Source organism: Vicia villosa, linkage group LG4, assembly GCF_029867415.1.
Source record: "Vicia villosa cultivar HV-30 ecotype Madison, WI linkage group LG4, Vvil1.0, whole genome shotgun sequence".
NCBI classification, from domain to species: Eukaryota; Viridiplantae; Streptophyta; class Magnoliopsida; order Fabales; family Fabaceae; genus Vicia; species Vicia villosa.
In genome coordinates this window covers 177,805,880-177,877,137 of record NC_081183.1, presented here as the reverse complement: position 1 = coordinate 177,877,137, position 71,258 = coordinate 177,805,880, and the positions used below count along the sequence as shown (strand labels likewise).

The window sequence follows — 71,258 nt, the reverse complement described above, 5'->3', positions numbered from 1 at the left end:
CAAGAAAAAAAAATCAATTAGGGAAACTAAAGTTGTAATTAAACCAAATTTCTTTTAAAAACTTCAATCCTACAAAATCAAGTGTGATAATCAATAAATGAATGAGCGTGTGTTTTGAATTTACTCTATTGTTTGTTTTAAAAAAAAAAATCAATTACAAGTAAATAAAAAAATTTAGTAAAAAAGTTTGTGATTTTGCCGTCAACAACAAAATCACGAGAAAAAAACACACCGTAAAATAATAAGATCTTTATAGAAATCACTTATACTTTATTGAAATAAAATAACTTGATCCTTCTAATTAAAAGTATATTACCAAATTAAAAATAAAAAACATGAATTATTATTTAGTGAATATACCTATAAACTAATAAAGATTTAAGCTAAAAGTCGTTGGTGTTAGGAGAAAAAGAGAGGCAAATAAGGTGTTATCATAACTTAATGTTAGGTTAAGTTTTAGCTTAAAGATTACTGAAAAGTCGTAGATGAACAATTCATATCAGTCTGTGTTGCAAAGATGGGATAGAATGGGGCTTTCATTAATCATTCATTGAAGGTATAATTGTATTTTTGCACTTAAAGTATTACAATTGTGACACTTATGCATTCTCTACTCTTTAATAAAAAATTAAGCCCCCTTATTATTCTTTCTTTATAATTAAGATTTTGATGTTTTTTTTTGTTGAAGTTTTTAATTGTAAAGAAATTTACAATAAACTGTATAAATTTTGAAGTGAATAGTGCATGAACGAAACTATTGACTCAAGCATAAAGTGATAGTTTATTGTAAATTTGATTTCAGTACTGTATTAAATAAATGAATGTCCTTGCTAGTTAACTAGTCGATTATTGTACTATTTTAAAACAAACACATACTCAAGTGAAGCAAATGAAGAACAACACCTTTGATTCCTAAGGTATATATGCTGAAAGTAGTTGATCCCAATTCTTGTGGAGTAACTAAATGCTCAAAGATGTCCCCAAAGATGGTAATTGGTAATGAAGATGTCAACTAGGATGTGCCAGACAACATCTATGGCATGTTGGTGATTGAGTTTCCAACTCAAGGGAATGATGAACATGTTGCCCTTGTTCATTCTGAAGTGAATATAAAGCTTATTAAAACAAGTGGCCCTGAGACAAATAATAAAGATGGTGTCCTGGACATTGTATCCAACATAAGAAGAAAGGTTGATGGGAAGAGAATTATTGTGTATGTCTTATCTACTCGCATGGATAATGTTTCATTTCATTATGAAATAAGTGTTCAAGGTTAGAAGTATGTTGTCCAAAGAAGGATTTCTGGTGTAAGAGATCTAGGTAAAGAAGCTCTTGACTGTAAGGAAATTATGGAGTTATAGAAAGTCGTTGCGTTAATGAAGACTGCAACTGATGTTGGTCATTGATATGAAAAGTTGGTCAAGGAACTCATCGAATGTAATGTTGAAGGCATCCAGGAGTATAGAATGGTGTATTATAAAGGAAAATGTGTGAAGTTTTCATTTATTAATTAATCAGACACAAACAAGGTTTCCTTTATTAACAATATTATATCCAAGACAAATAATTGAGAAATAAGAAGAAATTGCAAGTGAGTATGAAGAAGAACATTATGTTGAAACACTTAATAGTATAATGGAAGTATGTAGCTTAGTTATTGAAGACAATGCTGAAAGCTGGAGCTTGTTACCCCAGGTTGTTGAAGGAGATTGAGGTTAAGAACGATGGAATTCCTCATGGGTTGCTGAGTTTCAGTTATAAGTTGTTGGGTGGGTAAGATGTCTTAGACATTATGTCCAACATTTGTGTACTAGTTGATGAATCTAATCTAGTTTTTGATAAAGAAATTTTAGAGTTTTTTCTTTAACCTGTTGTTGCCTCCATTATTTTGCTGTGTAGGGTAGTATGTTTCGTCTACTGACTGTGCGGTGTGGCGGTGATTTATGCTTCCGACTCTGGTGTGAATGATACTAAGTGATGTGCTTAGTACTAACTGTTTTGGTTTTGTAAGTGCACACATGCTAAAGCATCTGGCCTGACATCTAGCCCTCATTAGTGTGAGTTGATCTTTGTGTTAGAAGTATCTGTTACTAATTATGACTTAACTACTAACTGTTTATTCATGCATGATTAACATTGTCATTGCTTGACTGACTATTATGGTGCATTGATGCGTGTAGAAAACCTTTTGACCTCTGCCTATGCTACTGGTTTGTGTTGCTTTTACTCTACTTGTTGGTCTAGTTGGCTACAATTCTTGTCAAGCTTTTGTTCTGGATCCTGGAGCTTACTGCTCTTTTTGTGGTTCTTTCTATACCTTTGCCAAATTTGGGAAAAAAAGGGAGGGACTAATGATTTGGTCTCTTGATGTGTGGTAACCACCTTACTTATGTGATACTTCTTCTGCTGCTATTTGCTCTTTTTGTTCCATTGGTTGATATGGTATGCTATTTGTGGTAGTTTTTAAAGATCACATCCTGTAAGTTGTTTTAGCCAAAATTTGTAAAAAGGGGAGATTTTTGTTCCTTTTTATTGGTTGCATATGGTAAAACAACATATGTACAAGATGTATTTTGTGCAGAGGCAACACGGGGAACAAGATGTTCCAGCATGTGTTACAGCATCTGGCCTCAGTCGGTTAGCTAGATTTCATGAAGAAATATGAGCGTGATTGTGTTTATTTCTAAGAAGATTTTTTTAGTCCAAGGTTTTGCTAAAGTGATCAATTGAAAGATCTGATTGGAAGCAACTTGTTGAGCAAGATGTTTATCATATGTTGTGTGATAAGATGTTGTACAAACCCCACACGAAGTCCATTATTCACGGAGATAGATTCTTCATAATCACATACACCATTATCAATGTTGTCATTCATATTCAGTACATGATCATTTTCTTGAGCTTTCTTTACCATGTTAGTACAAGGAAGACCTTCAGTATCCACATTCAAGTACCTATTGAGAAAGACACTTTTCTCATCCATAAGTCCAATGAGATCAACATCTTTTAATTTAACTACTCTAGAAAGCGTTAAGTATAATGTGTGAGTATGTCAAACTAATAATCTATGATAATAACAATAACAACAACAACTAAGTCTTATCCCACTAGGCGGGATCAACCACATGGATCAATTTCCGCCATAATGTTCTATCCATGACCATGCTTCTATCCAAATCATAAACCTCGAGATCTTTCTCAATAACTTCTCTTATAGTCTTTCTAGGTCTTCCTCTTTCTCTAATTGTTTGTCTTCTCTCCATCTGTTTTACTCCCCTTACTATAAAATCTACAAGTCTTCTTTCTACATGCCCAAACTACCTAAGTCTATTTCCACTATCTTCTCTACTATAAGAGCTAACCCAACACTCACTCTAATATTTTTATTTCTAATTTTATAATTTTGAGTCTTACCACACATCCAACGCAACATCCTCATCTCTGCTACACTTACTTTATTCTTGTGTTGATCCTTAACCGCCCAACATTTCATTCCATACAAAATTGCAAGTCTTACCGTAGCTTTATAAAACTTCTCCTTTAGATAGAATGGTACCCTTCCTTCACATAAAACATCTGATGCCTTACTCCATTTCAACCATCCAACTTGAATTCAATGGTTACATCCCTTTCTATTTCCCCATCATTTTGTATTACATATCCAAGATATTTAAACCGTGTGACTAGAGGGATAATATGGTCTCCAAATTTCACCTCTAGGTTAGAAATGCTTCTTCTTTTGTTGAACTTACATTCCATATACTCCGTCTTACTTCTGCTTAGGTAAACCATGTGTTTCTAAAGCTCGTCTAGATTTTTAACCTCTCATTTAAATCCTTCTTCAACTCTCCAAGAAGGACTATATCATCTTCCAAAAGCATGCATTTCGATGCGAACTCTTGTATGTGTTTCATGAGTACATCCAAAATTAAGGTAGAAAGATAAAGGGCTTAGGGGTGTGAACCTTGATGCTAACCAATTGTAATGGAAAAATCGTCCGTCTCTACACCATGCATATGAACACTAGTCGATACCCCTTCATACATATCTTGGATAGCTCGAACTAATAATCTATGAAATGCATAAAAAAATAAAGTTAAGTAAAGAGATAAAATTTGTATAATAACTCGATTGTTTGGATGTCTTAAATAATTTACAAGTAATAATTTGAGAAAACTATCCTATTGACCACAATATTATGATCTATATAAATGTTGTCTCATTTAACTACTATTTACACATGTAATGCTTGAATGTTACCTTTACTCAGAGACAATGACACTCCACATTTGATTTAATATCTATTTTCTACCATGTTTCTTTGGTCTTCTGTCGAATACGCATCATGTTTGCGTAATTAGTGGTGATATCAACACAAGACATATCATAAAGTCCAATTGTCCAATTTTACTATGTTTTGACTAAATCTAAGGTCTTAACGATTATGATAAACTCCAATAGACTATCAATCGAGAAACATTCAACTAACTTTAACATCGTATAAACATAATCTAAAATTAGATGAGAGATAATTTAAAGATATATTTATAATTAATATTATAAATGACAACCATTAGCATCTTACAATTTGGTTTTATAAAGTCGAATGAAATTCAAACTGATTTTTAATTTTTAAAAAAAGCAACGGATTAATTGGTTATAAAGAAAATTAGTTATGTATATTTATTGAACCCAAATAATAAGAGTAGCCACGAGGGTCCAACCGTATGATAATAATATGTTCTACAACTCTACTCTATCTATGAGGTCCAACATCCGTGACTTAGATAAATAATACCAACACACTTCCGCGGCATACTTTGCACTTACTCTTCTCACACTCTCTCTTCTCTTTTCTCTCTCAATTCTTCATCACAAAAATTCACAACATGTTCTGAACTTTATATCCAAATTCACCACCAACATTTCTCTCATCAGGTTTGTTCAAAGTAGCTTTAATCAAATTGTTATCATAAGGTGTTTTTTTTATGGTTGAATTGGTGTTATTGTAATACATGATCATGATGATGATGAGAAACAGATCCTAGTTGCTGATGGGAAGAAAAGGAGGAAGCTGGTTTTCCTCTGTCAAGAAAGTTTTCAAGTCTTCTTCATCTTCTAAAGACACGACAGCGCCCGTCTCCACGCCGGTGCAGCCAGACAAAAAGGTTATCTATTCTCATTTTCATTACATTAGTATGATCTAAGATGATAAGTTATCGAGGAATCCGTCGAGCATCAGAAACAACAAGAGACTAATGACAAGGACTATCACGAGATCAGAACTCCACGTTTAAGTGGTGTCCTGATCTTTTGATGCTCCGAGTTATTAGTTCATTGTAGATTTTCTCCAACATGAATTTTGTATGTCAAATTTTTTTTTTTTCATTTATTAGAAAAACATGTTCATATTAGAGGCTAAAACAACATCCTTAAAGTAAGTGAAAAAATGTAATTTGTTGCTTGCTGTAATCTTTGTCTTTTAGGTGTAACCTTCTGGCTCTTTCTCTGTTCATCATAGGACCATTAAATCAAAATTCAGTATGTAATTATGTTGTATTGTACATGGTCCCCAAATATCTACACATATTTCAAACAAATTTTCTTGTTCGTGTTTATGTGTCACATAGTTTTCATACAACTACCTAACTCGTGACATCGTTCAATGAACTTGCATTCACCATGTTAGATCGTCATAATCAAGGTCTTATGTCAGAGTCACATTTTCAAGGAATAGTTGTTAATGTTTTATATAGTCTCAATCGCAGATTCGCGCGGTCCAAATTGTTAATGTATGTTATTATTTTTTCAGAAGGAAAACCGAGAGAAATTGGGGAATGAAGTGGCAGAGGAGGTGTCATTCGAGCATTTTCCAGCAGAGAGTTCACCTGATGATGTAACCAATGAGGGGAGTACAACATCAACTCCTGCGAGAGATGATAGAACTCACGCGATTGCTGTTGCAGAAGCCACCGCAGCAGCTTCAGCAGCTGCAACAGCAGCTGCTCAAGCTGCTGCTAGAGTCGTAAGATTGGCCGGGTATGGACGCTATAACAAGGAGGAAAGAGCAGCAACATTCATTCAATCATACTACAGAGGATACCTAGTAAGACCTCATCTTATCTATCTTACATCAAGGACTTGTTTGGCTTATTTCAAATTATGTACATAAGTACTTTTATGCAATAAACACTTATTTAATTTTGTTTTTGCTTTTGAGGTGGTTGAAATATCGTTTAAAACTTAAAATCACAAGTTAATATCTGAAGTTACTAGTTTATTATGACTCTTTAATTTAGCACCTACCACCAAACTTGTACATTATGTCTTAATAATAGCAGACTCTACATTATATCATAATCATATCATTAAAATTATTATATACTCTAAAATTGTAGCCAATAAACTTGCAGCACTATTGTTACCTGTCCATATTATAGACTTTTTTTATGTTGATTGTATTTGAAGCCAAGTATTTACCAAGCAACCTATATTCTCATCTAAGTCTTTACTAAAAAGCAAAAAATACACATGTTATATGTATATGTATATATGTATAAACTTGTGTGAAAAGTTTTGTACTATTTCACTTCTAAGGCTAGATAGGGAGAGTATGGGCTAATAAAGGAAAATGGGTCCTATTGAGTACATGTTCCATGAAAGCTAATTATTGTTCATTGAATACTTATAATTTCTGTTTATCTGTCAATTGGTTACAGATTTGTTTGACTTAACTCTATGCATCTCAGTCTGGTATGCTTTATGGACTGATGATATTAATAACAATGCTATATATAGGCTCGACGTGCTTTGCGCGCATTGAAGGGGTTAGTGAGGCTGCAGGCGTTGGTGAGGGGACACAACGTGCGGAAGCAAGCTCAAATGACAATGCGGTGTATGCAAGCGTTGGTACGGGTGCAGGCGCGAGTGAGAGCGCGACGACTTCAATTGAGCCACGAGAATGTTGAGAAGGAAATGGATGACTGTGAAGAAGAAGAATTTGTGAGACAGCAGGAGAGTTTTACTAAGCCTATGAGTCCTATGAGAAGGTCTTCAGGGATTAGTAATAATAATGGCTTGGATCATAACAAACGTCAAAGTAGCAAAAAAGCTAAAGAAGGTGATTTGAAAAAACATGAAGCTGCAATGAAGAGGGAAAGAGCTCTTGCCTATGCTTTCAATTATCAACAGGTATGGTTTCTTAAACATATATATAAAAAAACCACCTAACGGAATCAAATTGAAGTTAAAATTACCGAATCATATTGCATAAATATTTTAGAACCGAATTAAATGATAATTAAACCGACCTGAAAAATGAAAAATGCCAATAATAAAGTTTAAATTTTTTTATTAAAAAGTTCAAAAAAATATAACGGCTCAATTATTTAGCAAATGATTTGGTCTGGTAAAAATCGATTTGATATGATTCGAAATTTCAAACTAATAAACTAAACTAATAACTTTGGTTTAGCTCATTTCTAGTTAAATTCAAACGATTTCATTCGGGCGACCTTTTACTATAGTTCGGTTTAGTTCAGTTTGATTTTTTGACGGACTGGACCATTAACGGCCCTAATGATGAAAGTGTGACATAGTGTAACATTTTGTTTGTAGCAACAGCAAAAGCAACATCTACTACATAGAGATAAAAATGGTGAAGATGTTGATATGAGAAGCTATGATCCTAATGATAATGAAAAAGGCCAATGGGGTTGGAATTGGTTGGAGCGTTGGATGTCATCACAACCCTACAATGCAAGAAACTTAGGACAACGTGAAACCTCTTACATGACACTACCTTCCACAACATCAACAACAACAGATAACATGTCTGAAAAAACGGTTGAAATGGACATGGTTGCAACACCAAGTAGAAACAACTTCAATATGGGCTTAATGGGCCAAGATTTTCATGATGCAAGTCCAGCTTTCAATAGGGTCCATCAGAGACCGCCAAGCCCGGGTCGACCTAGTTACATGGCCCCAACTCAATCTGCTAAGGCTAAGGTTAGAGTTGAAGGCCCATTTAAGCAGAGGGTTTCATCTGGGCCTTACTGGAACACGTCTACGAAGGGAGGATCTGTTATTGGATCGGGCTGTGACTCGTCTAGCTCGGGTGGTGGAACAGCTACTTATCAGATTCCGAGAAGCCCAGGCCCGAGAGTTAACGGTGTTCGTTCGCAGTCTAATCGGATTGTGGGTAGTAGTCAAGAGTTTGTTGAGGATTGGGCCCTTCCACTTGGAGCCCATGGTTGGGCTTAATTTGCTTTTTGAAAAATAATAATAAAGTGTTTATATGTTCTTTGATTGAATGTATGGTATGTATTTGTATTTATGAAGAGTTTAATAATGCTTTTGTTATGAACAATTTTTTTGGGATTGTAATATCTATTGAAGATATTTAATATTGTATATCACATGTAAGATGATGATGGTATTTGCTTTTGATTTAATATCTTTCAGTGAGAAGATTTGAAGTAATGTTTGATTTGATGGATACATTTTATTGAATAAAAAGCAACATTACAATGTTACATGATAATACAGAGCTTTTATACATTTTTTCCTATAAAACTGAAAGGCTTTTTGATTTTAATTTTAATGCACTTTGTTAATGTATGTCTCTCTTAGTATAAATTTGGATTGTTTTAATGCACATTGAAATTAGGTCTAATTTAAAATACAATAAAATAAGTTTTGTTTTTTTTATTTATTTATTTTTAAAATAGAGTAATTTATATTTTAATGATTCAAATCATAAGTTGGTTTGATTTTAATTATTTTAACGGTAGAAAAGTAAGTGTATATTTAGTTATTTAAATCATGCTATATGTGATTTAAATCACCCAACTACTACTAAATTATAAATTTCTATAATAGTTCTTAATTTTCGCATCACGGTAGAAGATGATTCGAATTATTCTAAAGTGCGATTTAAATAAGTTTAATAAAAAAATGAATCAAATCAAGTTATATCTGATTGATCCACCACACAAACACAATCTTAGTCAACACAATTATTTGATTATTTTCATGTAGTTTTTTTTTATATAAATCATACTCATTTTCACTTTTATTTTTAGCACAAATTTCTTAGTTTTTCATTAACAAGAAATATTGAATTGAAAATTCTCTCATCAGAACTTCTTTAAATGATTCTTGTGAGTTAGACTAAAATATAATTCTTTGTATGAGAGTGTTTATGAGTGAAAATTGAAGATTATTCAAGAATTGAAGAAGTATTTTTTCTCATAAATTTAAAAAAAAAAATTATATTTTGGAAAATGACATTCATACTTTGAAGAGGCTCACTCAATTGAAAATTGAATATTAAAGTTGTGAACCTTTAAAATTGAAGTTGAACACTTTCAGGTGAAGGTTAAACAAGGTATTTTGGAAAATGATTTCTAAAATTTAAGGTTTTTATTATGTCATGAGAGAGTCTAAGCATCATCACATTGAAATAAGAGCGATAAGTAAAAGAGACATTACATTTTAACTCAAAACTTTAAGGCATTGTGTTTATTATTTCTCTCACTTACAAAGTATTCAACATCTATCTTTCCATCTAATGTGGGTCTCACATTTAATTCTTAAAAACGTGGTTCACTAGTATAAAAAACACATTTTATCTCAGACGCAAAGATAATTTTACCCCAGTTACAAAGGCGAGGTAACGAGGGACGTCATTAAAACTCCCCACATTATCCCTCTATTTTTAAAAAAACGATGAGATAGTTTAAATGTTCATTGATTCGATTTCCAACTACATCATCAATTTTATATTTTCAAAACTAGAGTCACATACTTCTCGATTTCTGTCAAAAACCGAAGAGAAAAAGTTTTTTTAACGCAGAATATTAAATTACATTGTTTATACAGAATATTTAATTCAAAATTTCTTATGTTACATTGTTATGGTTTCAATCTAGAAGTACAAATTTTTGACAAACTTGATTCATCGTCATCACTTTGAATAAATCAGGGGCGGAGCCAAGGCCCAGCTAGCCCGGGCAGACGCCCGGGCTCAACCCCTATTTTCTTTGTACTTCTCCCAATTTAATAGTCGATTTTTAGACAAAATCGGGGCAAAATTACGGGCAAAATTAGTAAAAATAGGGTGTGAAAATTAAAACATATGAATAATCAATGATGTAAAGTTTTTGCCCAGGCTGTCTAAAATTCCTGGCTCCGCCAATAAATCCAAATTTTGTTGCATACCCATTTCTTTTCAAGTTTAATGGTTCTATACGCATCCAATTTCCGATACAACATAAAAAAAGTTTAGATACATAACATAAAATTTCAGTAAAAAGATAAGATATTATGTAAGAACATCAACTTTATAACAAAACTTTTTCTGCACTTGCAATCCATCGCAGATATCTGTTTTCAACCTTGGAACAAATGTTGTCATTGTTTTCATGTTAAACACTTTCATTATCAATGTTTGAGTTTCACAAGATATCACCCAAGATATATAGTGGTGGTGTTCGCGTTCTTATTGGAAGTAGAGGGTTGATTGTGGATTGATGTGTTGACAATATCTTGGGGCATTGTTACTTTATCATCAATGCAGGACATAAATTCGTTGTTGGTTAGCTGAGTAACTATACGCCTCGGTTTATTTATAGAGTGGAAAACTTATTTCTTTTTTATTTAAAAAATAAAATAAAATAGGAACTTTCTCCTCGACTTTATAAAAGAACCGAGGCAATATATTACTTGCAAAAAATTGGTGAATGATAACAAATTAAAATTAACATGTATTATTTTCTTTTTCAATTTTTTTACATTCATCAATTTCTTTGTGTGTTGCAATATTCAAAAAAATGACTTGTATTATGAAACAGCAACATTGCTTGCAATTTACAGTATGTTTAGGAATAAATTTTTCAATGTTGTCACTACTTTTAAAAAAATGAAAACATAAACCGTATTTGTTGGAATTCGAAGCATGTCCTAAATTAGTTTTTCCTTTGATTATATTTAAAAATCAAGGGAATTAATTATATTATTTTATAAAAAAAAATGACGCTTTCTGAAATTATACCTTGATTTTTTGTTGAATGAAGTGAAAATTTTATCATAAAATATATTATTTCTAATAATGTCTGTTACAACATAAAAGTGCATTCCAAATTTATTGGTATTATAATAAAATATATATTAGAGATTAAAGTTCACTATCAAGTATATGGAAAAATAAATTTTAAAGGAAAATGGTTGAATTCAAGAAAATGATTCTTCTTTGATCAAATTTACCCATGATTAATTTAATTGTTCAATAGTTTTTTATTCAATGTCATTTGTCAATTTATTATGGAAACTCTATTGTTTTTGAGGTCTATTTTGTCTAAATTTTTTTAATTTTTTTTTGAGGTCTATTATTGATCGAAATATTTTTATATACGAAAATTGATATTTATGATTCAAAATTTTTTTATTAAAAAAAGATATACAAAAAAAAATATTATTGATATAAATATTTTTATGTAAACGATACCTACACATAAATAATATTTGTATATGAAAAAAATCTATTAATGATTTAAATATTTTTATATATGAAAAATGATATTTATGATCCAAAAAAAATTTTATTTAAAAAAGGTATACGAGAAAAATCTATTATTGATCTAAATATTTTTATATAGAAAATTTACAATTGATTCATATATTTTTGTAAACAACACCTAAACATAAATAATATTTGTATGTGGGAAAAATCTATTAATGATCAAAATATTTTATATATGAAAAATGGTATTTGTGATCCAAAAAAAATTGATTAAAAAATGATATACAGAAAAAAAATCTATTATTAATTTTGATATACGAAAATTTATTATTGATCCAGATATTTTTTTAAATGATACCTAAACATAAATAATATTTGTATACGGGAAAAAATCTATTACTGATGAAAATATTTTATATATGAAAAATGGTATTTATGATCTAAAAATTTTGATTCAAATTTTATTTTTGATTTAAAAATAAACATATTATGCGCGTACCAAACCAGAACCCGTGCGTATGCACGAGTTTGTTACTAGTTTTAATAATTAAAAATAACACATAAGAAATACAATTGTATATTAACCAAACAAAACAATAAAAAATTCTAAGTATTATTTAAATTATAATTTTTGTAATATAAATTTTATGTTTTTAATATTTTTTATTTATTTTAAATATTTTTTATCTAATTATAAAAAAAAATTGGACTCCATTTTGATAGCTCTACCTGTAACGCACACTACACTTGTGGATGGCCGAGCCTGAGTGGAGGAGTTTCTAGATTGGCAAATCGACGTCTACATGTTCTTCGACGTTTAGGCGTCCCCGAGAACAAGCAAGTTAAGATGGTGGCGATTAGGCTGAAGAGTATTATTGGTGTCCGGTAGGATAAACTTGTTGTTTAGAGACAGAGGTAAAGAAAGAGGTCGATCATGTCTCAGCGAAGAATAAAACAATTGATGATGGAGCGGTTTTTACCAAAAGATTATGAGTCGATTCTATAAGATGTATATTGAGCATGTTCAAAGAAAGAGAACTGTAACAGAATACACAACTGAGTTCCTGCGTTTCTTTGAGGCTAATGAATTGGGAGAATCAGAGAGCCCGAAAATGGCTCGATACATCAGTGACTTAAAGCGATTCTTGCAAGAGAAGATGGGTTTGCAAACTGTATGGATTGTGGCCGAGACATCCATTCTAGCTTTGAAGGCATAATTGATGGGTTTACAAATATAATATTTTTATTAAAATAAGTGGACAAATATTTACTTTATAATTTATAATTAGATGTTAGTACTGTGATATTAAATATTACTTACATATAGTAATAATTAAATTAATAAAAATCACTTTTCTCACACAAATAAAAAAGAAAAACTAAATCGCCATCCAAAATTAAATTAAGGAACCGTATGAGTAACTTTGACATACTTTCATATATTGACTTCCTATACAAACAATAGAATTTATGGACTTAACCACAATATTTATAATAGAAGCAATTGAATGACCGAAGCCTAGCACTATAGTGTTTGGTGTAACATGTAAATGAGTACCAATATTTGAAGCAATAGACGCATTAATTCCTTTACCAACACAAGTTGATGTCTAGTGTGTCAAAAGGATGGATCCACCATTGAATTGCATGCAGAGAATGTACATAAAAGTTTTCAACGTTGAATTCCTTGATTGACAAATAAACAACGTAGGAAGATGGATGAGATTGGTGCCCAAACCAAACACACAGAAACTGCTTTAGGATAGCCTGCTTGTGCTACTTTTCAATGGTGGCTACAAAAGGTAAAGGAAACGTACATGCTACCGCTAGTAATGCTAAAACAATATGGAAAAAGCAAAACAACAACATTGAAAATGAAAACAAATCATGTTCAACCAATTAAATATGAGTCCTTTCTATTGGTTCTTTTTTATTTATTTATTTATATAGTCGTGTGGTACTATACAATACAACAAAGGGAGAAAAGGAATTCAAAGAATATGTGACTTGTTATATTATTATCTTCTTATCATTTCACCTTTATTCTCTTTTCAAGTTTGTGAGGTGGATCATATTGGACTAACTTTCTTTTGTGTTAGGATAATGACTATCGTGCAAGTTTTTTAGTATTGCCTTTATTTCATGTTTGGAATTTCATGAATAGTGCTTGTTTTTTCTTTGACTAACTGGATTGAATACCTAGTGCTAGCTTAATTATTGATAAAGCAACCTGAAAAGATTATTTGTTCCTTTCATGGCCATAATTATTTATAAATTGATGAAGTGGACTCTCAGCGCGGTGGTGCAGGTCTCTAATGTGACATTGTGGAGTGGATTTGTGAGGTTAACATTTTAACAGTAAAATTTATTAATGAATCCAAAAATGAGTAAGTGAATTATAATAAAAATCATATTTCACGCGGTGATGTATATAAGGGTGTGTTTGTTTCAAGGCTTAAAAAATATTTTTGGAAATATGATTATGGGAATCCTATATTTTCATGTTTGATTCAAGTTTAAAAAAAATTATTCCAAGGTATTTTTTATTTCTTGGAATCTTATTTATACATGATTCTTCTATTTTTATTCCAAGGATTAAATGGTGAAAACATAATATTTTTATGGGAATAAGTTCAACTACCAATAACTTTTCATTATTCCAAGGATTAAATGGTGAAAACATAATATTTTTATGGGAATAAGTTCATCTACCAAACACGTGAGTTGGAATAATATTCCTAGGAATAATAATCATAAGAATATCATTCCAAGGAATATTTCTATAAACCTTGAAACAAACACACACTATATGATGAGTGGTTGAAGAAACCCCTTCTTTTACCCCGAGAATCGAGGGAACCCATCTGATTATATCAAACAACAAAACTAGAATGCCTTGAACTTTCATGACTTGGATTGGATGATCTCGATGTGGCAATTGGACCTTTCCTTTAATAGGCCTTACAGGCAATCCATAACAGTTGTCCCCAAAGCTTGTCATGGCATAACAAATGAGAAATCTTTGCAGAAAACTAGGTCGGTTACATTACACGGGGAAGGGTAAAGGCTTGGGAGATGACATTAGGAGCTTATGAAACAGGTACATTAAATGTTAGTCTCATTATAGAGACGTTTTGCATGACCTTTCTAACATGTAGCTTCAGGTTTCTAGCACTACAACACACGTGGGCTTTAAAAGCGCTTTTTTTGGGCTTTAAAAGCGCTTAAAAGCGCTGGCGTAGGTAACAAAAGCGCTTTTGAAAGCGCTTTGGTAGACCCCCCCTATAAGAGCGCTTTCCTGGAAAAAGCGCTCTCGTAGGGTGGCCTATGAGAGCGCTTTTTCTGGAAAAGCGCTTTTGTAGGTGTCTATTATTTTTATAATTTTTTTATTATTTCTAAACCTGCACTTTTGGCAGCAATATTTCAGAACCTGTAATTTACTATTTTTTGGCAGTATTTTTTCATGAACCTATAATTTATCATTTCTAATCGATATATACCATTATAATCGATATCGATTATATACAAAAAAAGTATTATATTATATACCATTAATGTAAATCAAAATACATATATACATATTTCTAAACCAAACAACTAAACCAATTCACATATTTCTAAACCAAAACAACTAAATGGGAAACAACTTCCGAGTTCTTATGCAACCAATGTACGCTTCCTGTATTATCTGGAGCTATGTTGTATTGATGCTTTAGTGGAGAACCAGTAGTCACCTGAGCTATGTTGTATTGTGTCACAGAATATGAATCAAGTAACTGTACCCCGAAGGATCCTGCCACAGAAGATTTCGAGGTACAATTACTTGATTCATATTCTGTGGAACATAATCGGCAGGGGCACATTGTGTTCTATCCTTTACCAGTCCATCCACTGTTTGAAGCTCAACCTACAATAGAAAAACGTGATTATTACTAACTACATATAGAAAATCTTGAATCATGTAAAAGTTGATGAAACAGATATAGCAGAAAAGAAAATTAAACCTGCAAACGCTGCTCTGTAGCTCTGGTTGTGCCTCTTAGCACACCCAGTTCATGTTTCAGCACGTGAATTGCTTCACTTACATGGAGCCCTTGTAGGTCTATCATTCTCGCATGCCCTCTACCATTAACTTGCATCTTTGGACCAACTGGATTCCTGAAAAATCATAGAGTTGTACAGTGCTGGAGAAGATTATAACTCCTACATCAACATCACACAAAATTCCAAGCTGCTTCGCCTTCTTCAACAAACTGTTTCTCCGCTTCGAAAACGTAACTTGCCTACTCATAGAATTATCAATCATCCTTATCACGATATTTCCTCTCCCCATTCAAATAAACCCTAACGAACCAGAAAAACACAGATCAAACGAATCAGAACTTCAATTTCATCACCAAAACCAAAAAGCACGAAAATCAAAAGTATAAACATGAAAAATGTAGATCCTGAAAAACTGTAATGAATATTGCAGTTTCATTGTTGCGGTTCAATACAGATATGAGAGAAGACGAATATGGAGGAAAATTGGATCAAGTTTCGGAGAGAGAAAGAAAATCTAGAGAGAGTGAGAGAGAGAGAAGCGCTTACTAGTTAAACCCTAACCTGAACAGAGAAGAGACGGTTGAAGGCTGGAGATGGAGTGAGGAAGGCGGCGGCGGAGTCGGTTGAAGGCTGGAGAGGGAGTGAGGACGGCGGCAGTGAGGGAGTCACGACGGAGAGGAGACGGTTGCTGGAGGGAGGGAGTTTGAAGACGGAGCAACGAAAGGAAGAAGAAGGTTCGCGTGTTTTGGATCTGAAACAAAACGCGTGTGTTTGTAAAATATAATTTTTTAAATGGGCTACCAGAGCGCTTTTCAAAAGCGCTTTAATAACACCCCCTACCAGAGCGCTTTTATCCCAAAAGCGCTTTCGTAGCACCCACCCTATAAGAGCGCTTTTAAAAGCGCTCATACCCCCCCTACCAGAGCGCTTTTTAAAAGCGCTCTCATACCCCCCCTACCAGAGCGCTTTTTGAAAGCGCTCTCATACCCCCCCCCCCCTACCAGAGCGCTTTTTTTGCATCATTTTCCCTTGTTTATTAATTTTGTTTTTAGCGAACCATACGAGAGCGCTTTTGCTAAAAGCGCTTTAGTAGCTGCGCTGCTACAGCTTATATTTGGCGTAGTGTAGGCTAGGGTGTGACGCTTCCATCTAAGATACTTGAGTGCACTAAAATGTAATTTGAATTTTCGAGGCTAATCTTAATCGTTGTTTTAAATCTTTCCATTTTCTTTCCTTTTGAACTGTTGATTTAATCTTTCTGTTTTACTATATAAATGTCATCTTGATCCTTAACACAATTTTTCATTCTTTTTGCAAGCTAAGACTTTTGTTTTTCCCCACATAAGAGGGGGTGAATTGCGTGTTTTAGAAAAGTTTGAGTTTAAAAAAATTGTAGGATCAATTTCAGTGTTAAAATTTTTTTAAGCGTTTAATAATTAAGCAATGGAAATTTAAATTGCAGAAAGTAAAAGTTAAGGGAAGTGAGAAGACACAGGAAATTATACAAATTCACTCGAGAAAACTTAGTCCTATCCCCAAAGTTTGATCTTGAAAGTATCCAAGAGACTTAAGAGCTTTTAGTAGGTTGAACTCTCGAACCCCATTATACAAGGAAAATAAAGGTTTTGGCTGACTTCCAACAAAATGAGAGACAAAGAGAGTAGAGGTGAGTCTTCATTCAAACGATGTATTGAAGTGGTTAGTCCTCATGTTTTTAACCAAGATTTTACACGGGTTAATCTCATATTTAGGTGAGATTTTAATCTGGGTTGAACTCACAAACCGAATCGGGGTTTTGACGGGCTGACCACAAACCTTTGAGATTTTATACGATGATTATCTCCAACCTTAGCAAGCTTTTAACTGAGATGAGCTTACGAACCGAATAGAGATTTTACATAGGATAACCAAAAACCAACTTGAGATTTTAATATCGGGTTGATCTTGATTAGATGGAATCTTTTTAGTAGGCTTAGCCTTGGAAGCAAACCAGTGACTTAGTAACTAAATCTCCAAACCAAAATTTGTAAAGGGTTTAGCTTCTAACCCAAATAACCAATCCTTAATTAGATATATTGTTCAACCAAGGTAAAAGTATTCCTTGGTTAATTTGCAATACTACCCTTTCAATATTACACAAATGCTTCACTTGCAAAAGATCTTTTTCGAAAGCACTACAACTAAATTTCTAAGTAAGAGAAAGTGAAAAAATATTTTTAGAGAGTGAAGAGTGAGATATAAAGCTCACGATTCAAGATGTTAAAATATGAGGGAAGGAACCTCTATTTATAGGCTAGAGATTGGAGCAATTTTTTTTGTTGGGGGCTGTAGCAACCTGCCCTAAAGATTAAGCTTTTAGAGTCGCCACCTATTCTACCAAGGCGAATAGGAAACCTCGCGCAGTTAAGAGATCAGGGTAAGATACTATATTCAGGTCGAGGGAAGGTGTTAGGCACCCTCAACCCTTTCCTATGGTTTGCATTTTAATGATCAGGGTTTGTGGCAAAAGATAAAGAAAGATGACAGACAGTAAATAGAGTTAAAGGCTAATTATTCGAACATGATTAGTGTTTGGAAGAGGGGGACTCGCCTTGTTGCCAAGTGCCTACGTACCTCCTTAGGGAGGATCAGAGTCTACGTAGTTCGGGGAAAGGTTGTACACCCTTAGAGTTAGAGTTTGAATGGTTTGAAGGCTTTTTGACTGGCCTGTCGTAGTTCTGAATGAGGATGGAAATCCGTATGTTTGAAATTTGTGGTTTTGAAAGGTTTGAAAAGTGTTTTTTTTTTTAGATTTGGGCGTACAACCCTGATTTTGATTTGTACTATTAACCGTGATAATCGATTGATTCAATTACCATAGTTAACAGATTAATAGTTGTATCATTACCAATTCTAATCGATTGATTCGATTATCACTAATAATGAATTATAATATTTTTTTAATAATTTTATGAATTGATTTGCATTGTTACCCCTCGCAATCGATTGATTCGATTAAAAAGAATAACAAATTTGAAGTTAGAAAAAAAGAAAGGATTAATCATCACAACTAATAAGATAGTTGCAACCATTTAATCGAATATAATTTAATTTGTATTTTAATTAAATAGCATTCTAATTAAAATTATTGTTGACCATAGCGATTAATCGATTTAATCAGCACGAACAACAAATTAAAATTCTTAATATAATCATTATATATTTATTTTATTAAAAAATAATTATTATATAATTAATATATATTAAAAAAGATATTTCAATTAAAACCAAAATAAATAATTAAAATTATTTATGTTAATTAGGATTTAGATTCAGTGTGGCAGCTTTGAGGGTTTATGTTATAGACATCAGGTCCCAGGTGCGTTGGATCTATGTGGCTAGTGGTTCTATGGCTCAGATTTGGGGACTTATAATAGGGCGCATAGACTGTGGTACACAGGATCACTGAACTAATGCTTCATAAAAAATATAATCTAGGAGCGAGGGATCGAACCCTCGTCCTTTGACACACACACGTTACCCCTTTACCAACTGAGCCAAGTTTGCCATCTGAAATATATACGCGCTCTAAACAATATACGAAGGACAAATACCCCTAAATGAAAAACGCGCGCGCGATTCAAAATTGACGAACCCCATGATGCCAGCTCATCATCGTCCCCAACAGAACTGCAAAACCTGCAAAGATTAGCTACGACTTTGCTACGAAATTGTTCATAGCAACCAAACCTAGAAAATAACGATTTGCACATCCCAACATATAAACATGGCGCGACCTATCAGATCTCTCCGTCTCCCTTACACGAACCTAACCATGCTCCTATTGTGACCTAATTTTACTTCTAACGACAAAGCCCCAATTTGACCCCAAGAACCCTAATTCGTGTAACAATGGCAATTCATAATTTAAACATACAAACCATAATTAAAACAACCAGAAACATCAAGGAGACCAAGAATAACCAGAATATTCAACCAATTTGCTATGGATGCGCATGAATTATCCTAATCGACCATAACTTTAAAAGGACATACCTCGGTTAGTTGGAGAGTAATCTGGGGGTGTTGATGCGGAGTAAGTATCCAGATAGCTTCAGAGTGATCCCTCAAACGTATTGCAATGCTCTAATCCCTTTGAAACCTCTCCAATTTACTAAACCGAAATTGAGTTTTCTTGGAGAAATTTGGTTCTTGATGCTCTGCCTCTGACCAGAATGTTCCAACCCCTATTCATGTGCACAGCTTCAGATACTTATAGGCTTGTATTAGGTCAAGAATTTGAAGCCCAATGATCACTAAATCCAACTTTGCCATGTTTGAGAAAATTCACTTTATTCTTGATTCATAAGTTACCATATTTGGCAAATATTGTATCAATCTTCTCCATTTGATTTATGCACAAAAATTAGATATATTTTGCCATTAATGTTGTTTGGAATTGGCCAAAATATATTTTCTACCCAAAATATTTGATTTCCCATTTATTTAAATCATTAAAAATCAATTTTAAATGAAATAAAATTGTGTAAAATCAAATAAAATGAGATAATTCATGTCACATGTTTTGGATAACTTGTGGGCCAAATTTAAGTCATAAAAGTATGGGCCTATTTGCAAGAAATCCAATTTGAACCTTCTTATTTCACATTTTGCCTTCAAAAATCACCCAACTTTGATCAATCATATCTCACTCAATTTTTAAGCTATGAGGGAGTTCTAGTACTTTTTGGAAACCTCAAGATGTCCTCTACAAGTCACTTTGGAACATATTTTTCATTTGGAGCTTTTATCTTGATCATATCCTCTTTGCAAAAAAACTGCTTTTGAAGGATGCTTGAAAATGACCTGTAATCTTTTGTACTATAACTCTCAAATGAAGCATTTCTAGCCCTGGCTTGTGAGAGACAAAGTTGTAGAGAATCCAATTTCCTTCAAAATAGGCTTTGAGTGGGGAATTTTCGATGTTCCATGTGAAAGTTATGCCCAGTCAAAGTTGGGTTGACCTTCTCCTAAAGAAACCCTAATTTGAACCTTTTTTTTATTTGTTCATCTCTGAGTTTCTATTAATGGAATCATGATCAATCTTTGATCAAATGATGGTTATGCACCTCTATGCTTGATGTTTGACCAATGATCATAGGTTTGAATCATGCTTTGATTGTAGTTGACCTTCAGGTTTGAATCAGTTGACTGTGGATCTTGGGATTGTTTGAGCAAGGCTTTGGAATTGAATCTTGAACTTTGAATTATTGTAAATGGAATATGGAAGGCAAATTTTGGGGTATGACAGGGGCATAATTGATGAGCCAATCGATTGGCATTATGCGCCAATCAATTGGTTAACTAAAAGTAATTATTAGAAAGTTTTAAAAAACAAGAAAAGATATATAGTTGTTACCATTCATTAAAACACTGTCCAAATCCTTTAGGGCATATTTTTTCACTAACCTAATCAATTGGGTATAAGTTTCAGTCAATTGGCCAATACAAAAATTGTCCAGAAATTTTCTGACAACACCCAATTCAACTAGCATGGCTTTAAAACACTTTTAGAAATATTTTCTTAAGATGAATAAGTTATAAATCTCGTTTTAGTGTGTGTGTGTGTGTGTGTGTGTGTGTTATTAGACGTATAATTTTATGAGGAAGCTCTTATGCTTTTACAATACTTATTCATTCAGACGTGTCAGGGTGAGCTTTTACTCACTTCAAGACTTGTCAAGTACTTCAATCTCATAGACATTTGCTTGAAATTTACTCAGATATGAGGCTTCAGTTATATTTCATTTAGGTTCCAATCATCAGAGCATCAAAACTCATTAAAACATATTTTAGTCTGATTGCATATTTAACAACTTATTATGTTTGCACTTAAGTTGTTAATAGTCATCATCAAAAGCATATCCAAGAGTACGTTTTGAGAGCTTCCTTTGATCACTAAACCTGCAAAACATGATTCCAAATTCTCTCCCCTTTTTGATGATGACAACTCATATATCAAGGAGGTGGTAAAAGAAACAAAAAATATGTATTTGGAGTGGTTAAACTCCCTCTTAATTACGTAGAAAGTATATTCTCCTCCCCCTCAGAATATACTTCTCCCCCTTTGTCAAAATCAAAAAGGTGGGTAAAAAGTGTATTACGATAACTTAATTATACAAACATAGTCACAGTAGAATTTTAGGAGAAGAAAACATAACTCTTTTATATATTAAAAATTGTTAAGAATTCAAAGTACAAAGGAGAAATTGCATAACTGAAATAGTGCATAAAGCTAAAAATTACATAATGAAGAATAACAAAGCAAGAGGACAAGTATCCTAAGACGCATAAGTGAATATATTCATTACCATGATCATCATCTCTTGTGACGATTTTCTTGATCTTGTCCATATACTGGGTTAAATTCTGACATATCTACAAAACTTTGTTGATCTTTGTATCTTCTACTTCTTCTGACTCTTCTTCTTTCTTAATTATTTGGTTATCATGTATTACTCCACGTTTGACGAAAACTTTTATTTCTCTAGGCGCAGTATAACTGATTATATGGTTGGTTTAGTCTACAGCTTCATCTATGGTATCAATGTTGAAGGTTGTGAAGAGCTTGGTGATCATTGTTCTGTAAGGGAGTCTTGTTGACTGGTTCTCTTTGGAGGGAATCATGTGGTGAAAAATTCCTTCTACCCAATTTTTTGGAATTTCTTGGGTTAAAATTTAGAGGAGTACAACATCTTCTCCAATGACACAATTATGGTTCACATTCCTTGAAAAAATGATTCTAGTTTGAAGATAGTGGATGATGAAAACCTTTGGTTTTAAGTGGGTTGATTTGAAAGGGAATTTCCTTTTCTCCATGGGATTGATAACAAGATGGTTTAGGGTTATGGAGTGTTTGAAGTTTCTAAATCCTACGGTCTCTCGTGGGTGTAGGATTTCCCCTCAAATTGTAACTAAAAATTTCTTCCAAAATTATCCTTGTGAGTAACTATTTCCACTCCCCTTACCAATGATCTTAGCGAGTTTCCTACAATTCTTAAGTATAAATAGAATTATATTACAAGGTTTTGGGAGGTTATATCGGATACATGTGTGAAGAAATCTTTTAGAGAGACTTGATATATTTGATGATACAGTTTGTGACTACTTAATAGGCTTGACTTCATGTACCATGGCTGAATCACCTAGTTCCATAGGATCATCATCTTCTCTTCTTGCTTTCTACTTATCAACCCAACAGTGAAAACATTCATTTTATGTATATCTTCAGATTTCTATTTCTTTAATGAGGCCATGATAATACTTATGAGGAGAGAAAGAGAACTCACACAAGAAAAGATGCTTCAAGAGATGAATTTTTAAGATGCAATGAGTGAGAAGGAGTAACTATTTAAGGTGTGCCTTCTGATGATTTGATCATGTATTTGTGGCAAGAAATCAACGGAAATTGTGCTAATTGAAAAATTAGATCCAAATAATTCCAAATTAGGATATAAATTGCTATTTGGTTTGTAAAAAGGTACAAAAATGGATCATTAAACTCTTACAAATTTCTTCATCTAATGTTCTTACTAAAACTCTTACAAATTTCTTCATCTAATGTTCTTAGTTTCATTCATTCATTTCAAAGTTTAACATGATTAACATCTATGATACTTCAGCTTGTGAAAAATTGCTAAAGTCACCTAAGCAAATCAAAAGCACACATAAAATTTAAAAACTATAATCCAATGCTTATAATAATTTATGAATAATACACCATTTATCGTCTCTTAGATAAGATAGAGAAAAATTACCATATCACTCAATTATGTTATTATATTTTCCATCTTTTACGCTTATTTCAATTAGGTTTAGAGTATCTAACTCAAATCACAACTGCTATTACAAATAATAGTTGTAACATTCAATCCAATCCAATCCAATCCAATGAGAATTTATCTTTTTTTATTCAATTACTTTATCTTTTCATGATAAATCATAAACTTAACATACATCTCTCTTTTAATATATTCCATTTTTATTTTATATTAATATTATTTTAAATATTTAATAAAATTTTATATGACTTCTTTTAAAATTTTCATTATAATATAATATTTAAGTTATTAAAATTTTGGGCAAGATCCTTATCATTGTTAATTTGGTTATTCATTCCCATTGTCATGCCAACTCCATTATTAATTATATCTTCCCTCAACATCTATATACTGTACTACCAAATTTATCAGGTTTTATGGTTGTGCTCCACCATCAATCACCGTCTGCATGTACTCATATCATTTGCTTTAAAATTATTCTGTAAGACATACGCAAATCACCTATATTGCAACTGTTTAATCGGTTTTGACTTAATTTTGGTGATAATTGGATTGTCTCAGGCTCTCACCCCATATCTATAGTCACCCCCTACCAAAAGTATTTAAGATAAACTTCATATACCAAAACGACTTTAATATCTATACATAATACACATGGGTGTCAATTTCTTTATGAGTTTTAGTTTTAATTTAGTCTTTATTTAAACAAAATAAAGACTAGTAAGGAGACCCATCAGTGTCATCAATTAACAAAATCTAACTCATTCGGCTGGAGTTTTGAAGGATATGAATAATTTTGTTTGGTTCAAATCAAGAATATAACCGGCAAGTTATCTCAATTTTAAATAGGAATCGAGAACTTTTAATAATAACCATTAAATATAAATTAGGGTTCAAATTTATCTCATATTTTAAATAATACTAAAGTGGCAAACTAGTAACGTGACACATCCCATAACTCTTTACTGCATATCTCTATAACATAATTCATCGTTGAATTTAAATCTATTATCATATATATCATGTTTATAAATTTAACATCAATGAAAACTCATTTCACATATCAACGGGATGCATAAAACTAACGTCTTACAAAACTTTATTAAAACGGTTAATTTTGATCATTCTCTTTAACATATCAATAATTTTAGAGAGATTCTTTATAGACTCCCTACTCTTCTTGGTCACCTGCGGAGAATTTCACGGAATGCCCCTTTATTTCGGAAATGCATTTCTGAAACACCTTTTTTTACCTAAAAAAAGATGATTTCGGAAATATATTTTCGAAAACACCACTTCAGAAATGCATTTCCGAAAAATGCGTGTTTGGCTGTGAAAAAGTTGTTTTTGGAAATGTATCTCCGAAAACACCCCCCATTTGATGTTTTCAGAGATGCATTTCCGAATTCTGGAAAAATCTGAAGAAAAAAAAATACTTCGGAAGGGGTATTTTTAGATTTTCGTTAGAGGTTCTCCCTATAGGGGGTCTACAAAATTCTCTTTTTTTAATACTTTTATAAGTCTAAAGGAAAATATATGTACTATTAGTTACAGTACTTGATAAGACTTGTCAACTTTTTGCGACTTGTAAAGTCACTTTATACTAGGAAACAATGTTTGAATTCTGACTTTGTAATTCTGACACAAAACACGTGAATACTCATTCAAATATAACCACTTTATGAGACTTGTCAAGTCACTTTATACTAATTTGATAAGGTAGCATGGGAAGGAAACCATGTTTGAATTTTGAATTTCAAATTCTGACACAACTCACTTGAATATTCATAGCAACTACTATCACCACCTTTTATAAATATTCATAGTAAATTCTGACACAACACACTTGAATGCCCCTTTATTTCGGAAATGCATTTCCGAAACACATTTTTTACCTAAAAAAAAGATGATTTCGGAAATACATTTCCTAAAACACCACTTCGAAAATGCATTTTCGAAAAATTGAGCGTTTGGCTGTGAAAAAGGTGTTTTCGGAAATGCATCTCCGAAAACACCCTCATTTGATGTTTTCGGAGATGCATTTCTGAATTCTGGAAAAATCTGGAAAAAAATTACTTCGAAAATGCATTTCCGAAGTAGAGGTATTTTTGAGTTTTAGCTGGAGGTTCTCCCTATAGGGGGTGTACAAAAAAATTCTCTAATTTTCAATTGATGTTATCCAAGATGAGTGTAGTAAGAGTGAAGATTTGAAAAAGTGTACTTGGAATCTCACATATTTTGGCTTTTATACGTTGGATTAATCTAGTTGGGCTTGCATAACGTTGGACCTTTGCTTTGGGCCTTTGGACGCCCTAAAAGAGTTGTCCCCGAGGCTTTGTCGAGTAGAACCAGTTGGGGAAATCTTTGAAGCCGCGGTCGGCCTCCTTATAATAATGTCTAACCTTGGATAGAAGTGAAAACTTTTTGGATCAGTAACAAAGTTAGTGGGAGACAAGTGCATTAAATGTTTTTCCGTCATTGAAACGTTTCCTCGATTTTTCTTGCTCAAATATCAAAGATTTGAATCTTCATGGACAAATTAATTTTTATTTTAATATTTTGTGTAAATAATGTAATATTATGGATAAACATTGTAGTTTTTACACAAATTATTTTATTAATTATCTGTGTAAACAATGTAACAACTTTCAATTTAAAAAAATAATCTGACAATCTATCTTATCTCTCGGTTTTATAGATTAACCGAGATGTATGGGGCGCTAGTTTTATAAATAATAAAAGTGCAGATGATGGGGTTCGAATACGCGCAAATAAATTTAACCCTTGGTATTTTAAAAACCGAGGTGTTAAGTCGTTACTTTTCGTAACGCCGTTCATCACCTTGCTTCTTTAGCCGAGGTAAAATGCATTTCGCGTTCGAGGTTAAAATCATTTTTTATAGTAGTGATTAAATTGTTTGGATCAACCAACTTGAATTATCCTATTTGGCTTATGTCTTTGTATGATCATGTTATTAGTGATAACATTGCAATACATTGGTTAGAATTCATATTGATGAGGTTATATGCTTCCATTCTATTTTGTTTCAACTTCCGCCTATTAAACTCTGATTTTGTATTAAAATTTTTTGAAGTAGTTTTTAAAGGGGATCAGTCTATTCAACCCCCTCTAGACATTTTTCACATTTATATTCCCAACCAACAATAAGTAGTTTAAGGATGGAAATAGGAAAACAATTTTTTTTGCAACGCGTTCAAATGAAATATGTTAGTAACAAAATCACTAGACTAAAACATGATAATATTTTTTATAGAGAGGGGAATTAGATTAAATAATCATGTTATTAACTTCTACAAAAAAATTAGCTTTGAAGACAATTGTAGCTTTACTTATCTGGTTGAAAGATCTATCCCACAAATTATCACTAATGCAGATAATGAATATTTCACTAGAATGACTTAGTCAGGGAAAATTAAGAATGCAGTGCATAAAATGAATGATAATTCTGCTCCATGCCCTAATGGCTTTGGGGAATGTTTCTTCCAAGCCTATTGGGATATAGTGGGGAATGATGTGATAAATCTATTCAATCAACTCTTTGAACAATGTCGGATCCTTCATAATCTCAATTCAATTAATGTGACTTTAATACCTAAACAACATGAAGCAGATTCTATTGAGCAATATAGACCTCTTAAAATTGCAAATTTTCAATTCAAAAGCATCACTAAGTTCATTGCAAACATGTTGGCTATCTTATCTCCTAAAATTGTTTAAGAACACCAAAGACCCTTCATTAGAGGGAGACCCATTTATGAGTGCACTAGGATTACTTCAGAATCCATTAATATGTTATATGAGAAATCCTTTATAGGTAATATGACTTTGAAGATATACATCATAAAATCCTTTGATACTTTAGATTGGGAATATCTTATTAAAGTTCTTTTTCAATTTGGCTTTAATTAAAAAAAAGTAATTGGATTCTTACCTTCTTCACTCAGTCGAACTATCAATCATAATAAACGGGAGAGCAACACAATTTTTTATTGATGTAGAGGAGTGAGACAAGGAGATCATCTATCTTTCTTACTCTTCTGCATTGTTGAAGAAGCACTTAGTAGGAAGTTAGCTATGTTGGTGGATCAAGGTAAGTTGAGATTCATAGCAGTTAGTAAGACAACCATTACTAGCCATTTATTTCTTTTTTGAATGTGACCTTATGATATTTTGAAAAAGCTACCGAGAAAAATGCTCAAATCATTAACCATCTTCTTTAAGAATATGGTCAAAATTCTTGTCTAACATATGAGTCCAACTAAATGTATGATTTATGACGGAGGAACTTTTGAATCTATGTTGAGACACATTACAAATATGTTTGGATTCATTATGATAAAAACACCATTCACTATCTCAAAGTTCCTATATTCAAAAGTAAGCATATACCTCATCATCTCCTTATCATAGTAGATAGAGAATTGGCCAAGCTAGCCACTTGGAAGGATCAAATTCTTTCTATAATGGGTAAGGTTCAATTGGTCCAGTTAGTCATACAAGGTATGCTTCTCTACAGTCTTAAGGATTTATGAGTGGCTAATCAATATTCTTAACAAACTAAAATTTTGCATCATAAATTTTGAGTGAGTGGGTAGCATAGACAGTAGAAAGTTAATTGCTATATTTTGGAAGATTATTTGCTCACCTTTTCACGAAGGAGGTCTTGGTCTGAGAGATATTAAGACAGTAAATAAATCTAGTTAATTATCTATTTGTTTAAATTTATCTACTGTCAATGATAAACGGTCTTCAATGTCTATTAATAGATACATTAGACACAAAAAATCAATCATGCATCATATTTCTCCTTCAATATGTGTCTTGGCATTAAGCAATATTCCTTTTCTTTTCTGGAGGAACATTGTAGATGGAAAGTTGGTAATGATAAGAGCATTGATTTTTGGGCAAACAATTGGTTAGGATACAAAATTAAATATTTACATATAGTATTGTTAGTGGATATCCATGACATCAATTGGAACATTTATCATGACTTATCTATTTTGCCTCCTCAAATTGTTGAAGACATTTTGAAGATTAACTTGTCATTTGATAATACTATTATTGATAAACTCATTTTGGACAAGATAAGTAAATGGTGATCTATCTTCTAAATATTTCTACGAATGTATCAAGAGGAATCGCATTAAGTTTTCTTAGACAAAATTTATTTAACATCCCTACATAACACCTGTTAAGTCATTAGTAACTTGGAAGCTAATGCATAATGTTATTACAATAGAAGACAACATGATTTAAAGGGGAATGCATATGATTTCTAGGTTCTATCTCTGCAATCATGATGTGGAAACTCCAAACAACTTATTTCATATATGTAGGTACATCTTGCTTTTCTGGCATTGGATTGAGCGGTTATTTAGCATGAACATTGATATAACTAGTTATGAAAGATTATTCAAACTTGTTCGTAGAAATTGGAGCTATCAAATTCATAAACTTCTCATTACTCTCATTATGATAATTTTATGAAAAATTTGGCACGCAAGAAATGATATCAGATTTCAAAATATTAAAAATAGACTTTGATAGAGACATTTTTCATATTGATCTATATGACATCTACTTCTTTCAAGGGGCATATGTATTATTCAATTCATGAGTTTATAATTATTAAATGATTTGACATGAAATGTTGACCTCCTCTCGCACATACAATCATACAAGTTAATTTTTGTTTTCCTAGTCATAATTGAATTAAGTGCAACACCGATGGAGCATCAAGAGAAAATCTTGGAATTTCGACTTATGGTGGCATATTTAGGGATCACTGATGAACATTCTTGGGAGAATTGCTTGGAATCATGCTTGCGATCTAATATGCTAAGATGAGGAATTGAAGAAATCTTTGGCTTGAAAGTGTCAGCCTCGCCCTGTTTTTTGTGGACTTTTGCGGACATGAACATTAACATAAAATTTTGCATTTTTAGAATTAAAAGGTACAGTGTCCACGAGTCAACCTGGCCCTTATTTTTTAGGGGATGAGCCAAGAATTTAGGCCGACACCCTTATCTACGTCTGCCCCGTTCGCCCCATTTTTTACGGGCTTTACACGACAGACCTAAATAGGGAGAGCATGTCCGCTTGCCACTCCTACGTAACGCTAGTCATTCGTTCATTTCTAATGCGAATATTGTTCATTGATATTTTTTAATTAAAATGAAGAATACTTTACATATGATATGTTTCTTTAGATTTAAGATATGTCATATTGTTAGAGAGAAAAATGCATGTGCAGATAGATTAGTCTAGGGGTGTTTGTGGACTGGTTTGGTTCGGTTTTGGGAGAATTCGATGTCCAAACTGATCAAAAATATATGGATTGGTTTGGATTAGATTTACAAATTTTTGCGATAAAGCGCAAATCGAACCAAGTCGATAAAAAGCAGATTGGTGTGATTTGAATTGATCGAATATATTTAAAAAAATTGAAAAAATATTTTTAAAAAATATCTAATTTACATCAACTAATTTTTTAATATAATGTAAAATTTGTTACTTTTTTTCTCTCTCAATATTGGTTGTGAGTATCACAAATGGTGTTTCGTTTTTTTCTTTTTGAACTTGAATATTTTATTCTAGTTTCCATGATAATGATGATATATATTATACTAGATAATTATTATTGGTTCGGTTAGTCGGGTTTGCGGATAGAATATTAGAAATCCATTGTCTGAACCAATTAGCATCAGGTTTTATTGTTTTGTTCCATTTTGTCCAAACTAAACAAATATCTGACCCAAACGTCATGGTTTGATTTGAATTCTAGTTTGATTTGGATTAGTCCAAATAATTGATTACCCTTAAATTTGTCCATGATTTTTTTTTTACTATGACATTGTGTGAAACTCATTTCCTATTTATGTTTTATTTTTTAAATAAGTTGGATACGTCTAATTATTGGTATTATTAATTATTTAATAAGTTAGGTTTTATGAGTATTGATCCTTCTTGTATTAGTAGGTTGCAAGTCTGAGAACAAGATTTTCAAAACAAAAAAAAAAAATCCTTTTTATTTTATTTTTTTATTTAATAATTTATCCATATAAAAAATGGTAAGACTACACTAAGGAACGATATTAATCAATTCCACGCTTTAATTTCTTAAGTGTACGAGTTATTATGACTATGATCTTTAAATGTATAAAAATTACAAACACATCCACAAATATCTCTTTGAAATTGTGAAAGACCTAATCCACATGAAAATAAGAGTAACATTAAGGCATTCTAGAATAAACTAACATAATCTATATCTTAGCCATTTTGTAAAACTTAATAATTTTCTTAAATAATATATACTTCCTTGTTTTCTATTATTAATTGTTTTAAAAAAATTATATTTAAATATGAATCGCTTTACAATGTTTAAAAAATAACTATATTTAAATATAAGTTGTTTTTCAATGAATAACTAATGTTATTTTTTTATTAGATTCTTAAATATTTATCATTCTTTTTTTCAATTATATAAATTTATCTTTGTCATTAATGAAAGATAATTTTATAGATATCTTCATAATTTCTCATTTCCATACAACAAAGAAATTTTCATACAACAATTAGTATTTTTCTTAATCTGTGTGAAAAGTCCAAAACGATTTATGATAAAAAATTAAAATAGTATATAATAAGAATTTCAAATCTTTGTAAATTTTTTTTTCTTTAACATTTTATCTTATTTAAATAATTTTACATATAACTTTATCATTTTATATCCAATTAAATAGAAAACTTACACAAACATTTAAGTCACAATTTTAACTATTTGTTATAAAAAAATTATTAATCACTACTATATTTGAATAGATTTTAAATGTATCCTTATCACCTTATGTAGAAGATTATGTCCAAATAGGGAAAATTTACCCCAATTAAATCATTTTAAAAATCATTTATTATTCTCCATAAATGATTCTCCATAAATGATTCTCCATAAATGATTTTCAAATATTTTTGTATTTATAAATAGCGTATTTTTAACATTATTTTTAGATGTCATATCATACACCCCAAAAAATTAGATAGAACCATATTTATATCACTTAAATTATGATAATTGTTTTGAAGTACAATATATTCAATGCCGTATGTAAAATGTAGTAGTTTATATCCCATTCATTACTCTTAAAAAATATACCTAATTAGTCATTTACATATTGCATAGTGACCGTTGATTGTCCTTATCTTAGATCAAGAAAGAGTCAATGTGGGTCCCAAACCAAGGACAATTCCGTCATTTCATTAATAAAAAAACGCGCATGTTCTCTCTTCTCGTGAATTATAGGAGCCTCTCAAAATCCACACTCTTCACCGTGTCTCTTTAAATTCCCCAAACACAATCCTCTATAAATCAAAACCAGACATCAAACAAAAGATTCAACAAAACCTCAAACACAACAAAAACACTTCACACTCGTAAAAAAAAACATCATCGTAAAAAAAAAAACATCATGGCTTCAAAAAACAACAAGAATTTCGATTATGATAATGAATTAACATTAACAAACCACTACAACACACCGCATAAGCTATCTCTTCCACGGCCGTGTTTTCCCTCCGACGCTCCAACTCCGCCGCCGCGAACGACGGCTATCTCGGTTCCGTTTAAATGGGAGGAAGCACCGGGGAAGCCTAAGCCTAGGCCGTGTGAGAGAGGATCGGAACCGAAAGAAAGAGAGACCAACGTTGTTAGAGCTTTGGAGCTTCCTCCGAGGTTGTTGTTGTCTTTGGAGAGTAACATTAACGCGCCGTCGCCGACGACGGTTTTGGAGGGACCTTACGTTGGACGCGCCGTGTCGTTTACGACGTCGTATAGGGATATTAATAAGGAGAGTGTGAGTTTTGGGTCTAGTAGGTGGGGTGGGTTGAAAAAAAATAATAGAGTTGATGGGGAGGGTAGTTTTGACTTTTCAAGTTGGAGTGTTGAGGGTGGGGATAAAGTGAAGATTACAAGGGTTAGAAGAAGAGGAAGCTTCTCTAGTTTCTCACATGGAAGTTCACATTTTTTGGTATGTCTCTTTTCATATTATTAATTTTTTTTTTTGGATAATTTAGATAATGTGTTTGCAATTATGCATAATTGCTAAAAAAAAGTTAATTGAGAAAAAATATTTTAATGCAATTAAGCTAGAGTTTTAATGTCATGGTGACTTTTTCTTACTTTCTATAGGGTGTGGCTCTATTGATCTAAAACTTTGGCTAATGAAAATTGTCTTTATGAACATGAAACTTTTATGATAAAAAGTTCCATTTTAATATATCAAACAAAACCTTGTGTTCATGCTTCACAATTATTGGAGCTTTTTAAAATGAATATTACATTGAAAATAATTAATTAGTATCCATTTTTGTCTAGAAAAATATATAAACCATCTCCCATTTTCCTTACACTATTTATATATTTTTTGGTTTTATGGTTGCTTGCTATGTAATCTAACTCATAGTATTGTGAATACTAAATAATGTAAAGCCAAGAGGATATTTCGTAGATAAAGGTAGTGTTCAACTAGGAATAAATGGATTTTTATGTGAAACTTCACTAGCATGTGAGTGGTCCAATGGTTCATGTACTAAAAGTTTTTTCTTTTATTAGTATAAACACATTGAAAAAATGATTGGCTCAATTTTAAATGTAAAAGAGCACAAGCTTAAATGTTTACTAATACAACAATTTCCAATTTTCAGAAGTTTTTTTTAATTATAAAGAGTCTTGCGGTGAAACTTACACATTGTGTTTTTGATCTTTGATTTTTTTCCTGATGAAATGGCATGGTAAAATTTCAATTCAGAGTCGAATTTTTAGAAAAACCGATATTTTCTACACTAGGTCGTGTAAAGGCCAAGAATGCAAGGGTCAGAACGCGAGGATACAACTCTAATTATTGGTTAAAATAGACATAGTCTCCAACGACGGCGCCAATTTTAATAAAAACGTGTAGTAAATGAGGCCATATGTGTTTTTCAGAAATGCATCTTCGAATTCACTTTGAGAAAATAACAGTGATACATTTCCAAACTAGTTTTTGACAAAAACATGGTAAGGTGCGTTCGAAAATTAATCTCTGAAAATTTTCAAAGAGAATTTTAAATTTTTAAAGGTGTGAACTTCACCGTATAAGTGAAAAAAAAAAACCTAAAATAATTGCTTTAGGCCTTTTAGTTTTTTTTTTTTTTAATTGAAGTTGATGGTGCAATTCGTCCCATAAAGTTAAAATGCAAAAAATATATAACCTAATGTTAATTTAGTAACACTAGGGATTGAAATATGGTGTCTAACCCACATTGTCATATATCAATTGCTAGAAAACATATTTTTTAGTCTCAAATAGAAAAAAATTCCCAAGATGAAAAAAATTATATTAGTAAATATGGTTGAAAAAACTAAGTAAGCTTAAGTTAATGAGATAGATAATCTATTAAAGAAATTGCAAGATGAATGTAAAACTTTATGCTCCTATGATGTTTGGTAGCAAAAAAGTAGAAGTTTCACTAGAATAGATAGATAACTAAAAAGTATTGCATTTGTTTTGCTATGACTTTTAGAGTTTGTTGCGTATTAATATGATTTATTCTGGTTGTTGTGTTAATTAAGTAGCTTATTAAGAAGCAGTTAAATTCTACAATTGTAGGCAAGCATTTATGGAAGCTTTAAGCAAGTGGTCCCATGGAGGCGCAAGCAAGAAAAGCAACAGAGACCCAACACCGTTTGATGTTTAACTAATCAAATGTTGTTACATTTCAACACAACCGTCTCGGTTACCTTTTTACCTTCAAATAACATTAACATTGCCACTTATATTGTATAGTAAAGAGGATGAATAAACCATCAATTTAGTTTATAAATTATCACTTTTCATTTTGATCTCTCAATGATGATAAGGATCAAATTGAAAATGAATGATAGTTTATAGATCAAATTGATTATTTATTCGCAGCAAGAATAGGTCATGAGTTTATAATATTGGGTTTTATAGGGACTCGTATATGTTAGAAATGAGTTTCAAATATTAGATTATATATCAATGTGTTACAAATAAAAAATTATGAAAGGAACTAATCACTATATTGTGTTTGTATGGAATTTTTGAATGATAATAATTAGTGTTTTACCATAATGTTTTGTTGGGATAGCTTACATGCAAGGTAAAGAAAGGCAATGAACAAATATGAATAATTCAAGGGAATATAAACTGAATTGGTTGAGAAATAATTTTTATTGAATGAATGTTAATTGAATTGTATGATTAATCTTATATTTAGAGTCGTGAAAACGGACTATCCAATCTTAAACAGGTCGGTTTTGGAGGCCTCAGACTTTTTAGGGTCGGGTCCAAAAAACTAAGACTGAATATGGACTCGTTACCTAAACCCAACCTTATTTTGACTGCGGCCTTTAATGAGCCAATTTCCAAAAAAAATCAAATAGTCTTTTTATTTTTGTAAGTAACTATGCAACATAATTTCTGGTATATATTAAATTTCAAATTCAAAACTAGGATTTCTAAATAATTCATCTAAGTTAAGAGTTAAAATCTAAAAGAATCCATTAATTTAAATCAAATTATCTAAAATACATCACAAATCATCCAAAATGCATAACAAATTATCCAACATAGCACACAAATTTAAATAATTTGCTCTAACAAGTTTTAAGTTACAAATGACATGTTCAAATGTTCATGATAACACAAAATAACATTGTTCAAAGATAAAACAACATAACTTGTTCCAACAACTTTTAAGTTATCAAATAGTCCTAACTCGACACGCAACATCACTTGAGGAAAAAAAATTTAAATAACCAAATTTAAAAAAAAATACTTAAAAAACCATATTTTCAAAATAATTACCAAAATGTCTAGGTTTGGCAGACCCCCCAGGAGTATGCGCCAAACCATTTGGCGTAAAGGAGGAATGTTTAGGTGTTGTAGCCATTTCAAATGGTGCATACACACAACCTAGCCATTCAAAATGGCGCATGCATGCTACCCCACATTAGGTATGCCATTTGAAATGGCGCCTATGTGGGGTTCCTATTTTTTTTATTTTTTTTCATTTATTTTAAGTAATAAATTGGGACCCATATGGACTACCGAAACCAGATATTGCAACAACGATTGAAATAAATAAACCTCGAAATATTTTTTTATTAAGTTGAACAACACGATACACCGACAACAACAACTAATAAACCGAAAAAAAAATTCTAGTGTCCTTCATCACCCAAACGCCCTTTCGTTCCGCATGTAGGTGCTCGTATAACACGTTGATGACGTGTATTGCCGCCGCGAACCCTAGGGCCACCCATTCCCCGTCCCATTCCTCTTGGTGGTTCAGGTTGTGTCTGTGTAGAAGGCCCTAGCATTGTGTTGTCCCGCCTGTCGCTGTCAAGGAATTCGTCACCATAATGTCCCAAAAACCGACTATTGTAAAGTCGGTTACCCAATCCCTCAAATGTGCTAAATTATGGTGGGGGAGTAAGGTGAGGCACGATTTCCGGGCGGTAGCACTCATCGGCACTTGAACTACCTTGATATAAGCCAAATTGATTGGATGGCGTTGCAAACCCAAAGAAGGTACGGTGGTGTGATGATTGTGACACTAAAGGATCGCGGGAGTCATATTCATCAGCTGGACCCTCGTCGGGACTTAGTTGTAGTCTTGATGAACCAGCCTCGTTGTGTTGGCTGAATGACCTACGACTCTTGTGAGGTGGTTGACTATGGGTTTGGAAAAGAGGTTGGGGAGGGGTATGGTAGGGGTTGTCATGATGGTATTGATGTTGATATGGTGCTTGGGACTGAGTTTGGAACGATTTGAACGAGTTGAGATGATTGAATTGTTATTGTGTTTGTTGTGTTTGTTGATGTTGTTGTTGTGTGTATTGGTGTTATTGTTGCATGGAATTTATGATAGAACAATCTGCCAAGGCCAACAGTCATCATGTAACTGCTTTCGATCGATTCAACCGCACCTTCAGTGTTCGAGAAACAATTGACCACAATGAAGGATTGCCGAGACAGTAATATCGGGTTCTACTAGATGATCATTGGTGCGACTGTGGTAAGTTTCAAGCATTTTGTATGCCTTGCTCGCATGTCATAACAGCATGTGCATATGCGCACTGAGATGCATTGTCATTACTTTCTCCAATTTACAAGGCTGAGACATTGCTCCAAGTATACAGTGTGGTTCCAGTGGTGGCAAAGGAGGATTAATGGTCTGAGTATGATGGGGAGGTAGTATGGCATAATGACACGATGCGACGAAATAAAAAGGGTCGCCCCAACAGTACCCGCATTCAAACCGAGATGGACGTCCATGACAAAATGGAAAGAAAATGCAGTATTTGTCGTCAAATAGGGCACAATAAAAAGAAATGTCCTAGCCGTGGAACAACCTCATCACATGTTTAATCAGCTTTGTAACGTTTTTTACGAGAATGTATCAACTTCGTGTATCTACTATGTAACATTTTTTTTATCAATAAACTCTACTTTATTAATCGGCGGAATCACTACACAAAAACATTAATTACGGTTAATAACAATTTTACGAAATCGGCGTATCAGACATTTTTGCGAAAATCAAAGACCGGAATGGAAAACTCGGCGCAAAATGGTACAAAATGGGATATATTTTTTTAAAAAAATAACCCAAACACATAGGAGCCATTTCAAATGGCGCCTATGTGTATGTCCCATTACCTATGCACCAATTCAATTGGCTTGCCCTAATCTTCATAGTGTTTGTGCCATTTCATATGGTCCCAACCAATGCGCCAAATGGTTTGGCGCATACCCCGGGGGGTCTGCCAAACCTAGACATTTTGGTATTTTTTTTGAAAATATGGTTTTTTAATTATTTTTTTTAAATTTGGTTTTTTTTTTCTCACTTGAGTTGTTAAGAAAAATATTTATAACATCAGAGAATCAGATGCAACATTATTAATTTATGAAACACTTGAGAAAAGTTAACAAGTTTATCTTCAAAACCATATAACCAACTTCGCGTGCACATGAGAGCTTGAACTGATTCCTCTTTCATTGAACTTCTATGCTTGTTTGAAACACGAGAGCCAATGCTAAAAGCATATTCAGATGCCACTGTGATTATTGGAATGCTCAATATATCACAAGTCATTCTTGTAAGATTGGAACATCTACGATTTTTTTCCTTCCAATAAGTCAAGATATCAAAATCAATCGATGGAGGCAACCTTTGTTCATCTAAATAAGAATCAAGTTCAGATTTTTCAGTATTGTTACTTGCTTGACTTTCATGCTTTTCACATTCCTACAAGTTATCCATAAAAACAATTATAAAAATTTAAATTTTAAAATTAAACCACTTAGAAGAAATAACAATAAATTGCATTTGTAAGAGAGAAAAAAATACTTTGCACTTACTTCACAAATATATAATGAAGCTGTCAAAAATTCCTTTCCTTCTCAAAAAGTAGGTAGCTCTTGTGAAAAATTAATATGAGAAGAAATATCATGTTTGACATATTTAGCATAAAGCTCACACAACTCACCCTTAATCTTTTTGCACTTATCTTCACTAGAGTTCATGTCAATTTTTTTATATGCAAAACTTGAAAAGTTGAATTCCTTTTGTTGGATCAAGAATAACACCAAAAACCAAGATAATATTATACTCAATCCAATACTTGTCAAATTTTTCCCTCATTTTTTAGCCATGTTTTGAGTAAAAGAATCTTCACAGAATTTAAAAGACATCCTATCTTCTATATTTCCCCAAAGTACAAATTAAAAGTAGGATAAGAAGATCCAGAGATCAAGTTTGTAATGTTGTAGAATGGCTTCAAAAGTTCACACAATATTTGAGATCTTGTCCACTCTTCACTGGAAGGACAACACTTAAAATTTGAATCTCGGAAACTCAAGCTAAAAAAGGCACGACAATAATTAATCGCACTCTTCAACATAATAAAAGTGAAGTTCATCTAGAAACACAATCAGATCTTAATTCCAATTTTTGTATCAATCTCACCAACATTACTAACACATTCATGAAATTGTAGTGTTCTACTTTCAGTTACCTTTATATAAGTCACACACAAATTTATGCAATGCATCACCAACTACCTGCAATCCATCTTAAACAATGAGATTCAAAATGTACGCGCAACAACGCATATGCAAGAACTTTCTCTTAAATAAAAATTTATTCGATAATCCTAAGTGTTCTTTCAAGAATATCTGCATGCTGTCATTTGTAGAGACATTGTTCAAAGTGATGGAAAAAAATTTCTTCTCTATACCCAAATCACTTAACATTTCCAACACCTTCAAGGCTAATTCTCGCCCAATATGTGGGGTGTCATTGAGCAAATGCTAAAATCTTATTTTTCAACCTTCCATTCACATCAATATAATGAGTAGTTAAAGAAATATAACATTTATTAGTGTCTGCAGTCTAACAATCAGAAATCAAACAAACTCCCTTATTTTGAGTCAAATGTGACTTAAATTTTCATTTCTCTTCCTCATAAGATTGCATAACATCGCTGGAAGAAGTATTTCTAGTAACAAAGGTATAATCATCATTCAAAAAAATTTATATTTCTTTAAAACACTATATTTAACAAAATTAAAAGATACACCGTGTATAATTATCATTTCAGTTTAGATATCACGATTACTCTTAGGATCAATATTTTTCTTTCTCAATCTTCCTTCAGGATCAAGTATCATATCATTCACATCATGAAATTTTGGGACAAGCTTACAATTGTTAACATGACGAGTTAAATGAGAAGTTTGATTAGTTGTAACCAACTCATTAATTTTCCACAACCCTTACATTTACATTTCTCTTTACCATCTATAGCCACAACCTTTAAAAATATTTCCACATTGCAGATGTAAGGGCCTTTTGTTTTTTGGTAATTGGTTAGGAAGACTCTTTTTGGTTAATCTCATTGTTATCAAGATCAATTACATTAGACGGAACAAATAGTGGTACATGTGGAGTTTCACTAACTTGCTTAACATTAACCTCACTATCACTACTAATTTCCATAATTATAGTAGACACAAATTACAATTCCTACATGTAAATCAACATAATAACAACAACAAGCATCAAATTCAGATCAACATAAAATTGTCCCTATAATTTCTATAAAATCCACATAGTCACATCACATCATATTCACTAAAATAGAATTTTCAAGGAATCGAAGGCAAAGTCACTAATCACTAAAACAACATTGTCCTCCTTTTCCCTTTTCAGCCATAAAAACTTTTTCTCTCTGCTTTCTCTAATTTAAGATACTAATAACTAAAATAGCATATTCACGGAATCGAAGACAAAGTTGCGACTCAAAAACACCATATTCATAGTCACGAAAACAAACACATAGTCACGAAATCCAAAAACACCGTATTCATAGTCACGAAAACAAACACATAGTTACGGAATCGAAAACAACATATTCAAAGTCACAACTAAAAAGAAGAATCGGAATTACCAAAAACACTTAGCAGAAAACTCACGAAACACAACATATGATAGACGAAGCTGAGAAGATATGTTGGTGAAGTGGTGTGTCTCTCACAAAAGTGTGTTGTTCAAATGAAAAGTCCTGAAACGTAAGAATGTTCCTCGCTCGACCTTCCCCCGATTGTTGTTCCTACAAATAGCACTACTAAAAAAAATTACTTAGTTACGAAACTCAAAAAAAAAAATTACATAGTTACAAAATTCAAATATGTATAAAATTGTGTATATTTGACTTTTTTTTTTTTGTTTTACAGTCTAGTAACTCAAATTCCACTTTTTAAATATAAATCAATGAGATGTCGCGAGTTTGAAATTACGTCTTTATATTATCTTTATATTTCCTTTATTTTTGTACAAATATTAACGAGACATTTTATATTTGATGTTTAGTAAATCAGTTTTTATAATCCATACTAAGGATTAGGATGCAAATTCATGTTAGGGCATATATCTTGAAAAGGAATGGTTAAAACTTAGAAATGCAAAACCATGTTTATAGGAAGTTGATGATTGTTGTCGCTTGACTCCCGCTGCTCATGATTGAAAGGAAGTTGAAAACAGCCTTATAATTTAAAGGTAAAAAGCAAAGTGTAGTGCATACTAATAATTCCCTTTTTCAGAAATCAAAGGAGCCATTCACGGAATGGAGGAAGAAGTAGTTTTTTTTGACAAAGATAAGGAAATATCAATCCATAAGATGAAAATGATTACATGTGAGTGTGACCACGACGGCTATGTTATTATGTTACTGTCCAAAATTATAGGTTCTATTTCACTTTGTAATTTTGTACTTCCCCCACTTGTAAAAATTGATAAATTTAAGTCCCTGTAAATATAAATAATTCTTGTCTTAGAGTAAATTAATATATAGCTTTGCTAAATACCAATATTTCAAAAAAAAATTATATTTAAATTACTAAAAGTATATCAATATATAATATTAATATGGACCATATATTATAAAAATAAATTATTTTTATAACATGGTTTAATATAAAATAGTTTTATAACATACTTTTGTATCTAACTAGATGTATTTATATAATTATTATTAGTATTTGTTCAATAAAAATTCATTTTTAATTAATTAATTTCAAAAAATTAATTATGATTAAAACTAAATTTAATACCAAGTGATTTATATTTGAAAATATCCATTTCAAAATAAATTCAACAAAAAATAATATCAAAAATAATTTTTAGAATTAAAAATTTTCAATTCTTGCATCAATGATTCAAGTTAAAATCAATTAATTAAGAAATTTTAATTTTAATTGTCGGGTCTAAACACATGTTTATTTAAAAGTGGAAACAATTATACACTATCAGAAATTATCACCTATATGATATTTAACCCAACATGCTTCAAACATAACTCACCAAATCTTCATCACCTTTAGTTGTTGCTTTTTTCACAAACCATTCTTTGGTGAGTGTGTCACTTTCCTCAAACGCAGTACCAAATCATTCTGCTGCATTTATGGAGTCTAAACTATGGTCCACAACGTGCTCTCTTTGACATTTTTCTCCCTCATTTAGTTTCAAAAAGGACTTATATTTTCATCTCTCTCATTCTATTTCCATCCAAGTTGAAAAACAAGAAACTCATTGAAAAAGTGTCCAAGGTTTGCAACTGTTTCTTCATTTTCCTTGTATGCCATGTTTGTTTGTTACATTCTGTGTTCTTAAGTAAGCAAATGGGTCACTTGTTGTTTGGTTTTTGAGAGCTATTACAATCACAAGATGGAAAAGTTTCAACCTTTACTTACTCAACTATACACTCCTTTAAGTTGTTTGAATTGAGGTGAGTGGGAGTGTTGTTAAGCTTAATTCGGATACAAACGTATACAAGAGAAATTGAACTATCACTGTCACCATAAAAAGATTCCTCATTGTTTGTTTTTTATGCTTGTTGAGGTTTTGGCTTTGTTGATGTTATTAAGGATTGTGTTTTTTACTTGCTTTTGAGGATGAATTGGAAATTTACTACAATGTTAATATGTGTGTATGTGTGTGTTGTGTTGGCGAAGATTTTCACAGAATCATAGGATTCTGTTCTTTTGTTTGATTTCTTGTTTTGGTTAAAATATACACAAAATCCTAGGATTCTTTATCATAATTGTCGGTTTGATGATGTCTCCTTTCTTTTGTCAGTTCTGAAATGAGATCTATGTGGTCAATGTTTGCTGCATGCATTCGGCATTTTTTAGAAGTTAATTCACGCATTCGGCATTTCTTCAATCGTTAAATAAAGATCAAACGATTAAAATTTAAATACTATTTTTAATTTATATTAAATAAAAAAATATTTCTAAAAACCTTTATAACAACCGGAAAAAATATCAATTACGTGAATGCGTCAAATTGGTGACGAACATTGGTTTGTATCAGTATGGTTTCTAGGAGTTGTCTTCTCTTTATTATTTTGAACTATTTAGGTCTAAGGAGTTTTTGATTTAAATTGTGATTATATGATGTGTTTTTCTTTATTGACTTCAGCAACTGTATCTTGTTTACTTTTGTGTCTCTTCTAACTTCAATTTTCATGCACTTTGTCAATTTTATTGATAAAAGTAGGTGTATTATTGAACCTTCTATTTTTCCAATTCATGGGGAAGATTTCAACACAGCCTCTATCTAAAATGCCCTCCAATTATGACGAAGTTTTCATGCATCAAACCTTGCTCTTTGATGATAGTCTAAAGGTAACTTTGATCCAATAATGCCTCCTTTAAAATTCTATAGTAGAGTTTTTGAGTGTGATTTATTAACTTCTATTCTTTCTTTTTTTTCATCTATACTATAGGATTTGAAAAATCTGAGAACACAATTGTACTCAGCTGCTGAATATTTTGAACTCTCATATACCAATGATGACCAAAAACAAATGTGAGTTAAAGTGCTCAAAGTATAAACAATTGTATCCTTATACTCTTCTTAATTCTTAATTATCTGTTATTGTTTTTATTTGCAGATTGGTTGAAACATTGAAGGATTATGCCATCAAAGCTCTTATAAATACTGTGGACCATTTAGGATCTGTAGCCTATAAGGTGAATGATTTGTTAGATGAGAAAGTCAATGAAGTTTTTGGTGAAGAGCTACGTTTATCATGTGTTGGGCAGGTATGCTTCCACCCTGATTAGATGAACAACTTAATTAAACGCTATTATAAGCACTTATCATATAAGTATCTATGTGTAAGTTGTACTGCAGAGTTTCATAACATAGTATTTATATAATGTGGTACATTAGAGAATAAAGACATGCCATGCTTTTATGGATTATGAGGGGCATACACAACAGTCTCTGGTGATTAGTACTCCAAAACATCACAAGCGTTACATTTTGCCAGGTTAGTATAGAAGACTATATTTTCATAATGTAGTTTATTTATGCTACTCAGTAGTAAGCACTATTCCTGTGATTTTCAATTATAACATTTGTCATATTCACAAATTCAACAGTTGGGGAGACCTTGCTTGGTACCAACTCAACAAAATCAAAATATATAGGATGCCACCTAGATGATGAAGATGATTGGCAGCATTTCAGGAATGGTATGTTATCTCATTGTATTCAACTTATTTCATTCCATTTTTCTATCATACAACCTTAGACATAAGTTTATATATTTTCTTACCTGACTTGTAATTCACAGCTGTTCGCGCTACAATAAAGGAAACGCCAACGTCTACCTCGAGGTACATACGAATTCAGCATAATGTTAAGTGTGTCGATTCTCAATTAAACTGCACAACTATTTTGATAAAAAAAATTTAAATTCATGTTACTGCAGTAAAGGGAATTCACCATCGCCTTCTTTACAATCTCAGAAAGTTGGAGCTTTTTCTTTCACTTCAACAAACATGACCAAAAAAGATTTAGGTACTATATGCATATTCAATAATATAATATTTAGGTGTCATCGTCACACTAAGACTAGAGATTTGATTCTGTATTAGAATTTGAATTGAAATCTTAACATGTATGTGCTATAGAGAAGAGGACAGTTTCACCGCACAGGTTTCCACTTTCGCGAACTGGATCAATGTCAAGTAGATCTACAACACCAAAGACTAGTCGATCAACTACTCCAAACTCAAGCAACAGAAACGCAACAAGTCCTTCAAATGCAAGAATAAGGGTAAGCGAAAAGCTAATTAAAATAGTTGTTAATATATTGTGATAACTAATAAGATGACATGAATCATGATTGTATTCTCTTGTCATTCAAATATAAATATTGTGGTTTCTCTGACGGTGACTCTATAACGCCTTTCATATTCAGTATCCTTCGGAGCCGCGTAAATCAGCTTCAATGAGGTTATCTTCTGATATAAACAACATCAAAGATATGGAACAACACCCGAGTAAAAGTAAGCGTCTTCTTAAGGCTTTGCTTAGCAGACGCAAATCTAAGAAGGATGACACATTATACACTTACTTGGATGAATATTGATGGTATTTTAATACAGTTGTCTATAGAATGAATGGAAAAAGTTCACCAAAAGAGCAGAAACTACTCAAATATTTTGCTCTACGTGTCACCAACACTTTATATTGAATATGAGTCTAATGTCTGACATGGACACATATGGTTTTTTTTTAAAACTATTACCGGTATCTACTTGTCAGTGTTAATGTTGTGACTGATGTCTATGCCAGTGCTTTATAGGGTTTGCTCGTATGTGTTTGCCCATTTGATTGAGTAGATTGTTCCTCTTTGTTTCTTTTTTCTTTTCTCTTGTTTTAATGTTCATTTTTTTATAATTTGAAATGAACATATATAGGGTAATTTTGTTTTCGCTCTTTTTTGCTTTTACATTATTTAATGTGAGCTTCCAAAATTTATTGTGTGTGATGTCTTAAGGCAATTGTTCATCAGCTTTATTTTTTTTTAGTTCTGGTTGTTTCTTCATTGATTCTTTATTTTAAAAATGGAAAACATTGTGTATTCAAGGAAATAAATTTCATTTCTATGTCCTCGAAACTAGTAGAAACAAGCGAAGTTTAACTAGTAGAAGGGAATTGATTTTTATTAAGAAACACATCTTTGAATCTTCCATGTATAAAAAAAAATGGCTTGCTTAAATATTCATACAAAAAGATATAGTGCATTGGAAGATAACCTTAAGAAGTCAGAAGAACACCATTCATTGACCAAATTCTTCAATTGTTTTGGTTGCTAGAATAAGGACATCAACAAAAGCACTGAATGATGCTCTAAGAAATCTGGCTTCTATTGCCTCAAAGTGCCTGAATTAAAAGAATTCTAATAAGAAAAATTAAGCAAGACAGGACTAAATATTCAGCACTGCAGCATGGCCTTAAAGCTAAATAAACTAATGACCGCAGTAAGTAAATGTTATCAGATAAAAGATAGCTCGAAGAAATTAATGACTAACAGAGTTTAGCTCATTATTCTAGATGATATATTTAAAACTTTAGTCATTATCCGTGGTTATTAGTCCGGGACGAATCGTTGGGGAGCTTCAATACGACCAAGTGGTTGATGAGATTCAGTTAAGGACAATTCGCTCAGAAGAACCCAAGTTCAAATCCGAGCTGAAACAGTCATTGGTTAAATTTTAGTTACCTTCTGACCGAATTCCGTATTACTACTAGGCTCTTCTTCTCTAGCAAACGGGAGGTTAAGACCAAAAATCACGTGTATTCATGCATAGCCCCACATACACAAAATTGATTATGATGCAAGCTCATGCCAAACAATATATTTTAAACTTAACGTTAAGAACAGAACATGTAAACCCCCAAGGGTTGGCCTGTTGGTGAAGGATTTAGTCTTGAGAGTGTGCTCCTCTCAAGGTCTCAAGTTCGAACTTCACCATGTGCTAACAATCTTTGTGTTGGGCCGGTCTATATAGAGTTTTGCTCGCTCTGGCTTTAAATGGGGCCTCAATGGACGGTGATATTGGTCCCCTTAGATTAATCGGCCTCAAACTTATACCAAGTTTTATAAAAAAGAGCATAACATGTATTGCAATAAGGAAAGTGGTGAACTACTCAATTGACTTAAAACCAATTATGAACAGCAAAGGAATACTCACACTAATAGTTTTCCATTAGACACTGTCATGATTCTTTTTACTTTGTCAGGTTGCAACTGCACAAGACAGAGAGAAAAAAAACAAGTTGAGAAAGTAATGGTAAAGAATCACAAAATTCACATGTTAAGAAGACATTCACCTCCTTATCAACGGCTATGGTAGCGTATACAATCGAAGCGTTCTCTTCGGATCCAAAATCCACTTCCAAATCACTGCAATTCCCATAAAAATGTAAAGATAACTATGAATTTGATTGGAGAATTGCTATAGAGTAGAGAGAGTAACCTGGTGAAATCCCATTGAGATAGAGAATGACTGTATAGTGTGGCAGCCATGTGTGAGACTCTGCAACAACTTCAAGTGGCGAAGGTGGGAAGAAGAAAACGAAAACAGAATGCACAAAATGGAATTTACATTCAGGGCGGATTGGGTTGAAACCGAATTTTACTGGATACCCGATTCAGTTCAGTTCTTATAGATTGAGCCGGTTGACCCGCTTCATGATATGTTTGACCCATCAGTTTAGCTTAAAAAAAACAGGGATTATCAATATTGTAAAAACCGAAAGAAAACTGTCAGGTTAATCTTGTTTGATATTCTCCCTATAATAATTGATTCAGTTGAACATTTCACAAATATTAAAATAAAGTTATATTTGTAATAAGGGTGCATGTTAACATTATTTTTAAAAAAATTGTATAAGAATAAGAGAAAAAATAATATTTTTAATATAATATCACTTATCTGTAGTCTGTATTAAGAATGATGAAATTTTTATTAGTTAGATGGTAGAATTGAAAATAAGTATATTGAAAATTGAAATTAATCATTCATTTTAGAATATCATTTTATTTTAAATAAATCACCCGTTATAGGATGTAGGTTATATTATTTTATTTTTACATAAAATAACAGGGTGTATATTTTGAGAGGAAAGTGTAATTTAGTTTTATTTATTTTATAGAAGTGTAATTTAGTTTTATTTATTTTTGCATCTACTCATTATATGCTTAAAGAAGAATATATATTGTTTCGTTAAGGAATTAGAGTTTGATTAAGACTCGAAGTTGCGAGATGCAACAATAGATTTAAGCTTTTGATATTGTGAGAAAAATGAGCTAACCTGAAAAAGTTAGCACTCTAACGCTCAACTTAGTATAAGAATAAGATGAGTGAGTGAAATTTGAATTTGAATTGTCTACCTAGAGAATGACGCGTTTTCCCTTTAAATAGTAGGGCGAATGTAACAAACTAATAATCTCTAGGCGCATGATGCGGGGGGCGTTAGATAGATCTTGGATTCAGATCCCTTGTGCTTTATTACAAGGTAAAGTTCATGTCCCGTAGGCGATATGGTAGACTCGAGCTTCCGATATTGTGAGGAAGATGAACTAACTTGAAAAGGCTAGCACTTTAACGTTCAAGTTAGTATATGGGTTAGATGAGTGAGTAAAGTTTGAATTTGAATTATTTACCTAGAGAATGACACGTTTTTCCTTTATATAGTAGGGCAGATGTAACAAACTGATAATCTTCAAGCACATAATGCGGGGCTGTTAGATAGATCTTGGATTCAGATTCCTTGTACTTTATTACAGGATAAAGTTCTTGTCCCATAGGCAATATGGTAGATTGTTGTCTTCTCTGAGCGGCAACCTCAGGGACTTCTGACCGGTCCAAAATAGTTTTCTCTCATAATGATATTTGGAAACTAAAATACTTGTGTGTTTCCCACAGGAGTTTTGGAACTTTTATAGTGCTTAGTACCTTTGGTGTCACCACACAATCTCTAAAGAGTTATCTCTACAGTTTCTTCAGACATTATCTTTGCTTCTTTGTCATTTGTGTCTTCATAACATACTATTTTTTATAGTGGAAGACGTAGTGCCTGTCATGAGTCAAAAGTAATATATATATATATATATATATATATATATATATATATATATATATATATATATATATATATATATATATATATATATATATACACACCTGTGAGTTGGCAATGTCATCTCTACAATTATCTCTACCTTTTCTCGTGATCATAGTCTTGATAGGGCCTCTTTGGATGTCGATCCTTCTTCGAATTGGGGTGTACAAACATGTATGAAAGACAAAAGGATTTGTAGTGAGGGATGTATTATTTATTTCTGAGTGTACTTTTTTCGATCTCAAGTCTCCGTTTGCCCTTTAATTATTTTGAAATAGAGGGTTTGAACCACATAATGATCGTTCCTTCGCAGCTAAACCCTGTGAGTTAGGCATACATCAAGATCTTTCAATATTGGTGTGAATAGTAGGGTCTTCGTAGTTATATATATCGTTTTAAACAAAAACACAATTTTTAAAAAATTATGGATTTCTCTCTGTTTTTTTTTAAGAATCTCTTATCCTCACAAAATCCAAACAAGGTCTAAGAGATTAAACTAGTTTTTAATTGTTTTCAAAAAAATTAAAATAGACCTTTACTTTTAAAATAAAATTATAAAAAAAACGTGTTAAATTGAACTAAATAAAATAATGTCATGGATAAGACTATTTTACCAAGTCACTAGCGACCTTTGAGGCTTGAGCATATTCCATTGGAATATTTGGTTTCATATTTCCTTTAAGTCGAAAAAGGAGTATATTATTGGTATATGACAAATATTCTCTTTATCACTTTCTTTCTTTCCTTCTTCTATTAACTGTGCGTCTTCTGAACTTGCATTTTTTTCAATTCTCTCCAAAACTCCAACCCAACATCATTCTCATCTTATCTATCCTGCAACCGAACCAAGTACCAGGTAGCCAGGTACGTTTTCTACCAACATCATTCTTTCTTGTTATAAATATGGTGTTGTCTTTTAATCATTCACGTGCTATAGCTTTTAGTTTATGTTTCCTTTCATGTTTTAGTTGTTTTCATTAATTAACTTTCTTGCATGTCATTTATATTCAATTATCTTACTCTATTCAACTGTGCTTTGTTGTAAGTTTTAATATTTCTTGTTAATTTACATTGCTAAAATATCTGGTTATCCATTCATCGTGTAGTATTGAGCAGAATTTGTATAGTTTAATAGACTGAATAAACATACAACATTATATTGGATATACATCCTCTTCTCTCTCTCTTTCTCTCCCTTTGGTGTTATTAGATATACATTCATCATGTCAACAAGGGTTATGTAAGTTCATGTCATTCTTCATATCCACCTGAGAAAGCAGAGTCAAAATTGCCTTATATATGAGCCTCATCTAGCTGTGATCTTCCATTTTAGGGTTTACCAAATCATATATTACCCACCTGCAATTAGCTAAATGATTAATTTTCTTCCATTGTGTGCAGCGTAATCAAAATTGTAAAACAAATACTTAGAGTTTACCTGTTAAAAAAGAAGGGGTTTATTGACTTCCAATGTATGCCGCGGAATTTCCAACTCGAACTGGTTTTATTCTCCTTACAAGCTTTCTTCCAAATTCAAGTAACATAATAAGGAGGCTAAGGATGTATAGTAGGCAGAGATGCAGTTTGTCTATTAAGTAGTACTTAAAGGTGACGTTGCTTCCACTCTGATTGTTTTTGACCAATAACACCCTTTTTTCATCCCACCCTGCGCAATTGGTTTTATCAGAAAAGAAGAAAAAAGTGTGCAAATAATCAAACTAATAAGTGTCTCCAATGACAATATTTTCTATAATCATCCAGATAGGTTGTTGCAGGCTTGCAGCCTATGAAGCACAAACACTCCGAACATGATACCGACACTGATACGGCGACACCAATAATAATTTTAAAAAATGAATAAATTAAACGTAATCACAAGTGTCGGTGTCTGATACGGAACCAAACACATATTTTTTCAGAGGTGTTGGTGCTACAGAGGTTGCAGCTCAATCCCCTTAAGCTCAGACTGATTGCAACATATTAGATAGGGTTTATTTAACTTGTTTTTTCTAAACAAGACCTTAATAGTCAATAGATGTGTCATATTTTTAATTATGTTGTTATATTAGAACTTTTGTTTGAGCTTACTGGGAGCAAGCGACAGACCGAGAAATAATGGTTAGTAACCCCAATAGGGGAAAACATTTTTGCCAACTTGTTAGTTAAATTTCTTTCCTCGAGTCAATTTTTCATGCAACCAATCTTAATCTGACGATATTTTTCTTTTGGACGTGCATTAGAGCTAGGTCATCATAAAGGAATTCACCTGTAAATTCATCTGGGACCGGGTATGCACACTGATGAAACATAGCTCTGTGCTGTGTGGCTGTAGCAATTTGGGCTGTTGGGTGCTAATTAAATCATCTAACCAAGTAGGAAACCAACTAAGAGTTTAACAATCCAAAAATGAATATTGGGTTTGCTGCTGAGAAGAGAGGAACTAGGTGGATTCTGAGAGTGAAAATGGTTGTGGTTCTTTAAAATTAGTATTTTAACCAAATCAAACTTGTGTTAGGGGAAATTTTCTAGGTTATTATGAGGACTAATGGTAAGTCATGTATAGTTAGTAGAACTTTTTTGACCGCGTACATGCGCCCTAACCCACCAACTAGGTCAATCTCTGCTTGGAGGTCAGACATTACTACCACAAGTTAACCAACCAAGCTACAGAAAACAGTCATGGCACGTGTCACATGTGCGAGCTCGTGTTGGATTGTAAGGCACACAAAATATTATAATATACCATAGAAATACTTACAAGACAATGCATTTGGCAAGTTAGTCCAATCATGTGGGATCATCTTCACTTCTGAGGCCTTGATCAAGTCAAAAAGTGCTTGATTAACCTGAATTTTGAAATGTTTTAGTTCATTTTCAATGTATCTTTAGAGATAAAGTACAACGGGTAACTTCCGAAGTAAGTGCGATATAATAGTTCAATTTATTAGGTAACTATTACATGCAAATTATACCTCTTCAGGCCGCTCATGGCTCACTAAATGACCGCCATGAAGATCTACCATCCGAGCCATTGGATGAAATCTCTCAGCAAGTCTTCTTGCATAATATAGCTGAGCAATTATATCATCCCTGAATATGCAGCAATCTCTTTAAAACTATGAAGTAGATACTAATGTGTATGTGACTCGTGTTTGTGCAGCATTTCCATGCATAATTTGCCTAATGCATGTGTGAAAAATCTGTGCATGATTGAGTGTCAAGTTTCGTTTCTAAAGCACTACATTAATGTCTCCACACACAGTACACACCTGCCATGAATGACAGAAACAAGAAAACCTGCAGATTTGATTGCTTCAATCTCCGTTTGTGTCATTTTATGGTTCCAACATGCACTGAGTTGACCATCAAATCCGTGGTTAGATTGCATTCCACTACTTGATATTCCTTTAACATATTGCTGAAAGAGAGGATGACAAAGACTTAGAAAAACTTTAAGAAAAAAGAAATTGAATACTAAAATCGAGCACAGCATAATGATTTGCAATGCATTTATCAGTAACCAGATATAGGTTGTTGGGTAGTTGAGAGAGTATAACTAAATGGTGGCTTAATTTTCCCGAATTTTGAATGTTCAAAATGAACAAGGGCAAGGAAATGAAGTTTATATTATAAAACAATGATTCATTTTATTACATCTGTATTCAATGTACAACTCCAGAAATCATAAGTGGTTTAGAGTATGAATGGATATTAGCTGACTTATATGATCATAAGTGACATCCATTCAAGTCTATTTTAGTAGATTTATTAGTTAAATAATCCTTAATGATATATATTAGACTCTAGTCAATTTTATTAGATAGATATGGATATGTTTGAGATTAGTAATATGCTGTCGTAGTAATATGCGTATATTTTTCTGCATTTATAGTCGAGTTGCACACATTTGGAATTTAGATACTTTAATTGCAGCCAAGTAGCTGCAACTATCCGCACATGTTTCTGTTTTCTCTATAAATATAAATATACATTGCTATTAGACTATAGAAACAAAAAACACCTAAACAAAAGCACCAAAATATGCTTATTTAATGTACTCTACCTGATACAATATCGTTCTCCTCTTCACGGTTCCAACATATTCCTCAAGAAATTCCTGCACATCATGAATAAAATTTGTTTTTTGATATTCATCTTAAAGACAGCGTTAACATAGATTTCTAGACTGTTCGTAACTGTAGTTCAGACTACAGACTGGAAAAACAAGATAACCTCCTCAGCTTAATGTTAATTCGGTACGAAATTCTGGCTCTCTTATATGCTACATGAATACAATCAGTTTTTTTAAATCTACTTTTATGGTAGTTTTATATAGCTGGAGAGAGGGGGCTTAAGGATACAACTTTGTCATATGTCAGCAGTAAATAATCAACAAAACCAAGAAAACATGCTTACTTGTGAATAGTGGGTGTCCAAATCAACTTCAGCCCTTTGCTCAGGACTCTTTGCCTTCAAGAAACGGTAAGCAACTGAGAATGTTCGTCGGTCAAGCTGTAAAAAATAGAACAAGAACCTCTTATAAGGACCTGATGCAGATTCCAAACTGGTGTAAAGGCATATAATAGTTATAGGTGACAATGTACATGTATCAGACAGTTCATAATTCCTACATTATATATCTAATTGCAAATACAATCCTGTTAATTTTGTATTCAAAATTGAAATAGCTGCAAGCCGTTGAATCTAGGTTCAAAGAATTGCAATTACATTTTTTTACTACCAATGAGTCATTTTGTTATTTCTTCTTTTGTTAAAAGGTTAAGAAATTTGTCATGGTTTATCAACACTTTTTCTTCAATTGTTAACTATGACAATTGAAGAAATAACAATAGGATGATCCTAACTGCTAGAAATTAACCCGACCAATATTAAAAATGGTCTGATGTAGCATATTATGATTGATCATATGCTTTTTAACGTTACTGATTCGCAAGTTATCTTCTCAAACTAATTTAAAAGCAGCATAATTGCATCAGTTTCCAAACTAAGCGCACTAAACATCTAAAGTCTGCAAAATTTTCATGTAAATTTCTCGAAAAGGATCACATAAAACCGGCACTAAGAAATTCTATTTATTACATATGCAAAGTGCACTCATCCTGAACTGAGTTTCTAATTGAAAAGTGTTGGTAGCAAGCAATCAGTATAGTTATTTAACTAACGATACAAAAAATGCATCATCAATGCTGTAATCGCATAGTCCCTTAAGAAAACAAAAATACCTTTGGAAAACATTGAAAACCCCCACCGGTTGCATTGAGCAACCCCAATGAAAGAACTCTATCGGGAACCATTGCTGCTAATTTACAAGCTATCATAGACCCTGTTTCATTAGGCAAACACAACTAAATAAACTTAGCCTAACCAATCTTATAATAAACCATCTGAATTTTGAATAAATGAAAAACACAAAATACTCACCCATTGAATGCCCAAAAACATGTGCTTTTTTCCAACCTAAATGATCCAACAAAGTAATTGCATCCTTTGCCATGATCTTTGTTCTGCACTCAACAACCATTCACCAATATTCAAAATCACTTCATATTAAAGACTTGTTTGGTGAACAAGCCAAACAATGTTACTTAAATTCCACATTTTCAAATTGTTACTTAAATTAAGCCAAACAATGTATAACTGAAACGAATAATTCAGAATATGGTAAATAAGAAATCAAAAAATGGAGAACTATTTCAGAAATGATGAAATGAATAAGTTGTAACTTACGAGTAATCGGACTTTCTGATAGGCACGGAGCTCCGACCCACGCCCCGATTATCAAAAGCGCAAACCTCGATACCACCACCGGCCTCATTGTCACCTCCACTCCAAACGGCGTCGTCTTCGTCGTTAGGTACGTCTGTTCCAGTTAATCCCTTGACTTGTGGGCCCCACCCTTCGTATGAAGAAGCCAATCCTGACCATTCAATGAATTCAATCGCCAAAAATTCAGCAAAATTTATCGAAACGTCAAAGCAAAATAAATAATAATTAGGAAGAAGAAGAAGAAGATGAATGAAGCGATGATGGAAATAAAAAAATACCTATGATGAGAAGCACTTTGGTGGGACCGCGACCGTAAGTTCTATAAAATATTTTAACGTCATTGTTGAGTTGAGCATCGGCGGGTGCGACGGCGGAGGAGGAGGTGGTTGGGGAGGAAATCAGTGTTCCGACGTCGCAATACGGCATCGTTGTGACGGCGCGTGAGGGAGCTAGCGGGAATTGAATTATAACGAAATTTCAGAGGGAAGAGAGAGAGAGAGGGAGAAAGAGAAAGAGATGAAAAAAATGTGAAAAGTATTATAGAGAAAATATGAGAGATGGGTAGTTGGCGGGTACAGGTGGAAGATAAGAAGTGGTTTATGCCACGTGGGACGGTGGTTCGAATCGGGTTTTGGCTTGACGCGGCGAGTGTCAAAGTCAAAATGCCAACTCCAAAATTGAATTCAAATCAACGAAGCTTACTTTGGTTGGTCGTGGCCGTCGATGGTTATATCTACAGGTGAGGTGTCAGATAAATTAGTATAATTCATTTAAACGTGCTTATTTTATTTTTATCACACGCTCGACCTATTTTTTAATCTGTTTTAAAAACTAAAAAGTACTATAACAGATACTTTAATGAAGAAAAAAAAAGCTACTTTAATTTGATGTATTCTATTTTACTCCTATATTGTTAAGAAATGTGATTTGGCCTAATTCAACCCTACAAAACCGGCTTGTAGGGTGAGGATTGCCCCCACTTATAAGGACATGTTCAGGCCATATATTGTTCGATGTGGGACTCTTAACATATATGATGTATTGTAATTTGAAATTCCGCAAGTTAGGTAATTCTATCTAATATTGTAATAAGATGTGACTCCCTTAACTTAAATTTTTAATAGAAAAAGTTTACTTGAGTCAAACAAAATATAGAAAAAGTTTACAATATTTTAAAATAATATGGTCAGCCTATTAGTATTTATTTAGATTCCTTTTTTTTAAGAAAAACTATTTATTTGGTTGACTTAAGGGAGGTGAATTTGGAAATTACTACAACTTGTGGTGTGATTTTCATTCTTCTTATTAGATCTCTTATGTATGCATGGGTGAGAATAATTTAGTAATGTTTCAGAAGGTTGAGGACAGAATAGTGTGGTGGAGGAATTCCAATGGATTTATAAATTTTACTAGTACAAAGTCTATCACAAACTAACAATCTAGTAATCTAAAGAATATAAAACTGTATATGTGCAGAGGTTGTTCTTCATAACATGCTACAATTTCAGAGACTAAATTAGCAATTCATTAGAATAGATAGTGGCATTTAAGAGGACTGAAACATGCATCCAATGGTCCAACCAAGAAAAAAACCTGCACCAGCAAGAGCCAAACCAACGGCGAAAGCAAAAACACAGTTTCCGATCCCTCGTCTTCTATCTCTATTCTTTCGTCGATTCTTCCTGTGTTGTTTTCCGGCCTTATAGGTAAAGAGATTGTCCATCAATGGCTGGTTTTTATTCTTGAACTGAAGACATAGATTCTCCAGCTGCAAAACATGTAGCCATTGCTTATAAGCAAACAGTTGTGAAGCCTGTTTGTAAAATAGAGACGATATTTGCTCCTTCTCGTTGCAGGCTTCCTGTGCTGCTTTTTCTGCCTCTCTCGCCCGAGTTTGGGATCGGCATAAGGCTTTCAGTAGCTCTGCCTTGGCCGTGCTCTCGGTACTCATGTGGCTATCTTTGTTGTTGCTTGAATCAGGGTCTTTGCTCTCAATTGAACTGAAAATGTGTATAACGGTTTCAAAAAAATTCTTATGGCATAGTAATCAATAAAACTTAACATAGTGTTCTTGTATAGCGTTACCTGAAAGTTCTGTCTGAATCCTGAAATGAATAGCCAGAAGTCACGGTTGTAGACGTACAACCATTCGCATCAGAAGAACACATATCCGATTTTTGGTTTAAAGACAACAAAGGAATATCCTCCTTATCGATACCTCTTCGGGGAAGAGTTTGTATTTTCCTTAAAGGCTTAATGTTAGGCTCTGGGAGATCGCAGTTCTCAATATACTCGGGAGATTTCTTGGCAATCAAGTAACCTAAGTCGTCTTTCCCTGTAGTGTGCCACCAAGGCCGAGTTGTTTCAGCTCGCAACCACTGTGTTTCCGAATCAGATGATGTACTTTTACTTTTTTTTGAGTCCAAGAAACCAGTAACATCATCCGAAAACCAGAATTCGCCTTCATTTTTCTTCTTAGGTGTCAAATACAAGTCATCGTTCAAAGCAGCCTCGATTTTCGTCACTCGAGTATCATTGGTTTTCTTCACACATCTAGAATACACATTCCATTGCTGCTCTAAAGCAATACTATTAGTAAAACTTCCAACACATGAAAGAGAATCAACATTTTTGACAGATCGATCGCTCCCGATATTAAAAGCATCGAACTTAGACTCCCAGGAATTAAGATGTTGACATGTATAATTTGCATCTCCATCCAAGTTGGTTTTGACATGTAGCCACCATTTCATGTCAGAATCAGTGGAATCATCACTATGAATAAAATCAGGTTCCAATTTTTTCGAAACCGGAGATTGATAATCAGAAGGGGACATACTGAAATCTCGTGTGAAACATTGATTAACTGCATAACCAGCTCTAGCTTCTGCAGATGCCATCACTTGTTGGTCTAATTATGAACTGTCTTATGTAGAATCCATCTGTTGAATCAGCCAGAAACAAACTATAAACATTAGATGCAATCTATCACAAATCTCAAATCTTAACTAAACTTGAAACCGCTTGTACATAACAGAACAAAACTAACAAATAAAAATCAAAGTTTGCTTCAATTATGACAAGAAATAGAAGTAAACATCCCAAGAGAAAAAGAAAAAACAAAACATGTTCAGAAAAATTTCATGCCCCAAAATTCTAAGACATGGCCTTTTAGAAAAAGAACATGTTACCATAAGATATGAATCAGATCATAAACATAAGATAGCAAGGTTAGAATTTAGAACAGCACAGTGAATTAGAGAGAAAGAGAATAATACCTTACTTGATTTCCTTAACTTTCAAGATACCATCAAATTCAAAGGTACTATAAATTGTTTTGGTTCTTTGAAGTTAAGGAAATTTGGACTGTATTTTTGACTTATGTGAATTTCTAAGCCAAAAATATCTGTTTTTTCTTCTTGTCTTTCCAATTAGTATAGTATCTGTTATTATTCCATTTTGTGTTTTTATGTGACTTTGATGTCACAATAATGAACAAGGTTGAGTTTATCGTTTGGCAAATGGTTTTGTTTGAAAGGTTCAATGCAATGAATGTTACAAGAAAATGGGAGAAGCAAGCGGTGACACTACGTGGGACCATACTTTTCTGACACGCAACACCTTGTTAACAAGTCTTCTTCATTCGGTGATTTTTTTTCATGTCTTTTTCTTCCATTCTTTTCTTTTTCAACTAATTTTTATTATTTTACCCCACTTTTGATCCTTCAGTTTAATATATTTTGAAATTTCAACTAAATATTAATTGAATTATTTTAATGTTAAATAATAATTTATAATTATTACGTTAAAGATATGGACAAAATCAACTTTGAAATGAAAGTTTTCCAAATTTTATAGACACTTCATATGATATTTTAAAACTTAAATTGTGGCTAAATTTGTTGTACAAAATTAATTTGTAAAATGAGAGTTGTTAAAATATAACACCTCTTTATTTTATTATAATTTTTTGTTTAAGTTAATTTTTTATTTTTCCTGTTTATTTATTGAGTTAAAAGGCTGACAGTGTAAAATTATTTTACACTGTCATCCAATAGGGAGTCATGAATGTGCCATGTCATTAAAGTTTTTTTTAAATAAAATAATGTTTTAATTGGATGCATGGTGGTGATTGGTTGACAGTGTAAAAATATTTTACACTGTCAGTGCATAACCCCTTTTCTCTTATTTATTTATTTAGTCAGTTAGATTTATAAATTTGTTCGAGTTTGTTTTGACTAGTAACATTATTAGTGGTATAAATAAATAGGGTAAAATATGTAATTTTTATTTATAAATTTAGGTTTTTTTTTTGTTTTTTTTTTAAATTTTGTTAAAGAATCATCCTTCTAATATTTGTCATCTACACTTTTGATTCACGATGTTAGAAAATCCTGAACAAAACTTCAAACTCTCAACACCCAAAGTCACATTAACCGCAGGTTTATAACCTTGTAAGTGAAAATGCTTATTCATTCGCCATTTGGTTCACGCCAAAACACAAACACCTTGACAATAGCAACAACAACATTATAAAGTAGTGCCGCATATATTAGGAGGATGATTCTTTAACGAAATTTTTTAGAAGAACGAAAAGTGAAAATGTCTAACTTTATAGGAACTTTAAACATATTTAACTCTATAAAGTAATGCCACATCTATACATTTATAATTTTTAATATTAATAAAATAATTTTTCTTTCTCATCCCTTACCTCTTCGTTAGTATTCAAAGAGTAAAAATATATTTTGTTTTTCATTTTTTTCACTTTTTCTTCTCTCTCATCTCTGCATCTTTCTCTCTATTCTTCCACCAATATTCTTCCACCCTCAAATCCAAAAACTTTCAAGCAATCCAATCTTTAATCTTCATACAAACCTAGATACGAAAATCATCCAACCTTTAAACCTTAATCCAAATTAAAAAACAACCTTCATCGATCTTTATCATTTAAACCCAAAAACGTCTTCCTTTCACCCATATATTCATACATTTCAATCCAACAACCCAAAATCCCTTCCCTACCGTTAACACCTATAATTTCAGGCATAGTCGTTTAGGTCACCCTTCATATGATCCTCTTAATTTCATCAATAAAAATTTTCCTTCTTATACTCTTTCTAATCTTGTTAAACCTTATGATTTTTGCTTATATGCCAGACAAAGAAGAATACCCTTCAAGGACAACAATTCTAAATCTCTTTCTTGTTTTGATCTAGTTCATATGGATATTTAAGGCACCTTTTCCATCCCCTCCATGATTGGACATAGATAATTTTTAAGTATTGTTGTTGATTTTAGTCGATCTTATTGGATTTTTTTAATGAAACTTCTTTACATATATAATCTTCTGTTTCTTATATTCAAACTCAATTTAACATTACTATCAAATGCATCAGATCTTACAATGGCACCGAGTTCACCCTTAAAAACTTTTGCATGATTCATTGAGTCATTCATCAAACCTCATGCACTGATATTTCCCAACAAAATGGCTTAGTTGAAAGAAAACACCAACACCTTTTAGGTGTCACACATGCTCTTCTATTTCAGTCTAAGCTTCTTAAAGTCTTTTAGAATTATGTTATTTCTTAATTTATTTATATCATCAATACTCTTCCTTCTAAGTTACTTTCTTTTCAATCTCCTTTCAAAATGTTTTATAATGTCCAACTTGATTATTTCATTTTAAAAATTTTGGTTGACTCGTTTAGCATGTAGTCCTAAAAGAGCTAGATCTAAACTTGACTTTAGATCTAAAAAATGTGTCTATCTTGGCATTAAAGTCAATGTCAAAGGTCTTATCCTATATGATATTCATAACAAACAATTTTATTTTTAGAGATACTATTTTTTATGATCACGTCTTCCCTTACTACATTATTCCTACCACCCATACCAGTACCAATCACACTCCAAACCACCCCACCTCCACTGACTCATATGAGTTTTCTTTAGACTATCTCAATAACCATTTGCATATTACTCTAACCTACATCACCACACCCAATCTGGCCATTACTCCTCCATCCCAACCTATGACCATCACCCCTCTCTCAACAAATATCACATCAATTCCTCACACTCATCCTGATTCCTCACTTGTGCCGACACCTAACCAAAGTCAAGAACATATTCCCCCAACCATCATTCGAAAACTTGATAGAATCTCTATACCTCCTACTTACCTAAAGGATTATCATTGTTCCCTTATTCAAGGTACTACATTTTCTATCGATTCTCAACCAGGTAAACCCCTTTATCCCCTATCTGACATTATTCCATATGATAACTTATCTAGCTATCATAAGATGTTTAACTCAAAAATATCATCTATTGAGGAACTCACTTCCTACATTAGTATTATGTAGGATCCTCATTTGCTACATGCTGTCAACAATAAGTTAAAATCTTTGACTAATACTAACACTTGGACCCTTACCACCTTCCACCTAACAAAAAGACTATAGGTTGTAAATGGGTCTTTAAGCTTAAATTTCATGAAAATGGTAAAATATAAATATATAAAGCGCGCCTTGTTACAAAAGGTTTCAATCAAACTAAAGGCATAAACTATTTAGAAACTTTTAGCCCAATTATTGAAATGACAACTATAAGACTTCTCCTTTCTATAATTGCTCCTAACAAATAGCTCATCCATCAATTGGACATAAATACTGTTTGACCTTGCTCTTCTTCAACTCGTCGATTCTATAGTTGCTCCTAACAAATAGCTCATCCATCAATTGGACATAAATACTGTTTGACCTTGCTCTTCTTCAACTCGTCGAAATCTGCCAATCACACTTTTCTACTAGTCATGTGATTCGGCATCCTGGGTCGAGAAACCAAATCTTGGAGTCGACATGGTCATCTGTATTTGCAGCCATGAGCATGAAATCATCTGAATCTTGACGTGCAAGGTATGTTCCTTCGTCCTTTCCTTCTGTCGCTCCCTTGTCTTTCTTGTATCAACAATTCTTTGACAAATAATCCCACTTTTCATAGTTATAGTAATGCACACCTTTTTTCTCTTCTTTGTCTTTCTAATAGATATTTCCTTCTCCTCTTTTTCATGGATTCAAAAGCCTTATCATCGACTTTATGATTTTGTGGGTTCAACCAAGACTTCTTGCTCTGAGTCTTATCTCCTTTGCCTTTAATTTTTTGGAACCATCATGCTTCTTCCGTGTCTTAATATGCAGAGCTTATATCAAATCTTGAACCCTTTTCCTCTCGAAAATCCGTAACTCATGCGCCTCCAACGAACAAACCAAATCTTCCAATTCCATGAGTTCAATATTGTTGGATTCTTGAATAGCTACGATAACATGATATAATTGAGATTTCAATGTATGCATTACCTTCTCAACTATCATCTTGTCAGTAAGGGTTTCACCATAACTTTTCATTAGATGAACCAAATTATGCACCTTCGACACATAACCTGCAATCTTTTCTTCTTCCCCCATCTGCACTAATTCATACTGCCTTTATAGTGTCTGCAACTTGACACTTTTAACTTTCTCACCTCCTTTGTAATACTTGAGAAGAATATATCATGCATCCTTCGCTGATTCATCTTGAGAAATCCTATCAACATTCGCCGCATCTACCCCCGGCTGGATATAATACGCAGTCTTGCAATCTTTTTTCTTCGCATCCTTGTGAATGAATCTCTGAGCATCAGTTGCATTGTCAGTAAGCTCAGGGACGCCATTGTTGATTACTTCCAGAGTTTCATAGAAACCGAACAAATATTGCATTTGTTTTATCCATCAAATCCAATTTTTATCGTCAATAATTGGAAGAGAATTTGGAATGTCATTGGTACCATTCATTACTACAGTAGCTGTGATTCACAATCCTTAGAAACACGACCACCAATGTGTAGTTCTTGAATACACGATCAAGAAATGAACCGGAAGTTCTAGGTATCAATTTGTTAGTGCGTGAGGCATTTGGAGTGAGAAGAGAACGAGAGAGAGAGAGAGAGAGAGAGAGAGAGAGAGAGAGAGAGGGGGGGGGGGGGGGATGTAAAATAAGGATTGTTATTATTGAAGGTAATTAAAATTGAATTACAAATATGTGTTTATATACAAGTATATGACTTATACACTAACTAACAAACCTTTTAAAACCTAACTAACTTGGGTTTAGGCTACACAACTTGAAGTATATCACAACAGATGAATCACAAATAAAATTGTTGAAACAACTCATTTCTTCCTCCCTTGTCACAACCATCATTCCCTTATGTTATGTAACATTCCATATAAAATTAAAATCTTAGCAACTTAAATCGCCTCTTGCCACCATTAGTACTTCATAAATTGATGAGTATATGTAAATGAACTGAGTTAATTGTGAAATGTTTGGAGCTAAATGTTCAATCAAACATCTAAAAATACTTGAATAAAATGGTAAGCAATCTTTTCTTATTCTCCCATCTGCACTAATTCATACTGCCTTTATAGTGTCTGCAACTTGACACTTTTAACTTTCTCACCTCCTTTGTAATACTTGAGAAGAATATATCATGCATCCTTCGCCGATTCATCTTGAGAAATCCTATCAACATTCGCCGCATCTACCCCCGGCTGGATACAATACGCAGTCTTGCAATCTTTTTTCTTCGCATCCTTGTGAATGAATCTCTGAGCATCAGTTGCATTGTCAGTAAGCTCAGGGACGCCATTGTTGATTACTTCTAGAGTTTCATAGAAACCGAACAAATATTACATTTGTTTTATCCATCAAATCCAATTTTTATCGTCAATAATTGGAAGAGAATTTGGAATGTCATTGGTACCATTCATTACTACAGTAGCTGCGATTCACAATCCTTAGAAACACGACCACCAATGTGTAGTTCTTGAATACACGATCAAGAAATGAACCGGAAGTTCTAGGTATCAATTTGTTAGTGCGTGACGCACTTGGAGTGAGAAGAGAACGAGAGAGAGAGAGAGAGAGAGAGAGAGAGAGAGAGGGGGGGGGGGTGTAAAATAAGGATTGTTATTATTGAAGGTAATTAAAATTGAATTACAAATATGTGTTTATATACAAGTATATGACTTATACACTAACTAACAAACCTTTTAAACCCTAACTAACTTGGGTTTGGGCTACACAACTTGAAGTATATCACAACAGATGAATCACAAATAAAATTGTTGAAACAACTAATTTCTTCCTCCCTTGTCACAACCATCATTCCCTTATGTTATGTAACATTCCATATAAAATTAAAATCTTAGCGACTTAAATCGCCTCTTGCCACCATTAGTACTTCATAAATTGATGAGTATATGTAAATGAACTGAGTTAATTGTGAAATGTTTGGAGCTAAATGTTCAATCAAACATCTAAAAATACTTGAATAAAATGGTAAGGAATCTCTTCCAAGTTAACTAGAGGTTCTGAGTTCGAACTCAGCCTTGGACATACTGGGTAAAAGCTTTCAGGTGGGAGTGATATTTTTTTCTTCTATTTATATTTTTGTTTCTAGTGGATCATATTATTACATGACATTATACCAAATTGTTTTCTTACCAGACAAATACCTCTAAGACATTTTACCCATAGACCAACCAAAAATACTAATTCATGATACATCAAGTTAAAAAGAAAGGCTAAAAGTTTGAGAAAAAATTGGATTAGCTTGTATTATCTATTTCTTTTTTTACAAAACCAAAATGAAGAAAAACTAATTGACTACATTTATTGACTCTGATTCCTAATTATAGCTCATCATGATCATCATCACTTTCCTCATGGCCATCTGCATGAACTGTGTTATAGAAAATAAATTCATGATTTAGCATCTCCTCCAGTGTCAATTTCTTATCTTCATTATCATCAGCCTGCACCAAACAAAACCATCAATCTCTAATATATTCGCAATTAACAATTATGCTGCAAATTTTTATCGTCACAAATGAAAACAAATGAACTCATAATTATGAATGCGAATTATAAAAATTTTATATCATAATTATAATTGCAGTTGCAGACCGTAATTCAGAGAAAAGAGAATCACCTCATTCATCAAATAGCATGTATAATATTTAGCATAAGCCATCTCTCCGGGATATAGGTAAGGAAGTATAGGTAACAATTCTTCAGGTGTTAAGAATCTATCAAAATGTAACTTTAATTAGCATAGAGATTTTAAACCAAACAATTCCTTAACCCTAAAATTTAAATTACTTACTGGTCCTTATTCACATCAAGCTCAGCAAATTTATCATTTGCTTTAAGTACATCAACTCCATTGGTTTCAAAATCCATATAATTTTCATATGTACTATATACATGATCTTCAAATTCATGGAAATTTAATTTCCCATCAATTTCATGATCATCCATACGCCTATATCACAAACAAATTATAGTCATATTAATAAAAATAATATAAGGGTTCAAATTTATTAATATAGGACAAAATAATAAAGCTTACTTAAATCTATCTCTAACCATCCACTTCAACATTTCTGGATTTTTGCTATCTTCTGGGTACAAAAAACTGTTCCAACAATATGTAAAAATAAACGACATTATTAAAATAATTTTTTTTAATATGAAAAAAAAAATTGTTCAGATTATTTATTACTCTCTAAGCTCTGTGAAATTAAGAAGGCCATTGTGATCACAATCTGCTATATCAAATTTCTCCCTCCACCATCCTGCTTCACCATGTGTCATTTCATTTTTCTCTATTATAAGAAAAAAAAATCACGTTTTATATAAATTAAATAATCAATGTATCTGAACTGTATATGAATTACGAATTATATATATAAAAAAAAAAACTACCTATATCGTTTTCAGATAATTGAGGTAGATATTCGCTAAAAGAAAGAGACAAATCGCCGTCTTCATCCTTAGATTCCAATTCAGTTTGTGTAGAATAATCCAATCTTTCCAAAGCTCTTTGAGAAATCCAACTTTCCAACTCATTAAAAACAATAAAACCATCTTTTGTGTCTCTATCCAACAAAGGAAACAAAATCATTAACCTTAATGTGGTATTCAATTTACCACCTGCCGTAAGAAATTGATATGTCTCTGCAACATTATTAACATTAACCGAGGTTGCACTCCCCAAACTTGTGCCAGGAACATCAACATTGTTATTATCGAAATCCATTTTTTGTCGTTGTTTTATTTGTTCTACCTCTCTCTCAATCTTTGTAACTATAGGGTCGAAAATTGGTGCTCTTTCTAATATTTTGTAACCGAACCTTCTATTAAAGCTGCCTTTTTGTTCTTCATGTTTCAAGGGACAAAGAAATCTGAAGAAAGTTATTGTGGCGGTGGCTATTAGGATGTAAACCACCGCCTTTGACATTTTTCAGGTGCTTTAATTTTAAGGTTCAGAGAAAAATTGAAGCTGGGGAAGGAGAGAGAGGGAGAGAAGTGTTTAAGAGAGAAGAATGAGAGGGAAAATCGGTTATATGGTTGAAGCTTTATTAAGAGGACATAGAATAATGGTTGAAAAGAGACGAGACCTATAATAGTCATCCTAATGCAATGTTTAGTAATGTAATAAAATTGGATTATATATATATATATATATATATATATATATATATATATAACCCAAAAATTTTAGCTGCTTGTTAGTAATAGTACTATTTGTTTTTAGCTACTTAATAGTTTTTATTTAATTTTTATTAACTCTCACTAAAATAATTAGTTTAGAATAAAAACTAATGTTTTTTTATATAAATTTTTATATTTTTTTTTAGTGTATTAGAAATGGAGAAATAATATAAAATTTGTATTAGAGTCTCAAGAACTTGTCGAAAGTAGAAAGTTATCAATACCTTTAAGGCCAGTTATGGGTGGGGAAAAAATTTAGAAGTTTATTTGAAAATCCTCCATTCGATCCTAGAGAAGGGAATACAATTTCATGTTATTATCTAAATGAGCGAGATGACATTCAGAAAACTTATTTGCAAAAAGAACATTGTCAACCAAGAGAGCATGGTTTTCTAAAATGAAAAAATTGGCCTCTTTTTCTGATGTTTAACCCAGAATGATTTTTAGAATTTTACAATCGATAAGATGACATGGGGTGGACCTGCAAGGTTATCACTTTTATGCTTAAGTCACTTCAAGATTCAAGATGAGTATAGTGAAAAGTGGAGATCATAGAATACACCTTATTTTCTATGTGAACTGAATTTTATACATGGGGTCAAGTGGAGTGAATTTGAGGTAAGTTGAACCTCATCTATTTGGGCCTTTCGCCGACACACAACAGTTGCCCCCAAGGCATTGTCGTGTATTGAGATAGTCGGGGAATCCTTTAGTGATTTTGGTCGAACTCCAGGATGTTGTCTGATGTGAACTGGATGCGAAATGCTTGGACTCAGTTAAAAAAGTAGTGGGGAACAAGCACATTTAATGCATTTCCATCAATAAAATGTTTCCAAGCTTTCTTTTAACATGTCGGTCGATGCGACAAGTTAGGACATGGTGAGGCTTATAGTACACTTGAGTGCACTCAAGTTCGTGTGTGTATTCCCAAGGAGAGGTTCAATGGTCTATTTAATCTTCCTTTCCTTCGTAATTCTAGACTATCCAACCATCTTTTTTATAAATAGGTGGGAGCTAGGCGCTGATGTCGCATACACCTCGTCTATTCTGAGAACTTTGTTTGGTGGATCGAACCAGACTATTGATGTCGAATGTTAGAACATGGAATCACATGGTTGGTGGAAATGGAGGGTTTGAATGTGGAGAGTGAGAGGGAGGTAAAGGAGAATTAGAGAGAGATAATTAAGGGTGAGAATGTATATTTTCATTAATATTGATGAGGATGCCTCCAAAGCATTTATACAAACAATACAAATGAATTGGGATACAAGTTATACAATCAAATAACTGAAAAAATAAAATTCTCGGACCTATAACCGGTTACACTAAACCCGTAATCGATTATCCTAAACCTGTAACCGGTTACGTCAGTTACAAAAAATAAATTTGTAACCGATTATGTTAGCCGGCTACGCCTATGATGAATCTTCAATTTTTAAGTTCAAAAGTAAATTTCGTTTAGCCATAACCGGTTACACCCCCGTGATAACTGGTTACAACATTTGAATTATCAATTTTCACTTAACAGTAATTTAACCTATAACTCTCTGAACCATAAAAGAAAGAGAAAAGTGCAACACAGTTTGAAAGCTAAGTATTTAATAACTAGTGTCTTAGGTACAAAAGAGTACAACTGTATATCAAACTATATAGCAGTACAAAGGATATGTGAGACACGCTTAAGTGATTTATAAAAATACCATTGAGATTAAAAGTGTTAGAATGAAAACATTATATCAAGAGATTGAGTTAACTTAAGAAATCCTAAGGAAACCTCAAAAAATGATATATTCATAAAATAAACTATCTCAAAACTATTGGTATAAATTTCAAAAATAATATTTTGACTAGTGAAATTCTTGAATTTATGAATTGTTGTTGGACACTTAAAGCAACTACAATTTATAAATATGAGGATCTATCTTCTCGAGATTTGGTTATTATACTTGATAAATTACAGAAAACTTCACATGAGTTAAAAGATATCAAAAAATTTAAAGAGAAAAAAACTATTGTAAAGGAAGATACAGAGAAAGTTGAAGATGATAACAAAAAAGCTCACACTAAATAGAATACAACACATACTTATCGATGAATCCGAACAAGAGGATAACAAGAATACGAACTCATCCGATGAATTCAAACAAGAAGATGAAGCAAATTTGTATCTCATGACAAACTACGAATAAAGTAAACAATTTCAAATCAGAATTTACTTATTATGAGTTATTTTCTATTTGTAAATATTTAAATAATGTAACAAGTAGATTGAAAAATGTCATTTTGAGCTCTAAGAAAATATTTTTTTCTTAAAAAAAAAATAAAGAATTAATTGAGGAAATATATAGATCACCTTAAAAAACGTCTTAATTATAAATTCTCTTCATACTCTTTCTGAACAATATTATAGATAAAAAATATGAAATGTGTGGATTGTGATGCTTTAGAAAATAAAATTGAAGATTTGCATAATGTTCTTAGTAAATTTATGAAAAGAAGAGATAACTTTTAAATAGTTTAATAGAAACATAAAGTAAAGATTAGATAATCAACTTGAAAATAATGGCAAAGCGTCTAATAAATTTTGTCACACATATATGACCTTTAATTTTATCCAACCTAAAAATTCTTATTGTGGTCAACATGATCACATCTCCTTCTTGCTTCATAAAAAGAAAAAACATGTATCTATTATGTATTGGAATTCTAAAAACAACATGTGTTTCACTAACGTAAACAGATTTAAAAAGATTTGAGTACCAAAAATTCATAATTAATTTTGTAATGCATGTGTGCTTTACGGCCTCAAATTCTAAACACTGTGATAACAATAGTTGTTCAAAACAATCAGTAATAGATTATAATGTCTTTCTGTCCTGCTCCAAAGAGGAGAGATGGTAGCTCTTATAGAGAAGTTTTTATAATAATTATCATAAAAAGGTCTCCTATAAAAAAAAAAATAAAGACATGGATTCTCTCATATTGATACATTTAGAAATATTTTGTGAAAAAGATATATGAGAAAGAAAAATCCAATGGTTTTTCAAGAAGAATCAAAAGATTAGACAAAAAGTGAAGAAATGAATTAATCTAAAAAAATCTTCTTGAACATAGGTATGGTAAGAAAAAGTAAGTCATTTGTTAAAGAAAAATTAGAAAATTTCTTTACCCACCTCCCTATGGGGTCACCCCCAGCGAAATCCCAAAATTATACCTGCTTCGGAGATGCATCTCCGAAGTTATTTTTTTTAAAGATTTTTCATACATTTCGGAAATGAATCTCCGAAAACACCAAAAAAATGGTGTTTTCGGTGATGCATTTCCGAAGTCAAAAAAATTCAAAACCGTGAATATTTCGGAAGTTCATTTCCGAAAATATTCCTGCATATACAATTTTCCCTCCTTCACTATTTCATCATTTTTTTCTCCAAAACTTCTCCAAACCCTCTCCAAAACTCAATCAATCTTCATCCATTTTTCGTCTCAAAATCAAGTTTCAAACCGTTGATCACGTTAAAGGGAGCATAGAAAGCTACAATTTGAGGTAAACATCTCTCATTTCATCCCCTATTTCACTACATTGATTCAACAAATTTATGCTGAAACCTGCGATGGTTCGGAAGTTCATTTCCGAAATATATTACCTAACAAATTTCGGAAATGAACTTCCGAAATATGCCCTGGCAGTTAAAAAAAACAGTTTTGGCCAATTTTGCTAATTTTTGCATATGTTAGGTATGGTGCATCCGGACAACATTGTGCGATGACGTAGTAGTTCCGAAAGTTGTCAACGTTAATAACGATCCGGTTATCGACGTTAAATCTATGATCAATGCGGTTGATGTTCGGCAACAATTTACAAATGATCGGAGCTTCGGTAGTCGCGAACATTTGATTGATTGGGTTCGGAACGAAGCTAGTAAACTTGGATTTGGAATTGTTATTTTAAGGTCCGACAATGGAAATAGTAGGCGGAAAGCTTTCGTTGTTTTGAATTGCGAACGGGGTGGGAGTTATGCACAATCAAACCGGGTGCTAAAACACGAAGACACGGGATCAAGAAAGTGCGGGTGTCCGTTTAAGTTGCGCGCGACTCGGAGGGTTGATGATTTGTGGCGTTTAACCGTAATTTGTGGAATTCATAATCATGCCTTGGATGCCAAGTTACACGGACATCCAATGGTGTGTCGTTTGTCCCGCGAAGAGAAGAATGTGATTTCGGATTTAACGATAGTCAAAGTGGCGCCTCGCAACATACTTGCCGATTTGAAGCTGTTTACGGTGATTTCCGGTAAACAACCGCTAGTCTTCCAAACTATAATAAATATGATTTGGTTACTCGCAGGATCGACTAGATTGATCCTAGGACACATAGTCAAGAAGATTGTCATCAACGTTCATTCGAACCATATTCATTATTTGTCTTCTTCAATAAGCGTTGTTCGATTAAAGAACAAATAGTCTTGACAATCACTTTGTTATATATAAATGTGACTTCAGCGAAAAGATAAGTAACATAACATAGAAAATTAAAAGGACTATTGAAACGTAAAGAATCTTAAACTGCAGAAATGTAAAAGACTTTGAAAGTAAATAACATGAAAGTAATTCGAAAGTAAATGACATTAAAGTAAAGATACAGAAATGTAAATGGCAAGAAGTAAACGAAATGCAGTAATTCTGGAAAATATTTAAAAGCAAAGGGTAATACACATGTATTAAAATGGTGGTGTCATACGTACATTTTCTCAGCGAACTCTTTCTCTTAACGCTTGATACTTGAGTAAATATGTGAGTGATTTGTACAAAATGAACACACAGAATCCTAACACTAAGACTCCTATTTATACTAGTTTCGACCTTAACGGTCCTATACTAATCTGCTGCCACGTTTCTCATAAGGACTTCTAGCGATGCCATCTGTTATTTGGACAGTTACGAAACCGTCTTCGAATTTCAAATCTTCCCGCCTGAGTCTGTCTTCGACGCGTGGCAGTGTATTAAACAAACACTACGAAAAAACACGCTAAGTAGTAATACTTGAATATATTTACAAATTTGTCTAAGTCCCCGAAGACACATACTTTTCACTAGCTTTCAGTATTCATTATCTTCATAGCGAACTTAGAAATCTTTACTCTCGAAGCATGACCATCAGTAGCCATTCTTTTATTTTTAAGGGATGGCCATCAGTAACCATCTTTCCTTCGATTTTCTACTTCTTCGAAGGATAAATAATATAAAACGAAATCTTCAGCTAACAAATTGCCCCCAATAAATGCCTGTTTCGAGAGTCAACAGAAATAGGCGTTTCTTGTCATTATAAGATTTCGTTCTTTATTGATCTTTGAGAGTTCCAAGACTGCTGACTAACGTCATAATCATAGATGACCCTGTTTCTGAAACGTCTTGTCATTTTCAAAGATGTCTTCTCATAACTTTCATTCCCACGTTTTAACCTTACTTCTTGATCATTACTCCTACATACTAGGAGTGAAGCTAACTTTATTCGACCGCCGTTGGATTAAATCACCAGCCGCCACGTGTTCTTTGGATTTTACCCAAAAGATTTAAAAAGGGTTTCCGTTAAACCTTTAAATACTTGGTCTTGCACTTCTACACAACCTTTCATTCCTATTTCTTCATCTTCTTCAAAAATCAAACATCTTCAATTTCTTCAAAATCTCGTTCTCTTAATCAGAAATTTCTCTATGGCTTCATCTTCAAATGTTCTTCAACCTGCTCTGAAGCTCCAATCAACAACACGGTCTGGAGAACAAGAGTACGTTCAAAACCCTAACACCGAAGAAATACGCGCTATTTACGCTTCCAGGTAATCATTCCCTTTGAACTTTCTGGAAAATCTTTCGCTTTTATGGGTCCATTACCAGGTGAAAATA

General features: G+C 32.6%; 7 protein-coding genes across 10 annotated transcripts; 3 read left to right on the top strand and 4 right to left on the bottom strand.

Annotated features, from left to right (window-relative positions):
• The first annotated feature begins 4,754 nt into the window (after positions 1 to 4,754).
• LOC131600408 (protein IQ-DOMAIN 21-like) lies at positions 4,755 to 8,451 on the top strand. 2 transcript variants are annotated; one of them, XM_058872574.1, is made up of 5 exons: positions 4,755 to 4,938; positions 5,042 to 5,168; positions 5,813 to 6,106; positions 6,799 to 7,191; positions 7,624 to 8,451. In XM_058872574.1, the coding sequence occupies exons 2-5, from the start codon at positions 5,055 to 5,057 to the stop codon at positions 8,263 to 8,265; spliced, it is 1,443 nt and encodes a 480-aa protein (XP_058728557.1). In that variant the 5' UTR covers positions 4,755 to 4,938; positions 5,042 to 5,054; the 3' UTR covers positions 8,266 to 8,451. The 2 variants fall into 2 exon arrangements, with proteins under 2 accessions (XP_058728557.1, XP_058728556.1); XM_058872573.1 differs by having other exon boundaries at positions 4,757 to 4,938; positions 7,618 to 8,451.
• Positions 8,452 to 31,732: 23,281 nt separating this feature from the next.
• On the top strand, positions 31,733 to 34,505 carry LOC131596140 (uncharacterized protein At4g00950-like). The gene is made up of 2 exons (XM_058868716.1): positions 31,733 to 32,438; positions 34,059 to 34,505. Exons 1-2 carry the CDS (start codon positions 31,881 to 31,883, stop codon positions 34,137 to 34,139), a joined length of 639 nt encoding a protein of 212 aa, XP_058724699.1. The 5' UTR covers positions 31,733 to 31,880; the 3' UTR covers positions 34,140 to 34,505.
• A 6,840-nt stretch (positions 34,506 to 41,345) lies between these two features.
• On the top strand, positions 41,346 to 44,650 carry LOC131596138 (protein ABIL2-like). 2 transcript variants are annotated; one of them, XM_058868714.1, is made up of 10 exons: positions 41,346 to 41,585; positions 42,538 to 42,665; positions 42,767 to 42,849; positions 42,935 to 43,085; positions 43,216 to 43,315; positions 43,428 to 43,520; positions 43,622 to 43,664; positions 43,760 to 43,848; positions 43,962 to 44,107; positions 44,252 to 44,650. In XM_058868714.1, exons 2-10 carry the CDS (start codon positions 42,570 to 42,572, stop codon positions 44,420 to 44,422), a joined length of 972 nt encoding a protein of 323 aa, XP_058724697.1. In that variant the 5' UTR covers positions 41,346 to 41,585; positions 42,538 to 42,569; the 3' UTR covers positions 44,423 to 44,650. The 2 variants fall into 2 exon arrangements, with proteins under 2 accessions (XP_058724697.1, XP_058724696.1); XM_058868713.1 differs by having other exon boundaries at positions 42,535 to 42,665.
• Positions 43,831 to 46,475, bottom strand: LOC131596139 (uncharacterized). Its single transcript, XM_058868715.1, has 5 exons — positions 46,317 to 46,475; positions 46,171 to 46,243; positions 46,032 to 46,087; positions 45,093 to 45,219; positions 43,831 to 44,087 (listed from the first exon to the last, which is right to left on the bottom strand). Exons 1-4 carry the CDS (start codon positions 46,364 to 46,366, stop codon positions 45,117 to 45,119), a joined length of 282 nt encoding a protein of 93 aa, XP_058724698.1. The 5' UTR covers positions 46,367 to 46,475; the 3' UTR covers positions 43,831 to 44,087; positions 45,093 to 45,116.
• A 2,590-nt stretch (positions 46,476 to 49,065) lies between these two features.
• On the bottom strand, positions 49,066 to 54,324 carry LOC131596136 (uncharacterized). 2 transcript variants are annotated; one of them, XM_058868710.1, is made up of 11 exons: positions 54,030 to 54,324; positions 53,713 to 53,902; positions 53,407 to 53,489; positions 53,208 to 53,308; positions 52,381 to 52,476; positions 52,028 to 52,081; positions 51,234 to 51,382; positions 50,937 to 51,054; positions 50,723 to 50,810; positions 49,403 to 49,630; positions 49,066 to 49,323 (listed from the first exon to the last, which is right to left on the bottom strand). In XM_058868710.1, the coding sequence occupies exons 1-10, from the start codon at positions 54,175 to 54,177 to the stop codon at positions 49,422 to 49,424; spliced, it is 1,236 nt and encodes a 411-aa protein (XP_058724693.1). In that variant the 5' UTR covers positions 54,178 to 54,324; the 3' UTR covers positions 49,066 to 49,323; positions 49,403 to 49,421. The 2 variants fall into 2 exon arrangements, with proteins under 2 accessions (XP_058724693.1, XP_058724694.1); XM_058868711.1 differs by lacking the exons at positions 49,066 to 49,323; positions 49,403 to 49,630 and adding an exon at positions 50,489 to 50,628.
• An 802-nt stretch (positions 54,325 to 55,126) lies between these two features.
• LOC131596135 (uncharacterized) lies at positions 55,127 to 57,269 on the bottom strand. The gene is made up of 3 exons (XM_058868709.1): positions 57,030 to 57,269; positions 55,837 to 56,693; positions 55,127 to 55,751 (listed from the first exon to the last, which is right to left on the bottom strand). Exons 2-3 carry the CDS (start codon positions 56,649 to 56,651, stop codon positions 55,298 to 55,300), a joined length of 1,269 nt encoding a protein of 422 aa, XP_058724692.1. The 5' UTR covers positions 56,652 to 56,693; positions 57,030 to 57,269; the 3' UTR covers positions 55,127 to 55,297.
• A 6,124-nt stretch (positions 57,270 to 63,393) lies between these two features.
• Positions 63,394 to 65,193, bottom strand: LOC131596137 (uncharacterized). Its single transcript, XM_058868712.1, has 6 exons — positions 64,570 to 65,193; positions 64,367 to 64,469; positions 64,214 to 64,279; positions 63,968 to 64,126; positions 63,794 to 63,890; positions 63,394 to 63,617 (listed from the first exon to the last, which is right to left on the bottom strand). Exons 1-6 carry the CDS (start codon positions 65,102 to 65,104, stop codon positions 63,495 to 63,497), a joined length of 1,083 nt encoding a protein of 360 aa, XP_058724695.1. The 5' UTR covers positions 65,105 to 65,193; the 3' UTR covers positions 63,394 to 63,494.
• Positions 65,194 to 71,258: the final 6,065 nt, after the last annotated feature.

Excerpts from the sequence above, each read along its gene's own strand:
- LOC131600408 (XM_058872573.1), top strand. The coding sequence starts at position 5,055 with ATGGGAAGAAAAGGAGGAAGCTGGTTTTCCTCTGTCAAGAAAGTTTTC. Across the intron at positions 6,107-6,798 it reads CATACTACAGAGGATACCTA|GCTCGACGTGCTTTGCGCGC; the intron begins GTAAGACCTCAT and ends TGCTATATATAG. Across the intron at positions 7,192-7,617 it reads ATGCTTTCAATTATCAACAG|CAACAGCAAAAGCAACATCT; the intron begins GTATGGTTTCTT and ends TTTTGTTTGTAG.
- LOC131596140 (XM_058868716.1), top strand. The coding sequence starts at position 31,881 with ATGGCTTCAAAAAACAACAAGAATTTCGATTATGATAATGAATTAACA. Across the intron at positions 32,439-34,058 it reads ATGGAAGTTCACATTTTTTG|GCAAGCATTTATGGAAGCTT; the intron begins GTATGTCTCTTT and ends CTACAATTGTAG.
- LOC131596138 (XM_058868714.1), top strand. The coding sequence starts at position 42,570 with ATGGGGAAGATTTCAACACAGCCTCTATCTAAAATGCCCTCCAATTAT. Across the intron at positions 43,316-43,427 it reads CAAGCGTTACATTTTGCCAG|TTGGGGAGACCTTGCTTGGT; the intron begins GTTAGTATAGAA and ends CAAATTCAACAG. Across the intron at positions 43,521-43,621 it reads TTGGCAGCATTTCAGGAATG|CTGTTCGCGCTACAATAAAG; the intron begins GTATGTTATCTC and ends TGTAATTCACAG.
- LOC131596139 (XM_058868715.1), bottom strand. The coding sequence starts at position 46,366 with ATGGCTGCCACACTATACAGTCATTCTCTATCTCAATGGGATTTCACC. Across the intron at positions 46,088-46,170 it reads CCATAGCCGTTGATAAGGAG|TTGCAACCTGACAAAGTAAA; the intron begins GTGAATGTCTTC and ends TGTCTTGTGCAG. Across the intron at positions 45,220-46,031 it reads TCTAATGGAAAACTATTAGT|GCACTTTGAGGCAATAGAAG; the intron begins GTGAGTATTCCT and ends CTTTTAATTCAG.
- LOC131596136 (XM_058868710.1), bottom strand. The coding sequence starts at position 54,177 with ATGCCGTATTGCGACGTCGGAACACTGATTTCCTCCCCAACCACCTCC. Across the intron at positions 53,903-54,029 it reads CAAAGTGCTTCTCATCATAG|GATTGGCTTCTTCATACGAA; the intron begins GTATTTTTTTAT and ends TTGAATGGTCAG. Across the intron at positions 53,490-53,712 it reads ATCAGAAAGTCCGATTACTC|AACAAAGATCATGGCAAAGG; the intron begins GTAAGTTACAAC and ends TGTTGAGTGCAG.
- LOC131596135 (XM_058868709.1), bottom strand. The coding sequence starts at position 56,651 with ATGGCATCTGCAGAAGCTAGAGCTGGTTATGCAGTTAATCAATGTTTC. Across the intron at positions 55,752-55,836 it reads GATTCAGACAGAACTTTCAG|TTCAATTGAGAGCAAAGACC; the intron begins GTAACGCTATAC and ends ACACATTTTCAG.
- LOC131596137 (XM_058868712.1), bottom strand. The coding sequence starts at position 65,104 with ATGTCAAAGGCGGTGGTTTACATCCTAATAGCCACCGCCACAATAACT. Across the intron at positions 64,470-64,569 it reads ATTATCTGAAAACGATATAG|AGAAAAATGAAATGACACAT; the intron begins GTAGTTTTTTTT and ends TTCTTATAATAG. Across the intron at positions 64,127-64,213 it reads ATGGTTAGAGATAGATTTAA|GCGTATGGATGATCATGAAA; the intron begins GTAAGCTTTATT and ends TTTGTGATATAG.